This window comes from Sprattus sprattus (genome assembly GCF_963457725.1).
Source record: "Sprattus sprattus genome assembly, chromosome: 14".
NCBI classification, from domain to species: Eukaryota; Metazoa; Chordata; class Actinopteri; order Clupeiformes; family Clupeidae; genus Sprattus; species Sprattus sprattus.
In genome coordinates this window covers 32,061,448-32,133,536 of record NC_137912.1, presented here as the reverse complement: position 1 = coordinate 32,133,536, position 72,089 = coordinate 32,061,448, and the positions used below count along the sequence as shown (strand labels likewise).

Below are 72,089 nucleotides of genomic sequence, written 5' to 3'. Positions count from 1 at the left end.
AAATCTTTCACATGCTCCTGAAGGATGGTCCAACGCTGAACAGAGCCACTAAACAAATTGTATAGCCTCTGTAGGGTGCCAAAGTATCCCAGAGAAATCGTTGAGGACTTTGCAGCATCCCCCACCACCAGGTTTAAGGTGTGGCTGCCACATGGCACACACAGTGCTTTGGGGTTGAGTTCCAGCATCCTCGCCTGGACACCCTGTGTTTTGCCTTGCATATTACTGCCATTATCATAAGACTGGCCTCTGCAGTTGGAGAGGTCCAATCCCAATCTTTCCAGGTGTCCTAGAAATAGCTGCAGAAGACCTTGGCCAGTGGTGTCTTCTGCCACAAGAAATCCCATGAAGTGCTCATGGATAGAAACACCCGTTGTGAGCTCACAATTAACAATTTGGAGCAGCACTGACAGCTGCTCATTGTGGCTCACATCTGGAGTGCAGTCCGTGATTACAGCATAATATTTTGCCCTCTTCACACGCTCCACTATGGCAGCAGTAGTGCACTGGGCAACAAGGCATATTCATTAGTGTGCTTGCCCGAAGGGAAGCACAGTATTGTTATCGTCAAGTTTTCTTTATTTATTAGTGTGCTTGCCCGAAGGGAAGCACAGTATTGTTATCGTCAAGTTTTCTTTATTTATTTATTTATTCTCCCCATTTTTCTTGCAGCTAACTCCTCCTCGCCCGTTTGAGCTAGAGACGCCATTCAAACACCAAAACGTCCGGCCCGATCCGGTGCAGGTTGCTATGACTTTTCGTGGCGATACTCTTTGCCACTCCTTTTTTATCCCTCTTTTTCATCCCCTTTTTCTCTCATTGACTAACATGGGGAAGGTTGAGCCATTGTGACGTCACGCACTCTAGCCAACTGACATTAGATCAGTTGACATAGGAGAAGCTCTCTTAAATGCCAGAAGTGGTTAGATAGAGAGTGCAAAATATTAAAACGAATGTAGTGGCAACAGTTTCAGGTACAGTTTATACACCCGCTCTAACAGTGTTAACCAGTATGTGAGTAACGTGGGTTTTATTAAGGCATAGCGTGTGTAATGTGTAGCTATTTCATTCCGTTTGTTAACCTTTCCGGCTGTCTGTATACCAGCAGCAGAGCGGAGCATTTCACTCCCCTGCAATCTCGGAATGAAATAGCTACACAATACACACGCTATGCTTTAATAAAATTCACGTTTTACGAGACACCAACAGAGGCACAACCGACAAGTCTTACCATTGAAGATCTTTGACGTTCGGTCTGAAACTTCATCCAGCCATCCAGGTTAATCCAAGTTGTTATGGAGAACGACAGTTGCATCAATCATATTTCATTAAAACTTCACACTTCTTACATTGGACATATCCACCAGCCTAATTAGAATCTGCATTGTCTACTGAGCAGAAAATTCTCCATACAGTAGATTTCCCTTCGTTTAGTATCATTTTAAACTTTCCAGATGACTGTATTGCCCTCGCTCGTCAAGTGATACGTGTCCAGAAACAAGGCTCCTTTGACTGGATAGCCAGAGCTAGCATAACTGCCATTGAAATCCAATGGTAATGCTACCTAGCTAGGTATGCTAATTGTCGGTATCCATCGTTAACTCGTTAATCGTTAACCATCATGTCACTGGCTTTAATTTAAGAATGGCATGTTAGTAGTACATTTAGTAGTACATTTAATATCAGTACACTTGATGCATTACTGCTGATGTGTTACTTATATATGTTACTTATTAGCAGCTAGCTACCTAGCTAGCCACTGTGTTCCGATGTGTTTTCAGTTAGCGTTAGCGGCAAGCTAGCTGCTGTAATAGTTGAGTTGAGCTTCAGTTAAGACGCTGCGTACCGTACTTCATCATCACATTCGATTATTTATTACAAACAAATTCGAATTCAGCTGTAGGCATGAGATCTGTATCTTGGAGACTAATTGCATCCACAATGTAAGTACTGCAAGCTAGACTACTATGCAGTTGACACAACACAGGAGGTCCCTGGGCCTGAGAAGGGAAGGGAATGAGTTTAATGTGGCTATAATATGGAATTTTAAATGTGCCTGAAACTAGACTAAATTGTAATGAGTTTTCGAAAACTAGACTGAAACTAAGAAGGATAACTATGACTAAATGTGACTAAAACTAATATGCATTTTTGTCTTAAGACTGAATCTAAAAATAGCTGCCAAAATGAACACTGAGATAGGGGACCCCTTAATCTGCAATTCATGGTTGCTAGCTCTAATCAGATGTACTACCTAGGCTTATAAGAGAAGACTAACTTTGTATGGCAACGAACACCAATAACTAGAACTAATTTGACAGACTATAAACCAATGTGATACACGTGCTCTCTATCTATACAGTAAAAGTGTTGCTTACGTTTGATACTACACCTACAGACTAACTCTAACTGCATTAAGTCTAACATATAGGCCTATCTTACAATAAACGTTAAGTAAAGCTGGCTATGTAACCGCATTCATTCTAATATTGTTGCAGAGATGTTTCCTTTTACCAAGATAGCAATTTCAACAATTCACTTAGCTCAGTAAGTAAGGGATAATGTATAGAACGCAGGTCCTTATCGGAAAATAAGTCCCGACAGGTTGAACCGGACACCGACGCGAAGCGGAGGTGTCTTGCTTCGCCCTGAAGGGACTTATTTTCCGATAAGGACCTGCGTTCTATACATTATCCCGCTTATTATACGGCAACTTACCAAAACAAAAAAATAACTTAACACAGTGTGTCTTTTTACAATGTATTTGTTACTATATGTAGTGTTAAAAAGCAGAGAAATAGTTCGCCAAAGACGTTGAACTTCAAAGACGTTGAACATTCTTTAGAACACAGCTGCTCAACCGTCCGCTGAAACTCCATTGATAAGTTACCGGACTCAATACTTTCGGAATGATACGAAAGACCTATATCAGAAGCACAAAACCCGTTGCCATTGACAGCACAGCGGTCATTATATGCAGGTCATTATATGAAAATAAGTACCTTCGAACGTTGGGGATGGCCCATTCAAATCAACGGGGCTTTTTGGAACGTTCTGAAGAGCTGAAGGCACTTGTTCTCTCTGTCACAGAGCAAGCACACTCTCGCAGTTCGTTCACGAAACGCATTCTAGTTAGTGTGCTTGCCCGAAGGGAAGCACAGTATTGTTATCGTCAAGTTTTCTTTATTTATTCTCCCCGTTTTTCTTGCAGCTAACTACTCCTCGCCCGATTGAGCTAGAGACGCCATTCAAACACCAAAACGTCCGGCCCGATCCGGTGCAGGTTGCTATGACTTTTCGTGGCGGTACTCCTTGTCACTCCTTTTTTATCCCTCTTTTTTCATCACCTTTTTCCCCCATAGACTTGCATGGCAGAGCGCTCTGCCATGATGACATCATAATAGGGTCATTAAACTGGCTTGCAGCTGTGCTTCACTGACACCTGCGCCAAATTCAAGGAACCTCGTCTCTCAGTCCCTCTCAATTCAACTTTGAAAAAGAATAAGAGTAACTACAGTTTCTAACCTAGCTACCGTATTTCCACTTCGTTAAGGTGAGTTGAATGGCAGCATTTTCAGTGTACTGACTGAAATTTTAATGGAAACTGATGGTGTTAGCCGTAGCAGCTAACGTCTCCCATCCATGGGAGTATCCACTGGCAGTTTCAGCTAGCCGTAACAGGGGATACTTTTCCTTAATTCAAGTTTTGAAGTAAACCTTTGAAGTAATTCATGAATTTAGTTGTGTGGATTGATATAGTGGGTTAAGGCTTGTATTCCTACAACGGTAACGTTAGCTATCCTAGCTGTGTTAAGCAGCTGTAATACCTATACGTTGTAGATATGCAAAAGTAGCTTATACTGAAAGAATGGTTACCTTGTTAGCTCACCAGTTTATTTTGTTGCTAATGTGGTTGGAGAGGACCGATAGCGTGAGTTAACATTAACCCGTGTCCTGGGAGTAATGATTCATGAGACACCTTGAACCATTAGGTTACCTGAAAAACGTTTGAGGATGTACCTGGACACAGCGTAGCTATTGTAGTGTGCTCAGTTTTCGAAAACTAGACTGAAACTAAGAAGGATAATTATGACTAAATGTGACTAAAACTAATATGCATTTTTATCTTAAGACTGAATCTAAAATAGCTGCCAAAATGAACACTGATAGGGGACTCCTTAATCTGCAATTCATGGTTGCTAGCTCTAATCAGATGTACTAACTAGGCTTATAAGAGAAGACTAACTTTTTATGCCAACGAACACACTAAACCCTTTCACAATAAACAAGCAAACATGAGAGAAAAACAGAGCAAGCACACTCTCGCAGTTCGTTCACGAAACGCATTCTAGTTAGTGTGCTTGCCCGAAGGGAAGCACAGTATTGTTATCGTCAAGTTTTCTTTATTTATTTATTCCGTACGTTTTTCTTGCAGCTAACTACTCCTCGCCCGATTGAGCTAGAGACGCCATTCAAACACCAAAACGTCCGGCCCGATCCGGTGCAAGCTGCTATGACTTTTCGTGGCGATACTCTTTGCCACTCCTTTTTTATTCCTTTTTTTCATCCCCTTTTTTCTCCATAGACTAACATGGGGAAGGTTGAGCCATTGTGACGTCACCCACTAAGGCGAAGCTCTGTATTCTCCTGTAACGGCAGTTGACGGCCAGCGACGACCAGCATACAATCATGGATATAAACACTAGAAATGCTGTTGCTGAACTTCATCTACACACCTGATGTAATTCTTTAAGCCTTATTGGACATATTTTTATCTTAAAAGCTATATATATTTGTATTTAACTATTTTGAGAAATGATAACGTTATTACGTGATGTGCCTTCGCTGCAGAACAGGATGGTATAAGAGAAAGAGAGCGGAGATTCTCCTAACTAGCTGGCTAATGTAGCCATCCCATTTAAGCTATTCATATTACCACTAAGCTATTTGTGACATTGGTAATTATACAGTATAATTTGTTACATTTCACTCTCAATTTTTCCCGCTACAAACTGCTTAGTATTCCACTTTGTAGCCTTCTCTAATCACTCGATTACCTCAGCCAGCCAGATTGGCAAAATGACAGCACCGAGAGGTCCACGTATGTTTACCCTGGAGAGAGCAGTAGTGCTTTGCCAAATTGAGCCAGAGATTTTCGAGTCGAATGACAACGAAACTAATGTAAGTTGTAAAATGAATGTTGATGGATAACAACCTAAATCTGAGCCATAGTTGCCAACTCTGGCATCTACAACATTTCTGATTAGCTAATAGCCTACACATAGCCTCTTACTCTATAAAACATTAAAGCAAATATGGCGATTATTATTTACCTTATCTGCTGGTAACCATAGAAGATCGTGAAGTAGGCCTACTAGTGATTTGAGTCCAAGCCCATATGTATTGTAGATGAGGTAATCCACTTGGTGCTAACAAGCACATCAAAACTCCAGTCAAAACGATGGTCTGTCGACAACGCAGATTTCGCTAATATGTTTATCCTACTTGTAACTTGTTGGTTGCTAGAAAGCTCTCTGAACATATGACCGGTCTTACTATACTGTTAGTACACAGAGTATTCCTATTTTATGGACTGCATGGCTTATGAACAAAGCTCATGTAAAGTGACATTTCTAGTAACGTAATCTTGGAATGTGGCCTGGCTCACGTCGCTGTCATTCTTCCACACTGTCAGTGGACGAGCGTTGGCTCACTGTAGATTCACTTTGTTTGCGTTATTTCAGTGTAGTATTTATTTATATATTTAATTTTGCAATTAGGCTATATAGGCTGTCAAAAAGGTGTTGTATCGCTATGGCAGGGTTACATGAAGTAAATATGAATGTAATAGACTACTTTGTGCTACTGAATAATGCAGCTGAGATAATAAAGTCTTTGGAAGATGTTTTGTGTCATGTCTATAGGTTTATGTCTGTAAATGTGAAATGGTTAGTGGTAGGCCTACATCTCATGGCATTTCAATATATTTCTAGTTTAGTGAGCTACACTTTAGATATTTTCTGAGAGTCTTCGAGTTTAGCTGCCCCCTCCTTATATGGATAAAACATATAACAAGCCAGACATCACTGTTGAGAGAGAACTGCATTAAGTCTAACATATAGGCCTATCTTACAATAAACTTTAAGTAAAGCTGGCTATGTAACCACATTCATTCCAATATTGTTGCAGAGATGTTTCCTTTTACCAAGATAACAATTTCAACAATTCACTTAGCTCAGTAAGTCAGTATAACGAAACTCTGGAACTATTAGGCTATGACCAAATGTAACACACTAGACCCTTTCACAATAAACAAGCAAACAAACAAACAAAAACAGAACAACAAAGATACCCTCATATGTCTAAACGTCAGTGGAGCCAAAATATAATGGTTGAGCTTGGTTGCTTGCTAAAATATATTGGAAGAAGGCCCCACTACACTGATTGAGTATATGTAAATACATGTTAATTCATAGGCACTTGTTCTCTCTGTCACAGAGCAAGCACACTCTCGCAGTTCGTTCACGAAACGCATTCTAGTTTATTTATTTATTTATTCCGTACGTTTTTCTTGCAGCTAACTACTCCTCGCCCGATTGAGCTAGAGACGCCATTCAAACACCAAAACGTCCGGCCCGATCCGGTGCAAGCTGCTATGACTTTTCGTGGCGGTACTCCTTGTCACTCCTTTTTTATTCCATTTTTTCATCCCCTTTTTCTCTCATTGACTAACATGGGGAAGGTTGAGCCATTGTGACGTCACCCGCTCTATCAGTCGTTCTCCATTCAACTGTAGGAATATTAAGAGACACCTTCCAGGGCGCTACAGTGCGAGTATTTCACTCGCATAAATAGGTACGTGCAAACTTGAAAAATAATTTACAAGCACAGTGTGCGAGTGACAGACAGTTGTCAATACGGCGCCAAAAAGTGAAGCATTCCATTGATTTCACATGGAAACAACTGACAGGGTCGCGACTCCAGGGTTTTCGACGGGACCTGCGACGGGACCAACAGCAGCAGCAGCATAATCATCATCTGGATTTACTGACATTTTCGGTATATATAAACACATAATATCAATTGGTAACTGGTGTGTTGTATCCTGTTTATGTCTGATACTTTATAAACATTTATGTTTTACGTTAACTTATTACACTAGGCAGCAGTATTGTGAAGTAGAGCTAGAAATGGCTTTGCTAGCTCCCATATTGTAGCTCACACCAGCAACTGCTCAATTTAGGACAGAAAGGAGTTTGGTAAATTAGCTTGTAACTGTCAATGATAACGTTGGCTAATATATTCTAATAACTAGTTAAGTTGACTTCAAAGGGGCAGTCGAGTGTTTAGGTTGTGTCAGCTAGCTTGGAAAGCTAGCTAATAATTTTTGATTGAAGCTTCACGTTAACCTCTGTAAACGTTTAGCTAGCTAACGTTAGCTAACTATGAGGTAGCATATCCCAAGTAACTCGTTGTGACCGATAGCCTGAGTTAACATTAACCCGTGTCCTGGGAGTAATGATTCATGAGAGACCTTGAATCATTAGGTTAACCTGTTACTGCAGTGGGATATTTCGCCTTAATTTGGAACGATTTGTACTTACACATAATAACACTCAATATCTGAAGTTGTACACAAGATACAAAGATCATTCATATCTTAAATTGAAGAAGACAAATGGGCCAAGACATGCATTCACCTCCTGACTTTTATTTTCATCATTAAGTATCAATTTCAAAGCATCATATACAGAACAAAATGTAAAAAATGTAAAAAACGCCTTTCATTTTTATGTTTGACAGTGTGTGGATGGTTTCAAGGAAAAAAAAAACTGTCATGTCCTATATTTCCTGATTCAACATGTTCCTGAGAAACAAAGTACAAAGTTTGGAGCAGATATCTAAAAATGTCCAGGTGTTGCACAGCAATATCTAAATGGTGCATTCAGGCGTCTCCAAGTGTCCAAAACCTCTCCAAGCTCTCCAAATGCATAAAAAATGTTCTCATTGTATATCATTGTTTTTTTTCGTTGTACAGACATATATAACTCCATTTTAGACTAATATTATAATTTCTTTTGAGATTGGATTGTGTCACTGTTGGAGACTGTGCAGCTGGTAGTAGTGGTGGCGACAGGGGTGGTGGTGGTGGTGGCGACAGGGGTGGTGGTGGTGGTGGCGACAGGGGTGGTGGTGGGGGTGAGGGTGATACTGAAGCTGGAGCTGGGTCACTGCAAGATAAAAACGTTGGACAATATCAATATTTTGACTGGGTCATGCCTTACAATTGAATGTTGCTTCATGTTATTTACTAAGCTAATGCACAAATATGTAAAATGTAAACATATGTAAAAAACACCATAGTCAAGTTGAAGTGTGATAATAACATAGGCATTATGCATTCAGCATGCATTTAGCAGATGTAAATAAAACATTTCTATGCGATTTGAGGCAAGAAGCAGGTTGTGCTATGTTAGTATGTTGTAACCTACATTGCAGCTACGTGAATACAGCAGCAGCATGCTAACCAATATCCATTACTAACAAACTACATCCCACAATGATAAAAAAAAAAAAAAAGCACTAAAGAGAATAAGGCATATGCATAGCTTACTGGTATGCACTAAAAAGTAGTTGATTTAAATTACTTACGCATCGAGGATGGCATCGATTCCATTCACTCTTCCGAGTCCATGCTAGTCCATGCTGAGTCCATGCTGAGTCCATGCTAGCATGCTAGTCCATGCTGAGTCCACTGGCTTCCGTCGACGTCTTCATCAAAAATCATCCCATATATTTCACTCATCTGCAATCCTCGTCTTGCCATGATGGATGAGTACAAGGGAGACAAATTGCAGCCAAAAATATGCACAAACAAGCCCTCAGGATCGTGTGGACCAAACCACTTGCTGTGCGCATTTGAAGGTAAACAAAATGGCCCATTTACGCACCGGGAGCGCAGCTGAGACTCTTGAGTTGCGCTTTCAAAAATCTAAACTCCAGGACTGAGCAATCAGGGCAAATGACCTACCTACTTTTTTGTTAGAATCTCTATTATTCGGTAAAACAGGTGTCAATCACTACTGAGAAGTCTTACAAGAAGTGTAAAGTGATATGATAGGACATGCCTGAGCAGCTGCATGATTGAGAGCTGATGCCATTGGTGGTAATGCCTGTCACTCATGACAAACATGTGTTTAACAGCCAATAAAATCCAAAGATTCTGAAAGAGGGGGTCTTAAGCTTTGCAACTATATATAACATCACGTGATAACTTCGTGTAGTGTTGTCAGGAAGAGAGCGAGGAGATCGCCATCAGAAACATACAAGAAAGTGAACGTTTTTTCTCAATGTCGTGAGCAAGTGAATAAACAACTTTATGGACATAACCATGCAGTTCAAGTCTGTTTTTTTAGATGTTTTGAAGGTAAATGAATGTTCTATAACGTTATTTAAGGTACGGATAATGCAGAAACACATTTAAATGGCTTAGTTATGGGAGGAGGCTGCTCCATATGTAAAAAATGAGGATGTGTCATGGTGTGTTTAAAATTGTATTTATTTGTAACGGATGCATGTAGACAACTGAAATTCGGTTTACATATAGTTGGATTACCACAAAAAAATATTAAATGGGAGTTTGAATCATATTTTCAGAAATAGAATTTTCAGGATTTGTTTTGGCGATTTATCCAGTACGGGCCCGCCCGCGGGTCCATTAGGGGGCGTTAAAGCAGTAACAAGTTAACTGAAAAACGTTTGAGGATGTACACACAGCGTAGCTGTTGTAGTGTGCTCAGTTTTCGAAAACTAGACTGAAACTAAGAAGGATAACTATGACTAAATGTGACTAAAACTAATATGCACTGAATCTAAAATAGCTGCCAAAATGAACACTGAGATGTATTAATTTTGGCAGCTATTTTAGATTCAGTCTTAAGACAAAAATGCATATTAGTTTTAGTCACATTTAGTCATAGTTATCCTTCTTAGTTTCAGAAGAGGTTTTTCATGGTTGCTAGCTCTAATCAGATGTACTATAGGCTTATAAGAGAAGACTAACTTTTTATGCCAACGAACACCAATAACTAGAACTAATTTGACAGACTATAAACCAATGTGATACACGTGTTCTCTAGCTATACAGTAAAAGTGTTGCTTACGTTTGATACTAGACCTACAGTCTAACTCTAACTGCATTAAGTCTAACATATAGGCCTATCTTACAATAAACTTTAAGTAAAGCTGGCTATGTAACCGCATTCATTCCAATATTGTTGCAGAGATGTTTCCTTTTACCAAGATAACAATTTCAACAATTCACTTAGCTCAGTAAGTCAGTATAACGAGACTCTGGAACTATTAGGCTATGACCAAATGTAACACACTAGACCCTTTCACAATAAACAAGCAAACAAACAAACAAAAACAGAACAACAAAGATACCCTCATATGTCGAAACGTCAGTGGAGCCAAAATATAATGGTTGAGCTTGGTTGCTTGCTAAAATATATTGGAAGAAGGCCCCACTACACTGATTGAGTAGATGTAAATACATGTTAATTCATTGGCACTTGTTCTCTCTGTCACAGAGCAAGCACACTCTCGCAGTTCGTTCACGAAACGCATTCTAGTTAGTGTGCTTGCCCGAAGGGAAGCACAGTATTGTTATCGTCAAGTTTTCTTTATTAGTGTGCTTGCCCGAAGGGAAGCACAGTATTGTTATCGTCAAGTTTTCTTTATTAGTGTGCTTGCCCGAAGGGAAGCACAGTATTGTTATCGTCAAGTTTTCTTTATTTATTTATTCCGTACGTTTTTCTTGCAGCTAACTACTCCTCGCCCGATTGAGCTAGAGACGCCATTCAAACACCAAAACGTCCGGCCCGATCCGGTGCAAGCTGCTATGACTTTTCGTGGCGGTACAACTTGCCAGTCCTTTTTTATTCCTCTTTTTCATCCCCTTTTCCTCTCATTGACTAACATGGTGGAAGGTTGAGCCATTGTGACGTCACACACTCTGAGATAGGAGAAGCTCTCTTAAATGCCATAACAATCATGCTAATCGAAAACCACCATCAAGGTTTATACCTCTTAAATGCCATAAAAATCATGTAAATCGAAAACCACCATTAAGCTTTATATCATGATACAGTAGTAGGTATAACTAGCGAGTTGTTTACGTTCACAACCCTCAGACAGTTAAAAAGGCCCGACAACAGTCACCAAAGAAAACCTAGATATACTATTGATACTATCGTGAATAGAGTGATGATAGCTAGCGAGCTATTTAGCCTTCACCCAGGCGCAGGTTTATTTTGCTAGGTATCTCCGATATCGACGCAGAGACACAGTGTGAAAAAGGATGGAAAACTTAACGAGGAAAAGTGGTTCGGGAACTACGTATGCAGTAGTTGGCTGTACCAACTCAAGAAAACACCTGAACGAGTGGTTAGATAGAGAGTGCAAAATATTAAAACGAATGTAGTGGCAACAGTTTCAGGTACAGTTTATACACCCGCTCTAACAGTGTTAACCAGTATGTGAGTAGCGTGGGTTTTATTAAGGCATAGCGTGTGTAATGTGTAGCTATTTCATTCCGTTTGTTAACCTTTCCGGCTGTCTGTATACCAGCAGCAGAGCGGAGCATTTCACTCCCCTGCCATCTCGGAATGAAATAGCTACACAATACACACGCTATGCTTTAATAAAACTCACGTTTTACGAGACACCAACAGAGGCACAATCGACAAGTCTTACCATTGAAGATCTTTGACGTTCGGTCTGAAACTACAACCAGCCATCCAGGTTAATCCAAGTTATTGTGGAGAACGACAGTTGCATCAATCATTTCATTAAAACTTCACACTTATTACATTGGACATATCCACCAGCCTAATTAGAATCTGCATTGTCTACTGAGCAGAAATATCTCCATACAGTAGATTTCCCTTCGTTTAGTATCATTTTAAGCTTTCCAGATGACTGTATTGCTCGTCAAGTGATACGTGTCCAGAAACAAGGCCCTTTGTCTGGATAGCCATAGCTAGCATAACTGCCATTGAAATCCAATGGTAATGCTACCTAGCTAGGTATGCTAATTGTCGGTATCCATCGTTAACTCGTTAATCGTTAACCATCATGTCACTGGCTTTAATTTAAGAATGGCATGTTAGTAGTACATATAATATCAGTACACTTGATTCATTACTGCTGATGTGTTACTTATATATGTTACTTATTAGCAGCTAGCTACCTAGCTAGCCACTATGAGTTCCAATGTGTTTTCAGTTAGTGTTAGCGGCAAGCTAAGCTAGTTGCTGTAATAGTTGAGTTGAGCTTCAGCTAAGACGCTGCGTACCGTACTTCATCATCACATTCGATTATTTATTACAAACAAATTCGAATTCAGCTGTAGGCATGAGATCTGTATCTTGGAGACTAATTGCATCCACAATTTAAGTACTGCAAGCTAGACTACTACAGTTGACACAACACAGGAGGTCCCTGGGCCTGAGAAGGGAAGGTAAGGTAAGGAGTTTAATGTGGCTATAATATGGCATTTTAAATGTGCCTGAAACTAGACTAAATTGTAATGAGTTTTCGAAAACTAGACTGAAACTAAGAAGGATAACTATGACTAAATGTGACTAAAACTTATATGCATTTTTGTCTTTAGACTGAATCTAAAAATAGCTGCCAAAATGAACACTGAGATAGGGGACCCCTTAATCTGCAATTCATGGTTGCTAGCTCTAATCAGATGTACTACCTAGGCTTATAAGAGAAGACTAACTTTTTATGCCAACGAACACCAATAACTAGAACTAATTTGACAGACTATAAACCAATGTGATACACGTGCTCTCTATCTATACAGTAAAAGTGTTGCTTACGTTTGATACTAGACCTACAGTCTAACTCTAACTGCATTAAGTCTAACATAGGCCTATCTTACAATAAACTTTAAGTAAAGCTGGCTATGTAACCGCATTCATTCCAATATTGTTGCACAGATGTTTCCTTTTACCAAGATAACAATTTCAACAATTCACTTAGCTCAGTAAGTCAGTATAACGAAACTCTGGAACTATTAGGCTATGACCAAATGTAACACCCTTTCACAATAAACAAGCAAACAAACAAACAAAAACAGAACAACAAAGATACCCTCATATGTCTAAACGTCAGTGGAGCCAAAATATAATGGTTGAGCTTGGTTGCTTGCTAAAATATATTGGAAGAAGGCCCCACTATACTGACTGAGTAGATGTAAATACATGTTAATTCATAGGCACTTGTTCTCTCTGTCACAGAGCAAGCACACTCTCGCAGTTCGTTCACGAAACGCATTCTAGTTTATTTATTTATTTATTCCGTACGTTTTTCTTGCAGCTAACTACTCCTCGCCCGATTGAGCTAGAGACGCCATTCAAACACCAAAACGTCCGGCCCGATCTGGTGCAAGCTGCTATGACTTTTCGTGGCGGTACCCCATGCCACTCCTTTTTTATCCCTCTTTTTCATCCCCTTTTTTCTCCATAGACTTGCATGGCAGAGGTCTCTGCCATTATGACGTCATAATAGGGTCATTAAACTGGCTTGCAGCTGTGCCTCTCACTGACACCTCCGCTCGCCAAATCCAAGGAACCGCATTTTCTCTGTCCCTCTCAATTCAACTTTGAAAAAGAATAAGAGGAACCGTATTTCTCTGTCCCTCTCAATTCAACTTTGAGAAAGAATAAGAGTAACTACAGTTTCTAACCTAGCTACCGTATTTCCACTTCGTTAAGGTGAGTTGAATGGCAGCATTTTGTACTGTCAGTGTACTGACTGAAATTTTAATGGTAGCAGCTAACATATAAATTAACGTTACGTTAACGTTGGAGACGCCATTTTCCTTAATTCAAGTTGTGAAGTAAACCTTTGAAGTAATTCATGAATTTAGTTGTGTGGATATAGTGAGCTAAAGCTTGTATTCCCACTACGGTAACGTTAGCTATCCTAGTTGTGTTAAGCAGCTGTAACATCTGAGTACGGGGCTAAAGGCTAACTAACACTACGTAACGGGAGTATCCACTGGCAGTTTCAGCTAGCCGTAACGGGGGATCATTTTCCTTAATTCAAGTTGTTAAGTAAACCTGTGAAGTAATTCATGAATTTAGTTGTGTGGATATAGTGAGCTAAGACTTGTATTCCTACTACGGTAACGTGAGCTATCCTAGCTGTGCGGGGCTATGCAAAAGTTGCTTATACTGAAAGAATGGTTAACTTGTTGTGGCCGATAGCGTGAGTTAACATTAACCCGTGTCCTGGGAGTAATGATTCATGAGAGACCTTGAATCATTAGGTTAACTGAAAAACGTTTGAGGATGTAGCTGTTGTAGTGTGCTCAGTTTTCGAAAACTAGACTGAAACTAAGAAGGATAACTATGACTAAATGTGACTAAAACTAATATGCACTGAATCTAAAATAGCTGCTGAATCTAAAATAGCTGCCAAAATGAACACTGAGATGTATTAATTTTGGCAGCTATTTTAGATTCAGTCTTAAGACAAAAATGCATATTAGTTTTAGTCACATTTAGTCATAGTTATCCTTCTTAGTTTCAGAAGAGGTTTTTCATGGTTGCTAGCTCTAATCAGATGTACTATAGGCTTATAAGAGAAGACTAACTTTTTATGCCAACGAACACCAATAACTAGAACTAATTTGACAGACTATAAACCAATGTGATACACGTGCTCTCTAGCTATACAGTAAAAGTGTTGCTTACGTTTGATACTAGACCTACAGTCTAACTCTAACTGCATTAAGTCTAACATATAGGCCTATCTTACAATAAACTTTAAGTAAAGCTGGCTATGTAACCGCATTCATTCCAATATTGTTGCAGAGATGTTTCCTTTTACCAAGATAGCAATTTCAACAATTCACTTAGCTCAGTAAGTCAGTATAACGAAACTCTGAGATACCCTCATATGTCTAAACGTCAGTGGAGCCAAAATATAATGGTTGAGCTTGGTTGCTTGCTAAAATATATTGGAAGAAGGCCCCACTACACTGATTGAGTAGATGTAAATACATGTTAATTCATAGGCACTTGTTCTCTCTGTCACAGAGCAAGCACACTCTCGCAGTTCGTTCACGAAACGCATTCTAGTTTATTAGTGTGCTTGCCCGAAGGGAAGCACAGTATTGTTATCGTCAAGTTTTCTTTCTTTATTTATTTATTTATTCCGTACGTTTTTCTTGCAGCTAACTACTCCTCGCCCGATTGAGCTAGAGACGCCATTCAAACACCAAAACGTCCGGCCCGATCCGGTGCAAGCTGCTATGACTTTTCGTGGCGGTACCCCATGCCACTCCTTTTTTATCCCTCTTTTTCATCCCCTTTTTTCTCCATAGACTTGCATGGCAGAGGTCTCTGCCATTATGACGTCATAATAGGGTCATTAAACTGGCTTGCAGCTGTGCTTCTCACTGACACCTCCGCTCGCCAAATCCAAGGAACCGCATTTTCTCTGTCCCTCTCAATTCAACTTTGAAAAAGAATAAGAGGAACCGTATTTCTCTGTCCCTCTCAATTCAACTTTGAGAAAGAATAAGAGTAACTACAGTTTCTAACCTAGCTACCGTATTTCCACTTCGTTAAGGTGAGTTGAATGCATGGCAGCATTTTCAGTGTACTGACTGAAATTTTAATGGAAACTGATAGTTAGCCGTAGCAGCTAACATATAAATTAACGTTACGTTAACGTTGGAGACGACATTTTCCGTAATTCAAGTTGTGAAGTAAACCTTTGAAGTAATTCATGAATTTAGTTGTGTGGATATAGTGACCTAAGGCTTGTATTCCCACTACGGTAACGTTAGCTGTGTTAAGCAGAGCTATCCTAGCTGTGTTAAGCAGCTGTAACATCTGAGTACGGGGCTAAAGGCTAACTAACACTACGTAACGGGAGTATCCACTGGCAGTTTCAGCTAGCCGTAACGGGGGATCATTTTCCTTAATTCAAGTTGTTAAGTAAACCTCTGAAGTAATTCATGAATTTAGTTGTGTGGTCAAGTGAGCTAAGGCTTGTATTCCTACTACGGTAACGTGAGATATCCTAGCTGTGCGGGGCTATGCAAAGGTTGCTTATACTGAAAGAATGGTTAACTTGTTGTGGCCGATAGCGTGAGTTAACATTAAGTTGACTTCAAAGGGGCAGTCGAGTGTTTAGGTTGTGTCAGCTAGCTTGGAAAGCTAGCTAATAATTTTTGATTGAAGCTTCACGTTAGCCTCTGTAAACGTTTAGCTAGCTAACGTTAGCTAACTATGAGGTAGCATATCCCAAGTAACTTGTTGTGACCGATAGCGTGAGTTAACATTAACCCGTGTCCTGGGAGTTATGATTCATGAGAGACCTTGAATCATTAGGTTAACTGAAAAACGTTTGAGGATGTAGCTGTTGTAGTGTGCTCAGTTTTCGAAAACTAGACTGAAACTAAGAAGGATAACTATGACTAAATGTGACTAAAACTAATATGCACTGAATCTAAAATAGCTGCTGAATCTAAAATAGCTGCCAAAATGAACACTGAGATGTATTAATTTTGGCAGCTATTTTAGATTCAGTCTTAAGACAAAAATGCATATTAGTTTTAGTCACATTTAGTCATAGTTATCCTTCTTAGTTTCAGAAGAGGTTTTTCATGGTTGCTAGCTCTAATCAGATGTACTATAGGCTTATAAGAGAAGACTAACTTTTTATGCCAACGAACACCAATAACTACAACTAATTTGACAGACTATAAACCAATGTGATACACGTGCTCTCTATCTATACAGTAAAAGTGTTGCTTACGTTAGATACTAGACCTACAGTCTAACTCTTAGTGCATTAAGTCTAACAAGCTATATCTTACAATACACTTTAAGTAAAGCTGACTATGTAACCGCATTCATTCCAATATTGTTGCAGAGATGTTTCCTTTTACCAAGATAACAATTTCAATAATTCACTTAGCTCAGTAAGTCAGTATAACGAAACTCTGGAACTATTATGACTATGACCACAGAAAACAAAGTACTATACAGATTTTGTTCTCAGATATCAGTCTGTGAGGCCCCTCAACAACATATGCGCACTCGGCCACTGCACTGCAGAGCAAGCACACTCTCGCAGTTCGTTCACGAAACGCATTCTAGTTTATTTATTTATTTATTTATTCCGTACGTTTTTCTTGCAGCTAACTACTCCTCGCCCGATTGAGCTAGAGACGCCATTCAAACACCAAAACGTCCGGCCCGATCCGGTGCAAGCTGCTATGACTTTTCGTGGCGGTACTCCTTGTCACTCCTTTTTTATTCCATTTTTTCATCCCCTTTTTCTCTCATTGACTAACATGGGGAAGGTTGAGCCATTGTGACGTCACCCGCTCTATCAGTCGTTCTCCATTCAACTGTAGGAATATTAAGAGACACCTTCCAGGGCTCTACAGTGCGAGTATTTCACTCGCATAAATAGGTACGTGCAAACTTGAAAAATAATTTACAAGCACAGTGTGCGAGTGACAGACAGTTGTCAATACGGCGCCAAAAAGTGAAGCATTCCATTGATTTCACATGGAAACAACTGACAGGGTCGCGACTCCAGGGTTTTTGACGGGACCTGCGACGGGACCAACAGCAGCAGCAGCATAATCATCATCTGGATTTACTGACATTTTCGGTATATATAAACACATAATATCAATTGGTAACTGGTGTGTTGTATCCTGTTTATGTCTGATACTTTATAAACATTTATGTTTTACGTTAACTTATTACACTAGGCAGCAGTATTGTGAAGTAGAGCTAGAAATGGCTTTGCTAGCTCCCATATTGTAGCTCACACCAGCAACTGCTCAATTTAGGACAGAAAGGAGTTTGGTAAATTAGCTTGTAACTGTCAATGATAACTAGTTATTAGAATATATTAGCCAACGTTAAGTTGACTTCAAAGGGGCAGTCGAGTGTTTAGGTTGTGTCAGCTAGCTTGGAAAGCTAGCTAATAATTTTTGATTGAAGCTTCACGTTAGCCTCTGTAAACGTTTAGCTAGCTAACGTTAGCTAACTATGAGGTAGCATATCCCAAGTAACTTGTTGTGACCGATAGCGTGAGTTAACATTAACCCGTGTCCTGGGAGTAATGATTCATGAGAGACCTTGAATCATTAGGTTAACTGAAAAACGTTTGAGGATGTACACACAGCGTAGCTGTTGTAGTGTGCTCAGTTTTCGAAAACTAGACTGAAACTAAGAAGGATAACTATGACTAAATGTGACTAAAACTAATATGCACTGAATCTAAAATAGCTGCTGAATCTAAAATAGCTGCCAAAATGAACACTGAGATGTATTAATTTTGGCAGCTATTTTAGATTCAGTCTTAAGACAAAAATGCATATTAGTTTTAGTCACATTTAGTCATAGTTATCCTTCTTAGTTTCAGAAGAGGTTTTTCATGGTTGCTAGCTCTAATCAGATGTACTATAGGCTTATAAGAGAAGACTAACTTTTTATGCCAACGAACACCAATAACTAGAACTAATTTGACAGACTATAAACCAATGTGATACACGTGCTCTCTAGCTATACAGTAAAAGTGTTGCTTACGTTTGATACTAGACCTACAGTCTAACTCTAACTGCATTAAGTCTAACATATAGGCCTATCTTACAATAAACTTTAAGTAAAGCTGGCTATGTAACCGCATTCATTCCAATATTGTTGCAGAGATGTTTCCTTTTACCAAGATAACAATTTCAACAATTCACTTAGCTCAGTAAGTCAGTATAACGAGACTCTGGAACTATTAGGCTATGACCAAATGTAACACACTAGACCCTTTCACAATAAACAAGCAAACAAACAAACAAAAACAGAACAACAAAGATACCCTCATATGTCTAAACGTCAGTGGAGCCAAAATATAATGGTTGAGCTTGGTTGCTTGCTAAAATATATTGGAAGAAGGCCCCACTACACTGATTGAGTAGATGTAAATACATGTTAATTCATTGGCACTTGTTCTCTCTGTCACAGAGCAAGCACACTCTCGCAGTTCGTTCACGAAACGCATTCTAGTTAGTGTGCTTGCCCGAAGGGAAGCACAGTATTGTTATCGTCAAGTTTTCTTTATTTATTTATTTATTCTCCCCGTTTTTCTTGCAGCTAACTCCTCCTCGCCCGTTTGAGCTAGAGACGCCATTCAAACACCAAAACGTCCGGCCCGATCCGGTGCAGGTTGCTATGACTTTTCGTGGCGATACTCTTTGCCACTCCTTTTTTATCCCTCTTTTTCATCCCCTTTTTCTCTCATTGACTAACATGGGGAAGGTTGAGCCATTGTGACGTCACGCACTCTAGCCAACTGACATTAGATCAGTTGACATAGGAGAAGCTCTCTTAAATGCCAGAAGTGGTTAGATAGAGAGTGCAAAATATCAAAACGAATGTAGTGGCAACAGTTTCAGGTACAGTTTATACACCCGCTCTAACAGTGTTAACCAGTATGTGAGTAACGTGGGTTTTATTAAGGCATAGCGTGTGTAATGTGTAGCTATTTCATTCCGTTTGTTAACCTTTCCGGCTGTCTGTATACCAGCAGCAGAGCGGAGCATTTCACTCCCCTGCAATCTCGGAATGAAATAGCTACACAATACACACGCTATGCTTTAATAAAATTCACGTTTTACGAGACACCAACAGAGGCACAACCGACAAGTCTTACCATTGAAGATCTTTGACGTTCGGTCTGAAACTTCATCCAGCCATCCAGGTTAATCCAAGTTGTTATGGAGAACGACAGTTGCATCAATCATATTTCATTAAAACTTCACACTTCTTACATTGGACATATCCACCAGCCTAATTAGAATCTGCATTGTCTACTGAGCAGAAAATTCTCCATACAGTAGATTTCCCTTCGTTTAGTATCATTTTAAACTTTCCAGATGACTGTATTGCCCTCGCTCGTCAAGTGATACGTGTCCAGAAACAAGGCTCCTTTGACTGGATAGCCAGAGCTAGCATAACTGCCATTGAAATCCAATGGTAATGCTACCTAGCTAGGTATGCTAATTGTCGGTATCCATCGTTAACTCGTTAATCGTTAACCATCATGTCACTGGCTTTAATTTAAGAATGGCATGTTAGTAGTACATTTAGTAGTACATTTAATATCAGTACACTTGATTCATTACTGCTGATGTGTTACTTATATATGTTACTTATTAGCAGCTAGCTACCTAGCTAGCCACTGTGTTCCGATGTGTTTTCAGTTAGCGTTAGCGGCAAGCTAATAGTTGAGTTGAGCTTCAGTTAAGACGCTGCGTACCGTACTTCATCATCACATTCGATTATTTATTACAAACAAATTCGAATTCAGCTGTAGGCATGAGATCTGTGTCTTGGAGACTAATTGCATCCACAATGTAAGTACTGCAAGCTAGACTACTATGCAGTTGACACAACACAGGAGGTCCCTGGGCCTGAGAAGGGAAGGGAATGAGTTTAATGTGGCTATAATATGGAATTTTAAATGTGCCTAAAACTAGACTAAATTGTAATGAGTTTTCGAAAACTAGACTGAAACTAAGAAGGATAACTATGACTAAATGTGACTAAAACTAATATGCATTTTTGTCTTAAGACTGAATCTAAAAATAGCTGCCAAAATGAACACTGAGATAGGGGACCCCTTAATCTGCAATTCATGGTTGCTAGCTCTAATCAGATGTACTACCTAGGCGGCTTATAAGAGAAGACTAACTTTGTATGGCAACGAACACCAATAACTAGAACTAATTTGACAGACTATAAACCAATGTGATACACGTGCTCTCTATCTATACAGTAAAAGTGTTGCTTACGTTTGATACTACACCTACAGACTAACTCTAACTGCATTAAGTCTAACATATAGGCCTATCTTACAATAAACTTTAAGTAAAGCTGGCTATGTAACCGCATTCATTCTAATATTGTTGCAGAGATGTTTCCTTTTACCAAGATAGCAATTTCAACAATTCACTTAGCTCAGTAAGTCAGTATAACGAAACTCTGAGATACCCTCATATGTCTAAACGTCAGTGGAGCCAAAATATAATGGTTGAGCTTGGTTGCTTGCTAAAATATATTGGAAGAAGGCCCCACTACACTGATTGAGTAGATGTAAATACATGTTAATTCATAGGCACTTGTTCTCTCTGTCACAGAGCAAGCACACTCTCGCAGTTCGTTCACGAAACGCATTCTAGTTTATTTATTTATTTATTCCGTACGTTTTTCTTGCAGCTAACTACTCCTCGCCCGATTGAGCTAGAGACGCCATTCAAACACCAAAACGTCCGGCCCGATCCGGTGCAAGCTGCTATGACTTTTCGTGGCGGTACTCCTTGTCACTCCTTTTTTATTCCATTTTTTCATCCCCCTTTTCTCTCATTGACTAACATGGGGAAGGTTGAGCCATTGTGACGTCACCCGCTCTATCAGTCGTTCTCCATTCAACTGTAGGAATATTAAGAGACACCTTCCAGGGCTCTACAGTGCGAGTATTTCACTCGCATAAATAGGTACGTGCAAACTTGAAAAATAATTTACAAGCACAGTGTGCGAGTGACAGACAGTTGTCAATACGGCGCCAAAAAGTGAAGCATTCCATTGATTTCACATGGAAACAACTGACAGGGTCGCGACTCCAGGGTTTTCGACGGGACCTGCGACGGGACCAACAGCAGCAGCAGCATAATCATCATCTGGATTTACTGACATTTTCGGTATATATAAACACATAATATCAATTGGTAACTGGTGTGTTGTATCCTGTTTATGTCTGATACTTTATAAACATTTATGTTTTACGTTAACTTATTACACTAGGCAGCAGTATTGTGAAGTAGAGCTAGAAATGGCTTTGCTAGCTCCCATATTGTAGCTCACACCAGCAACTGCTCAATTTAGGACAGAAAGGAGTTTGGTAAATTAGCTTGTAACTGTCAATGATAACTAGTTATTAGAATATATTAGCCAACGTTAAGTTGACTTCAAAGGGGCAGTCGAGTGTTTAGGTTGTGTCAGCTAGCTTGGAAAGCTAGCTAATAATTTTTGATTGAAGCTTCACGTTAGCCTCTGTAAACGTTTAGCTAGCTAACGTTAGCTAACTATGAGGTAGCATATCCCAAGTAACTTGTTGTGACCGATAGCGTGAGTTAACATTAACCCGTGTCCTGGGAGTAATGATTCATGAGAGACCTTGAATCATTAGGTTAACTGAAAAACGTTTGAGGATGTACACACAGCGTAGCTGTTGTAGTGTGCTCAGTTTTCGAAAACTAGACTGAAACTAAGAAGGATAACTATGACTAAATGTGACTAAAACTAATATGCACTGAATCTAAAATAGCTGCCAAAATGAACACTGAGATGTATTAATTTTGGCAGCTATTTTAGATTCAGTCTTAAGACAAAAATGCATATTAGTTTTAGTCACATTTAGTCATAGTTATCCTTCTTAGTTTCAGAAGAGGTTTTTCATGGTTGCTAGCTCTAATCAGATGTACTATAGGCTTATAAGAGAAGACTAACTTTTTATGCCAACGAACACCAATAACTAGAACTTATTTGACAGACTATAAACCAATGTGATACACGTGCTCTCTAGCTATACAGTAAAAGTGTTGCTTACGTTTGATACTAGACCTACAGTCTAACTCTAACTGCATTAAGTCTAACATATAGGCCTATCTTACAATAAACTTTAAGTAAAGCTGGCTATGTAACCGCATTCATTCCAATATTGTTGCAGAGATGTTTCCTTTTACCAAGATAACAATTTCAACAATTCACTTAGCTCAGTAAGTCAGTATAACGAGACTCTGGAACTATTAGGCTATGACCAAATGTAACACACTAGACCCTTTCACAATAAACAAGCAAACAAACAAAAACAGAACAACAAAGATACCCTCATATGTCTAAACGTCAGTGGAGCCAAAATATAATGGTTGAGCTTGGTTGCTTGCTAAAATATATTGGAAGAAGGCCCCACTACACTGATTGAGTAGATGTAAATACATGTTAATTCATTGGCACTTGTTCTCTCTGTCACAGAGCAAGCACACTCTCGCAGTTCGTTCACGAAACGCATTCTAGTTTATTTATTTATTCCGTACGTTTTTCTTGCAGCTAACTACTCCTCGCCCGATTGAGCTAGAGACGCCATTCAAACACCAAAACGTCCGGCCCGATCCGGTGCAAGCTGCTATGACTTTTCGTGGCGGTACCCCTTGCCACTCCTTTTTTATCCCTCTTTTTCATCCCCTTTTTCTCTCATTGACTAACATGGTGGAAGGTTGAGCCATTGTGACGTCACACGCTCTAGCCAACTGAAATTAGATCAGTTGAGATAGAAGAAGGCGAAGCTCTCTTAAATGCCATAAGTGGTTAGATAGAGTGCAAAATATTAAAACGAATGTAGTGGCAAGTGGCAACAGTTTCAGGTACAGTTTATACACCCGCTCTAACAGTGTTAACCAGTATGTGAGTAACGTGGGTTTTATTAAGGCATAGCGTGTGTAATGTGTAGCTATTTCATTCCGTTTGTTAACCTTTCCGGCTGTCTGTATACCAGCAGCAGAGCGGAGTATTTTACTCCCATGCCATCTCGGAATGAAATAGCTACACAATACACACGCTATGCTTTAATAAAACTCACCTTTTACGAGACACCAACAGAGGCACAACCGACAAGTCTTACCATTGACGTTCGTTCTGAAACTACAGCCATCCAGGTTAATCCAAGTTGTTGTGGAGAACGACAGTTGCATCAATCATATTTCATTAAAACTTCACACTTCTTACATTGGACATATCCACCAGCCTAATTAGAATCTGCATTGTCTACTGAGCAGAAATATCTCCATACAGTAGATTTCCCTTCGTTTAGTATCATTTTAAACTTTCCAGATGACTGTATTGTCCCCGCTCGTCAAGTGATACGTGTCCAGAAACAAGGCTCCTTTGACTGGATAGCCAGAGCTAGCATAACTGCCATTGAAATCCAATGGTAATGCTACCTAGCTAGGTATGCTAATTGTCGGTATCCATCGTTAACTCGTTAATCGTTAACCATCATGTCACTGGCTTTAATTTAAGAATGGCATGTTAGTAGTACATTTAATATCAGTACACTTGATTCATTACTTCTGATGTGTTACTTATATATGTTACTTATTAGCAGCTAGCTACCTAGCTAGCCACTATGTGTTCCGATGTGTTTTCAGTTAGCGTTAGCGGCAAGCTAGCTGCTGTAATAGTTGAGTTGAGCTTCAGTTAAGACGCTGCGTACCGTACTTCATCATCACATTCGATTATTTATTACAAACAAATTCGAATTCAGCTGTAGGCATGAGATCTGTATCTTGGAGACTAATTGCATCCACAATTTAAGTACTGCAAGCTAGACTACTATGCAGTTGACACAACACAGGAGGTCCCTGGGCCTGAGAAGGGAAGGGAAGGAGTTTAATGTAGCTATAATATGGAATTTTAAATGTGCCTAAAACTAGACTAAATTGTAATGAGTTTTCGAAAACTAGACTGAAACTAAGAAGGATAACTATGACTAAATGTGACTAAAACTGTTGTAATGTTTAAGATAGTAGTTCTCTGTTGTACCACCAGGCGGGGCTCTACTATAAAGTGACACTGGCATTATGCATTTCCTTTGTTCTGTGAATGCACGAGTAAAAAGACCTGTGGCTACTCTGTATGGCGACACTTCTAAGATTCTACATAAAGCTACATGTTGATACATCGTTCTCCGTTGTCCGTGTCTTTGGTCAGGTTACTACATAATATGGAATTTTAAATGTGCCTAAAACTAGACTAAATTGTAATGAGTTTTCGAAAACTAGACTGAAACTAAGAAGGATAACTATGACTAAATGTGACTAAAACTAATATGCATTTTTGTCTTAAGACTGAATCTAAAAATAGCTGCCAAAATGAACACTGAGATAGGGGACCCCTTAATCTGCAATTCATGGTTGCTAGCTCTAATCAGATGTACTACCTAGGCTTATAAGAGAAGACTAACTTGTTATGCCAACGAACACCAATAACTAGAACTAATTTGACAGACTATAAACCAATGTGATACACGTGCTCTCTATCTATACAGTAAAAGTGTTGCTTACGTTTGATACTAGACCTACAGTCTAACTCTAACTGCATTAAGTCTAACATAAAGGCCTATCTTACAATAAACTTTAAGTAAAGCTGGCTATGTAACCGCATTCTTTCCAATATTGTTGCAGAGATGTTTCCTTTTACCAAGATAGCAATTTCAACAATTAACTTAGCTCAGTAAGTCAGTATAACGAAACTCTGAGATGCCCTCATATGTCTAAACGTCAGTGGAGCCAAAAAATAATGGTTGAGCTTGGTTTCTTTCTAAAATATATTGGAAGAAGGCCCCAATACACTGATTGAGTAGATGTAAATACATGTTAATTCATAGGCACTTGTTCTCTCTGTCACAGAGCAAGCACACTCTCGCAGTTCGTTCACGAAACGCATTCTAGTTCATTTTGAATTCCTTTGCTCAGGTAGGTATCTGCAATTTTTTTCTCCTTGATCTTCCACAGGTGCTCTTTCATCACTGGGTCAAATTTGGCCATTAGCTCTACTTGTCCCAGGAAATTTCCATTTCCGTGCTCGAATAGCTTCTCCCTGTGCCCTCTAAAGGCCAGATTGCGCTGAGAAAGATGGTAAACAATAGCCAGCAATCTTTTCATCACCTCTCTGCACCTAATGACTTCAGCATGTATTAGATGTTGTGCCCCCTGATCTATTGCTGAGCCACTTTGAAGTAGTGCATTTAGTGTGTGCCAGGCACCCATATTCTTCACATGCTCAGCAGGCCTCTCATGGTACTTCAGGTGAGCCTGGAGATGTTTCCAGTGGCTAAAGCCTTTGGTGGAGCTCAGCTGAGTATCTCCCTTTCCAAACAGGCGGCAACAAAAACACATGGCTGCGTCCTTAGCCTTACTGTACACAAGCCACGTTCGACTTATCCTCTCTCCATTCTTCATTTGCATGCAGTAGTTAGCGGTTGTGAAGCGCCGACCCTCTGCATTTTTGGGGAACTCTGACTGTTGCTGCACGGGCTCTTTTCTAACCAGTTGGCACCGTTCCCTGTCATTGACTAAAGTGGGCCACAACCCCGGGTCATCACTAAGAAGTTGAACATCTGCTTCTGGGTGGTCAGAATTATAAACAGCAGCAGAGCCAGAGGGCCTACTCACCTCATCCTCCACGGCATTTGCATCATCTTGCGTGTTGTCATAAGTGTACGAGCATGATGCGCTAGGCTCCTCTCCTTCTCCTCCTGTTGAATCAACAGCCGGATCCAGCGGCACCTCCTCCTCCTCCACCAAAACATTCGGGTCCGGTGGTGTGGTGACCGGTGTTTTCACACTAAAAAAGGTGGTCAATTTCGGAAGGGCGTCTGTTTTTCGATGGGCCTCTTCCTTCTTTTTTGTTTTTGCAGCGCCACTTCATGTTTCGAAACATTTCGAAAAGTTCACACGGCTTTGCTCACGAGTTACAACCACTTCACTTCACTTCAATTTCACCTCGCTTCCGTCTTTCACAAGGAGCGCGTTCGCGGAGGCACCCACTGCGCATATTATGTGCACATTATGTGCGTGGCACTGCTCAATCACAATGCGTTCTGAGTGCGCCGTAGCGAATGTAGCGAATGTTTTGGAACTCGTCTAGCGCACATGGCATGCATGGATGGAATATTCCATTTTAACGCGAAAGAGAGGGTGTGCATGGAATCTGTATTTCTTTGTAATGTATTGTGTTGTTCTTGTTTCCAATTTAAACATACAAAATTCACTATTTATGAAAATTCAGCGGGGGCTCTACAGTTGGATGGGGCCTAAGGCGGTTGCCTAGCAATGCCTCTATGCAAAAACCGCGCCTGCGCATAACTATGTTTCTTGATAACAGCTGTTGCCATTTCCACGAGAGGAACATTTGAATGATGTCAAAGTAAAAGTCCAATACTAAACGGTGTTTGTTTCCATAACAATAATACAAGTAATATACATTTAACAGCCTTTTTTGCTACATCTTTTATTTGGCATGTTGGTGAGGTTATTATTTTAGAGGACCATTTCTCAATGGTTTTGTTATTTAATGAATGTTTGTTTATTAATAACTTATTTTTAACAAATAACTCAATTATAATTACAAAGAGGGAAATTCGCAACTCTATCACAACTTCCACTTGCTCCCGCAATTTAATTGCAACAAACACCTCAAAAACACAGCAACTTTTATGGAAAAGCTCCCGCTATAATAAGTTGCCTGAACTCATCATACTGGATGAACAGATTGCTGCCAAAAGCGCAGAGCTCCAAAGGCTGTAGGATCTGTTGTATTACAACCGCACACAGGTTCACCCACAGACGTATCCAGACACGCATGCACACACACACACACATGTACACAAACACACACTCACACGTCCACCCCTCACAGTTATTGTTTTAAATGGTTCTGTCTTATGATTACATTTTTTTATTTTATTCATATGCATATCTTAAATTTCATCTAAAGTGGTCTTGAAAAGGTCTTAAAAAGTCTTAAATTTTAGATGAAAAATCCTGTGGGTACCCTGTTATAACTTATGCATATATTGTCGAAAGTGCACGAAATTGAAAGTGGTGGATCATTATGAGACCCTCTGAATGCATGCCAAGTTTCGTGCAATTTTGTCCATGGGGGGCCATACAAATTTTTTTTTTTTTATGTGACTACACCAACTGGCCTGACACAGTTTTCTACGAATATCCCGAGAACTGTAGGGCTTAGGAGGGCCACATGTTTTTTGTATGTTTGTCTAAAGGGGCCATGTCAACCCATCCCCTAACCACTCGTTTTATGTATAGCGCCACCTACTTAAAAATGAAAAAGCAAACATGAGGTGATGTAATTGCAGGTATCTCTGGCTGACATGGTCAAAACTGCACCATAATGCATGGTCAAAACTGCAACAGATACACACACATACACAGTAGACATTCATATGCACACATACACACACAGTAGACATATGTACGCATGCACAAATAATTCCTTTAATACATAAAAATGAAACACAAACCAATTTACACACACAAAACACATAAAAACACACAAACACACTGACAACCATAACTCATTCTGTGCCAAAACCTACTGAACAGTTCGGCGGTCATATTTTGTAACGCTTTGCGTTTTTTTTCATTTTTTTTCAAATCCGGACCCCCTGCAATACCGCCGCGGACCCCCGGTTGAAAACCCCTGCCATAGATCATGATATTTTTGAAACTTGAGTATCACGTTGCTATGTTGGTTTGCATGGTTTGTATGGGTCTTATTTTTCTAACTGTCTTCAGTTTGTTCAGGTCCACAATGAGCAATCCAATCACACCACAGAAAGTTATGGGGTTCCCCTAGGCTCTGTGCTTGGAACCTTGCTCTACCCTTAGTTCAAGTTCAAGTATTTATTTGTCATATACACAGAAAAACAGTCAGACTGGGCATTGAAATTCTTAGGACAAGACACCGCACAACAACCTACCATAGCATAACATAAATAACATAACATAACATATAAGTACTCTGAACATTAATTCCACATATAATAAACATATAATAAATCTACAAAATAAATATACAATACCATCTGCTTAACATATATTACACATATAGTAACCTAAACTAACCTAACACCTATATTAACCTAAAGACAAATCAAATGTGCCTGGTATCAGGTAGTGCAATATTACTGTAGTGCAACGATGGAAAACTGTAACATGTACAAGTGAAAGGTGCAAGACTGTATCACTGTCCATTTAAAAGCTTGATGGCCCTTGGAAAGAAACTGCTCTCCAATCTACAGGTGCGAGATTGAATACTTCGGTAACGCCTACCAGATGGCAAAGGGGAAAAAAGTTTATAGGATGGATGGTAGCAGTCTTTAAGGATCCTGCCAGCTTTCCTGATGCATCGTGTATGGAAGATGTCCTGCAGGGCTGGGAGCTCCCTGCCTATGATAAACTCTGCAGACCTGACCACACTGTGTAGGGCCTTATGGCCCTTGGCTGTGCAGCTCCCGTACCACACTGTGATGCAACCAGTCAGGATTCTCTCTATAGTACACCTGTAAAAGTTAGTGAGGATGACTGATTCCATACCAAACTTCTTCAGTCTCCTGAGAAAGAAAAGGCGTTTCCGGGCCGCTTTCACTATTATTCGCGTGAACAGACCAGGTGAGATCACTGCTGATGTTCACCCCAAGGAACCTGAAGCAACTGACCTTTTCGACTACAGATCTATTGATGTATAGGGGCGCATGCTCTTCCTCCTGCCGTCTCCTATAATCCACAATCATCTCTTTAGTTTTACTGATGTTAAGAGAGAGGTTATTAACCTGACACCATGTTGTCCAGGGTATCAACCTCCTCTCTGTAGGCTGACTTGTCACTGTCAGTGATGAGGCCCACAATGGTTGTGTCGTCAGCAAACTTCACGATGAGATTTGAACTGTGCGTAGCTGCACAGTCATGCGTGAACAAGGAGAACAGGAGGGGGGCTGAGCACACAGTCCTGGGGGTGCCTGTGTTGGTGATTTACTGTGGATGAGGTGCGGTCACCGATTCTCACCACCTGTGGCCTCCCCGTCAGAAAGTCAAAGATCCACCTGCATAGGGAGGCGCTTAGTCCCAGGTCTATGAGCTTGGAGACGAGTCTGGAGGGGATGATGGTGTTAAATGTGGAACTATAGTCAATGAAAAGCATTCTTACGTATGTATTCCCTTTGTCCAGGTGGGATACTAATACTTAGGTGCTGTAATAAGGAAGCAGAGCATTAACTTCCATCGCTTGTTACTCCAGACAGCTATATCAATCCATGAAACCTGACAAAATTGTACAACTACCTAAGATGGAAGCTTGCCTAAAATACAGTACTGTGCAAAAGTTTTAGGCAGGTGTGAAAAAATGCTATGAACTAAGAATGCTTTGAAAAATGTAAACAATAAATGTTTATTTTTGTATCCATTTACATGGTAAGACTGAGCACAGCAACAAGACACAACATAGTTATACTGCATCAGCAGGGTCTCTCCCAGACAAAGATTTCAAAGCAGACAGGGGTTTCAAAATGTGCAGTTCAAGCTCTTTTGAAGAAGACGTTGAGGATCGTAGACGCAGTGGTCAGCCAAGGAAACTTAATGCAGCTGATGAAAAACCCATCAAGCTTATTTACCTTCGAAATCGGAAGATTTCAAGCAGTGGCATCAGCTCAGAACTGGCAGAAACCAGTGGTACCCAGGTACAGACATTTACTGTCCGGGGAAGTCTGGCCAGAAGTGGTCTTCATGGAAGAGTTGCAGCCAAAAAGCTCTACCCCGACAAGGAAACAAGGCCAAGTGACTGAACTAAGCACGAAAACATAGAAACTGGGGTGCAGAAACATGGCAGAAGGTGCTCTGGACTGATGAGTCAAAATTAGAAATATTTGGCTGTAGAAGAAGACAGTTTGTTCGCCGAAGGGCTGGAGAGAGGTACAATAATGAGTGTCTGCAGGCAACAGTGAAGCATGGTAGAGGTTCCTTTCCAGTTTGGGGCTGCATTTCTGCAAGTGGAGTTGGAAATTTGGTCAGGATGAATGGAGTCTTCAATGCTGAGATACAGGCAGATACTAATCCATCATGCAATACCATCAGGGAGGCGTATGATTGGCACCAAATGTATTCTGCAGCAGGAACATAACCCCAAACATACAGCCAATGTCATTAACAACTATCTTCAGCTTAAAGAAGAACAGAAAGTCCTGCAAGTGATGGTATGAGAGCCCTGATCTCTACATCATCGAGTCTGTCTGGGTTTACATGAAGAGACAGAAGAATTTTAGGAAGCCTACATCCACAGAAGATCTGTGGTTAGTTCTCCAAGATGTTTGGAACAATTAACCAGCCGAGTTCCTTCAAAAACTGTGCGCAAGTGTATCTGGAAAATTGATGCTATTTTGAAGGCAAAGGGTGGTCACACCAAATTTTGATTTAATTTAGAATTTTCTTCTGTTCCATCACTGCATTTTGTTAATTTATGAAGAATTGATGAAAATAAACTGTTAACACTTCCATTTTTGAAAGCATTCTTAGTTTACAGCATTTTTTCACACCTGCCTAAAACTTTTGCACAGTACTGTATGTAAAAGCACGGATGACTAGCAACTTCCAGCTCCTTAATTCAGATGAAACAGGTAATGCTCGTAGGCCCTAAACAATTAAGAAGACATTATCCAGCCCACACTCCATCTCATTAACATCCAGCACTAGCACCAAAAATCCACTGTTCTGTTTGGATGTGGCAACAACTCAATAAAGAGCCTCTAACTAATACCGAAAGTCTGCCGCTTGAACTACTAAGAAATGTGAACATATCTCACCTTTACCTGCCTCTCTATCGTCAATTGTCTTGAAATTTGCCGAGAGCATTACAGTTATGCCCTTGAAAATAACAGGATCAAGTTTGGATGGCTTGGCTCAAACATCTCTTGCAGCTGTATTAGATTCTGTTTCTATTCTTCAACAGAAGACATAGGATCTGGGGCATGTGATTTGAGGTGGTGATGATGACTAAATGTTATTCAATACCTCTGTGAATGTTATACACTTAAAACGGACAAAATATGGGCGCACAAACAAAACACTGTAAGTACAACAGACACCAGCCTCACAAGGGCACCAGAATAATGTAGGTACCTTACCTTGTGAGTGGGTGCAGAATACATGTGGATGGAATTGTGTATAAATAGTTATACTCTCCTCACAAGGGCCACCACGATAATGTTGGTACTTTCCTGACAATAGCACCAATAACATGTGGGGGATATCACCCGATTGGATGGGCATCAACAATTCAACACAATTGTTGAGATCAATTAAGTTGAACACATGGGGGTGTCACAAACCACAGTGGTCAAAATACAGATCAGTCACAAATCAGTCTCATGAATCAATCTCATATATCAGTTATAACAAAATATATTGAACTATCACTTTGAAACTGATTAATAATTACATTATTAACCTAAAAGTGAGTAAAGGTTGAAGGTCTTAGGAGTTCTGAATAAAGAGGTTGGCAGCATTCACTCTTGTGCAACAGTAAACAGACTTGTGTACAATCAAAGCATTTATTTTCAGAATTATCAGAAATAAAACCCACAGTTTGTAATCTAACTAATTATATCTAACTAATGGACTAAAGGGGAGTGTATGTGAAAAAGAGGGAGAGTGTGTGTGAGTGCGTGCGCCTGTGTGCTCTGTTGTGCTGTTGGTGGCAGAAAGAATGTATGTGTATGCTTGTTCGGTCACCATAGTTCCGTGTGCATGTGTGTGAACAATGGAATGAACAATGTAACAAGCCTATGTGAAGTGCTACGCTTGAGTGTTCTCGTGTGGCAGAAGGGGAGTGGAGACAATCAGAAACATGCCAGATTTATTCATGCACGTATCAGGATGAGCATGCTAGCATACATGTGGTAAATGTACACAATACATACAAAGATAACATGGTATGATGCATACAAAATTGATAGTGGATAAGGTAAGGGATAACAGCTTATTGGGTATACAGTGTGCTCGTAGGTTACTAGTGCAAGGGTAAGGAGAGTAATGGAACAAAAACACTATGTTGATGGTGGAAATGATTCCCATTGCAGGTAAAGCTAGCATAGAGTATGGGGTGGAATAAGTGCATGTCAGTGTGGTGTAGGTGGGCAGGTGGAGGCAGAGGCTTTCTGCTAGGAGATCAGGTGCAGATACAGCAGCAGCTCACAGTGCAGTGGCGTAACTATAGGGAGTGCAGGGAGTGCATCTGCACTAGGGCCCGTGGCGTAAGGGGGCCCGTCCTCAATCTCAACGCCGAAGCGAGTCATTGAAGAATGTACCGGGCCCCCCGCCATGCTCGACGCATCGGATTTCGTGTATGATCCAGTCCCTTCAATTCGCAAACATTTCTCAATTACGGTGACAATTATTCATAAATATGAGCTATCACTTGCCCAATAACCATTTTAACAATAGTCAGTCTTGACAACAGCAAATCATTAATTTAGCCTCATTTGCCTTTTGCTGAATGAAACGAGTCTCGTTTTTATTAAGTAATATTGCCATCAAAAAATAGCAAGGGTGTTTGGGTAATTTTGTTGTCAAAGCTTCTATAGCCCACCCAAACATGCTGCGATTGTTTCCCATCCTGTGTTGTGCTGCATTGCATGGTGAGTAAGCCATAAGTAGGCTACCCCATGCCCTTTAAACACAAAGGTGGCTGAGGAAGCGGCATGAACGCAACAAGCAGGATGAAAGGGTGGTAGAATTGCCAAAATTATCTTCATTTGGATTTGTGGCGAAGAGTGTTCAGGAGAACGCTACGTCTCTGACCCCCAGCCCAACGGCAATGAGGCCCACCAGGGTAGGCTAATCACATAGCGTTTACTGCCTGGTATACTGTCTGATATACTGTTAACTCCCATAGTTCACGTCCTGCTTTTCCAGCAGCGATCTCTCAGCAGTCATGAGTGCAACAGATAGCAATAGCTCAGATTGTGGATAACCACTAGGTTACATCAGCATTTGGTGAGGTGTGCATGGCTCTGCTATTGTTTCTAACCGTAGAATGCCATTCTAAACGTCATGCATGTTTTTTTATGATACGCCTAATGCTACTTGAAATGTATTTTTTCGCGTCAATGTCGTTAAAAGAATAAGTTAATTTGCGCATAGGTCTACGTGATATTGTTGGAGGAAGTTTGTTTTGCAATTGGTTGCAGCAGACGAGGCTGTCGAGCGGCTGTTCCCATAAATCCATCAAATGTTCGTAATTCACAATAATGTTTGATAACCCCCTGAAGAAGTTGTATTAATGTTTTAATGTGTTGTCTATCTGCTCATTATGCACTGTTTCTCCAAAATCAGTTTGATCGATGAAATACTGAGTTCATTGGTGTTTTCATGACAACATATTGTAGCAACCCTTAATGTGTATTGTACATGCGTCTCACTAGACTGCAATATCATTGTTTTCACCTGACGTTACGACGGTGGGCCCATTGGCATGGTTTGCATTCGGGCCCGTCAAGACATTGTTACGCCGCTGTCACAGTGACAATAGTCTAGACAAGGAGAGGAGGAAAGAGACAACTAGTAGATGTACTTAATGGCTTTACTGATGAGGAACAATGTTTTCACAGCCATCTGCATTTTGAGTAAAGCTCACACAATGAGAAAGAGAAAAATTAACCTACAAATATAGCTGCAAGCAGCGATGTGGTGGCCAAGCTGGTCAGATGACCCAAAAGAAGCCTTTAATACACTTTGAAGAGGCTTTTGATATACTCAGCAGAGGTTGGATTCCAACCAATGAGGCTGCCAACTACAGGACACCAATCATCAACTCACTTACCTAGTGAGCTATTGTCGGTGATGGAAATCACAGAGTTCAGTTACTGTGTCAAAATAGAAGCGTTTTTTTGCTGTGGCAATGGTTGTCAAATTTGGACCAAGTTTTAACAGTTTAAACAGCTGTAATTCAGTCCTATTTTGACAAGTCGAGGTGATTGTGGTCTGAAGATAATCTGTGCCAAATTTGGGGAATATTTCATATTCACCAAAAACTTTATCCATTCATTCAAAATGGCGGCCGCATCAATTCGGCCACATCAATTTGATTAACTGTAACTATCGAACGGTTGCGTAAATCAAAACGCCAGGGGATAACTTTTGTTAGGCTTGGTCTGATTAGCATGTGTGGCAATTTTGAGTAGCGAGAAAAAAAAAACGCTTTTCCTTAACATTCAAACTAGCCGAAAATCTATATAACTGGGTATTAAGTCATAGAGTGCGTTAAATTCGTCTCTATCCAGGGAATCCAACAATACCTCATTTTGGAAAATGGGGCATATGGTTCAAAAGTAACGTGTGTAAACACATCTTAAACCTTGACCCATTGGTGGCGCTAGAGGGTTTGAATGGAAGACATGAAACTTGGTGGAAATGATGAGGGGACTGGTACCAAAGAGTGTGCCAAATTTCACAACTTTTGACCATCCGCTTCAAAAGTAACGTGTGTAAACACATCTTCAACTTTGACCCATTGGTGGCGCTAGAGGGTTCAAAAGGGAGACATGAAACTTGGTGAAATTGATAAGAGGACTGGTCCCACAGAGTGTGCCAAATTTGGTGACTATTTGATATTCACCAAAAACGTAATATTCTTTCATTCAAAATGGCAGCCAAATCAATTCAGCCACATCAATTTGATTGACTGTAACTAACAAACGGTTGCGAAAATCAAAATGCCAGGGTATAACCTTTGTGAGGCTTAGTCTGAAGATCATGTGTGGGAAATTTGAAAAAGATTCGACAATTGAAGGAGGAGTAGCGAAAAAACGTTTATGATGTCATAGAGGGAGTTGAACTCGTCTTGATCCAGGGAATCCAACAATACCTCATTTTGGAAAATGCGGCATATGGTTCAAAAGTAACATGTGTAAACACATCTTCAACTTTTACCCATTGGTGGCGCTAGAGGGTTGGAGTGGGAGACATGAAACTTGGTGAAGTTGATGAGGGGAGTGGTCCCAATAAGTGTGCCAAATTTCACAACTTTCGACCATGAGGTTCTAGGGGCTGCCTTAAACTTCCATTGCAGAAGAAGATGTATAAAAATAAATAGAAAACCAATAGGTGGCTTCGCTGTTTGGCCACCAATTAACAGTAGGTAATTGTGGCCACTGTATCAGCATTAGCATAATATAAATCAGAGAGGAAGAGGGCAATGCCTGTATGGGGATATACAAGCATGGTAAGGGTGGTAGGATACAACAGCAGTGCACAACACCGGCAGCTTGCTATACCCGGGTTTCATAAAGGCCCACCCTTAAAGCATCGGCTGTCTGTAGCCCACTCCTGCTAGACACAACAACATGGCTAACAATTCAATTCAATTGTATTTATATAGCGCCATAACAATACAATTGCCTTTAGGTGCTTTACAGAGCCCAGAGCCTAACAAGAAGAAATGAAGACTTTTTGATGCATTATTCATGACTATGGGATACACAAAGTCTAGTCTTTAATCTAGATTTGAAGATGGAAAGGGTGTCTGATTCTTGGATGGAAGCAGGAAGATTATTCCACAGGAAGGGGGCTTGATAGCAGAAGGTCCTTTCTCCTATTGTGCTTTTTGATATTCATGGAATTACAAGGATACCTGCACTCTGGGAATTAAGTGATACTGGTGGTCAATAGGGGACATCTAATACCTTAAGATAATTTGAAGCTAAGCTGTTAAAGGCTTTGTATGTTAGAAGGAGTACTTTGCATTGGCTCCCTGTCTAAAATAGAATTGATTTCAGAGAGGCAAATACAGGTGAGATATGTTCATATGTCTTAGTTCTAGTGAGTGTGCGAGCAGCAGCGTTCTGTGTCAGCTGGAGGCTCTTTATTGAGTTGTTGCTACATCCAGACAGGAGAGCAGCGTAGTCGCAACATGATAAAAGCATGAATATGTTTTTCTGCATCTTGGAGGGATACGACATTTCTGATTTTGGTAATATTGCGTTGATGAAAAAATGATGTGTTTGAGATCTGATTCATGTGTGAGTCAAGCAGGAGGTGTTGGTTGATACGAGTGTTGGATGTTATTGAGTGTGGGTAGATGTCTATCTAATGTCATTCTCAATTGAATTGGGCCTAAAAGAGCAGGAAGTTGTTAGTCATCTATGCCTTTGCGTCTTGCAGACAAGGTTATTTCTCGGGTAGCTATATAATTTCATCAGGTTTCATGGATGGGTAAAGATGATTGTCACCATTATAGTAATGAAACAGTGTTAATTTTGTTAATGTTTGGAGAAATATATGCGTTAACAACCTTTTTCCCATGACTAAGACGTGACGTTGACGTGACTAAATCTATTTTTACTTTCGTTGACAAGGCGGGACGAGACGAACATTTTAATGGTGGGACAATTCAAAATTGAATGAATTATTTTTTCGAAACTTGCCTGCACCCAGTGCAGTATCCTAAATATCATTGGTTAAATGTTTCCCGGTCCTGTATCCATCCTCCACTCCCTGAGATGCCAAGACATGCAAGTGATGCCCAAACAAACGTTATATGATGGCTCGAGTTCAAGCACTTGGTACTGAAAGAAAAAGAAAAATATTTATCTGGACTCTCTTTAATTATAACTTAAACAGAAAATAAAACACAATGACGGGAGAGAAACCATGTGGCTTTAAAATAGGTGGGGAAAACACATCAAACCTCAAGTGGCACCTGAAAGCCCACAACCTTGCAATTTATGCCCACAACCTTGCAATTTATGCAATTTATGCAATTTATGCCATTTATTAGAACTTTGTATTCGCGCGCAAATTTTACCACTCTCAGAATTGCATATTGTGCGCATGCCCCGCTTATTTGCATATTATACAAATTAGTTGATTACGTCATCTAGCGACTTTTGGGAGAGCTAACATCTACTTTTCTTACAGAGAAGTTGGCAACACTTTTAGACACCTTTTAGACACTATTAGAACCCTTTAAGGCTAGGTTTGTCTGGTTTTAGCCAGGTTTCAGTCAAAAAAAAGTATCTCGATACAGTTATCTGTTATTAACTCATTTACAAATGAAGCCCTGGGATAACCTGAGGTTATTGTAGTGCTTTAATATTAATGAGGTTATACCTAGAGTACAGATGCTTATTAAATAGCTTCTGAAAAAGTAATAGGATATGGTTTGGCAATAATATGTTTTCAAAATTTCTGTAATAAGTTAAAATAGTGAAATAGTGTAGTCAATCTAACATGTAAATTAGGTCAAATGGTCAGTACTTGGAGATTATGTCCATCACTCATGAATAGTGACTCCCTATTAATTGAAAGGCGGGATCTAAAGAAAGAGACGGGAGAGAGCACTCGAAACAGGTGGAGAGATATAGATAAGAAGATACCGACCGCGTTTGTGTTAACAGTTAAGTCACGATAAAGAGTGAAATTAAGACTACTACAGTAGTAGTTAAAAGGTTAAGACACTTTTAGTTATAGTGTACCTAAGGCTTTATTCAGCCAACGAAAGGGCACAGTTTTTTAGGTTCTATTTGTAATGCTAGCTAGCTTGCGTTGCATTGTAAACTATAGCTAGTGCTAGCTAATACAGTAGAGGAGTACTGTTGATAATACGGTGTACCGCCGTCCGCCGCCATTTGATAAGAGAGCGTGCTGCTCAAATAGCACCCGAGTAACCAGGACACTCGTGGTTCCTTTGAGGCAGCCTACGTGGGAGCCACGCCAATGAATAGCGCTGCTAGCTACCAGGAATGTTAGCAGTTTGCCATAAACGATTGCCGCCTAACGACGTGTTATTGAATCTTTTTTATTTCAAATACATGACTATTTTGGTTAAATAAATTCTTTGTAAATAATAAGTAAATGTGTTGTGGATTCCACTCACTACAATAAGTAGACATTACTCAGGTGGCTAAAAGGAAGTCAGGTAACAGCCAGGTCTAGGTCAACAGGGAATTGACTAAAGGGCTACACAAACAAAGATACTTATGTTAAGGACCGTATGTTAACAAGACCCAACGTTAGGTTTGTACTGGTAGCATTTTGTACAGATATAGTTTTTTTGTTTTTTTTTCATCAGATTTTCCTTTCTAATACCTCTATCAGTGTGGTTTACAGTGTGCTTAGATGTTCTGGGTAAAGATACCTTTTGTATGTATTGGCAATGATTCTATTGGGGCAGCAGAGGTTAATATAGGGTAGTACTTCTCCCTCCTATTGTTCATTATCAGCCTGGGCTAGGTAATGGGTTAGAAGGAAAAGAGCACCATCCCGGAAGGGGTCAGACATGCGCAGATCACTGTAATACAAAGAGAAGTACAGACAATAAGAGAGTATGAATCAAACTTAGTGCCCACCTAGCAGTGGTGGTCCGTCAGGGCCAGCAAGGCCTTCTCTGCTGGCCTAAACATCATCAGAAAATAAATGTATTAAAATACATTTACTTTTAATATTTTCTTTTCATAAATATGTATTAAATTATTCCCCATAGTCCATTCTCTTGATTTCATAGCTTCCAGCGTTGTTTATTTCTGTTAGAGCTTTCATCCAATCATATTTCAGCTATCATGTGTTGCCAGGCTCCGAGAAATCTTCCCCGAGAACAGAAATCTTCCCTGAGGCCTTCAGAATTCACATTGAAGGCCCGTGTACATCTGATTGGTTATCACAACTGGCTGTTTCAGTTCATTTTAGTTGAATGAACTGAAACAGCCAGTTGTGATAACTAATCAGATTTCGAGTTGGCGACTTTGGGCCAGCTAGAAGGCCCCGGAAGATTTCTTTCCTCGCGTTGAACGTGACACGTAAACGTCCTTTGATTGGATACTGAGGCAGACCGGTGCAGTGCTTCAGTGCTCAGTTTAGTTTGCTAATGCGAAAACGACGTACATCGGTTTCAATGCTTATTATGCTAGTTGTTTCAATTGGTAAGACTAAATATAATTACATTAACCAACTCAAATAAACTAGTTTACACCAACTTGATAATTCCAGTTTTTGATACAATTACAACGCCATTTTCAAGATGGAACTTTCAAGAAAAACTGGATATCTTGAGGATCGGAAGTTTAATGAAACTGCTTTGCAGGTGGGACAATGCGATGTTTAGTGGAAAAACTTGTTAAAGCTCACATAGGCTACTTCCGGTGGACTAGCTAAAACTAATCCCTGAAAATCGCCTTTTATTTTTAAGTTGTTACAGTAATATCCAAGCGATCATATAACTGAGAGTTTACTACTCTTAATGTATTGTTAATACGGGTGTATTGATTTTAATTGCTCCGGAAATATTAATAAAGTCTGTTGTACTCGACTATGTTAAGGTGATGCAATGCTCTGCCTTTCTGTATAAATATATGGTATTAAGAGGTGGATTCACTCAGTTTAACATCGTGTAGGACATCGCTGAAGGCCTAGTCTAAAATGGGCACTCTGCACCCTATTGCAATAAAGACAAGAGAAATACAGTTTCTTGTAAAAATGTTTTCAAATTGCCACATTATGTACTTCATTCACTCTCACCTGTTCCATCAGTAACCCTATATAAAACTACCACCATACACTGCAAAAATGCTTTTCTAACCTAGTGTTATTACTCTTATATTGAGATGAAAAATCTAGTTGGTCTTGTTTCTAGCTAAATTGAACTTACCTAGTGCTCTTTGGTAAGGTTATTTTTGCCTATTTCAAGCAAATATTACTTATTTTAAGAAACCTTAACAAGCCAAATTTGCTTAACGCACTGGCAGCCAAATTTGCTTGTTTTAAGCAAAATCTGCTGATGATGATTAAAACAAGCAAATTTGGCTGCCAGTGCGTTAAGCAAATTTGGCTTGTTAAGGTTTCTTAAAATAAGTAATATTTGCTTGAAATAGGCAAAAATAACCTTACCAAAGAGCACTAGGTAAGTTCAATTTAGCTAGAAACAAGACCAACTAGATTTTTTCATCTCAATATAAGAGTAATAACACTAGGTTAGAAAAGCATTTTTGCAGTGTATACACTGCAAAAAATGCTTTTCTAACCTAGTGTTATTACTCTTATATTGAGATGAAAAATCTAGTTGGTCTTGTTTCTAGCTAAATTGTACTTACCTAGTGCTTATTTCAAGCAAATATTACTTATTTTAAGAAATCTTAACAAGCCAAATTTGCTTAACACACTGGCAGCCAAATTTGCTTGTTTTAAGCTAAATCCTGCTTAAATATGTAATTATACGTCTTAAATCTAGAGGGGCATTTTTTGCAGTGTATATGAAGCGTTTGTAGGTGTCTGAGCCCTCCAGACCATCTACATGAGTTTGTTTCCTTCTACCTGACTTAGGGTTAGTCCACAGTGACAGATGTATGTGGTCATCAGCATTAGGGCAGCGCCTTTATCCCATAATCCTTTTCAGTGGATTCCTCTGGGCGTTGTGCCCCCACAGAGCAGTTCTTTGCAGTCTGAGCAGATGAAGGCGGATTACGCAAGACATCGAAGTACCCCCTCACCAAACTACACTCCCCCCAGAATACTGAACTGAAAGGTGTCAAATGGGTGTTCCTGGGGACCTATGGAGAGTACTAGTGCTTTGGGGAATACTGGAACACTGGCCTTTATGTTTATCTCAGGGTCGACACATACTGCCAGTCTTGTGGATTATGCCCTTCACAGATGATTCTGGGTGTGGCAATATCACGGAGGCAACACTGCCAGCTGTCCACTTGGCCCAGCAGCACTTGAGGAAGCAACCCGCTCCGCTATGCAACTATGAGCTTGAGTTTCACCTCGTAAACTCACAGGTCATTTTGAATTGTATCTCTAGTGCCTTTGCTTTGTCTATTGTTGTCAATTCTAATCTCTATGTACAAAACAAATGATGTGTTATTGTAGACTAGAGCCTACTATTTTCTTTACTGCACCTTGAGATGAATTCAAAAAAGTAGATGCCATTGCCCACAGATGCATGTCAATGTATCTTCAATCTAATCCTTTACATTTTCAGTGGAAACTTTTGGTCTTTTATTAGTGTAGCATGTGCTATACCACATTCATCATTCAATAACTTGGATGTAAAGACTCCTAAGGTTATCAGTTCCTGGTGGATTCATTGGTGGTTAAAAGGAGCGTGAATCATGAAACCTCAGCTATTGCTACTACAATCAGGTGTTAACCCTCTTAAACAGATTAGCCCCCTCAGTCAATCAGTTATCATGTCTGATTTTGAGACATGAAGTCAAAAGTCCTTTTCTGTACATAGTGCACTGCAAAAATGCTTTTCTAACCTAGTGTTATTACTCTTATATTGAGATGAAAAAATCTAGTTGGTCTTGTTTCTAGCTAAATTGTACTTACCTAGTGCTTTCTTGGTAAGGTTATTTTTGCCTATTTCAAGCAAATATTACTTATTTTAAGAAATCTTAACAAGCCAAATTTGCTTAACTCACTGGCAGCCAAATTTGCTTGTTTTAAGCTAAATCAGCTTAAAACAAGCAAATTTGGCTGCCAGTGCGTTAAGCAAAAGAGCACTAGGTAAGTTCAATTTAGCTAGAAACAAGACCAACTAGATTTTTTCATCTCAATATAAGAGTAATAACACTAGGTTAGAAAAGCATTTTTGCAGTGTAGGTGTAAATTGAACAATAACGTCATGAAGGCTGTATAAAATTATTTTGCAATACAGGACAGTTTCATGGACAGTTGGGAAGTGATTAAATAGTAAATACAAGGCTAGTTTGATGTTTCCTTGATTCATGACATCCAGTTGCCAACCTGTATGTCTATTTGCTCTCTCCTTCTCTGTTTGTCTATCTTTGTTAAGTGTGACAATGCTAAAGACTTCTCTGTTTGTCTATCTCTCTTTAGTGTGACAATGCTAAAGGGTTGAAAGCTTTCTTTGATGCCATATGCCATGGTCCAAAATACTTCATAATCTTTGGAGGCGTTTGTCCATCTGTGACATCCATCATTGCTGAATCTCTTCAGAGCTGGAATCTTGTGCAGGTGGATGAAGGAATAGCTTGCCTTTGAACACTATCATGACAGGGCACAAAGCACAGAGTGTCATTCCACTGTACTTGTATCAGTCATTTGTTAAGTAGTAATAGGATTAGCCATATTTTTACCGATGGTTGATTTGCATCAGTCAAACCACTTTTATAGGAACTTTGTAGGAGGACAAAAAGAATACTCTTGATTTTGGAGTTGCTTTAACATGGCTTAACATGCTTTTTAACTTAGTTTTGAACTGGACAATTGCAATTGTTCTTGTGTTCTGACCTTCTACTTTGCATTCTTCTGCTCACTAAGTCATTATTCATTTGTTTTAGCTGTCCTTTGCTGTGACAGCAGCTGCATTTCAGGAAAAGGGAAAGTACCCTCATTTCTTCCGAATGGTCCCATCAGATAATGCAGTTCATCCAGCTGTGATTACATTTGTCAGACACTATAACTGGAATCGTGTAGGTATACTGACTCAGGATGGCCAGGGATTTACTGAGGTAAGTTTCAGCTTTTTTATCAAATGTAATTATAATTCCCAGTATCAGAACTCAGAATATCCTCAAGTACTGAAGAATGTTCCTTCAAGGAGCTATATGTGTGTGATGAACACATGCCAATCTTTCCCCCTTACTTCTGTAGTCCCAGACGAGGACTTCTATTCCTGCTAGCCTTCTCTGTTTGCAATTTATTTTAAGGCTTCTCATTTTTTAAGGCAATATCACACCGTTGTTTTAAGATGATGAGTTGTTAAAGTGTTGTTGCAAAAGTTTATGTTGGAGAAAATAATTACCTTCCTATTAAAGAATTTTCACCTTACTGGTTTTATGGACTATTAAGTGCAAGTTATTTAAGTGTATATATATACAGTGCCACTTGAAAGTATGTGAACCCCTTGAGCACTTAAGCGTTTTCTGTTGTTTTACCATGATTTTTCATTTTTTTATCACCAATTTTCCATAGATGAAATGTCAGGTTTATGTTTATAATTTGCATGTACTTGTTTAGAGGAAATTGTTTGAGTAGCCAAAAAACTACATGAAACATGGAATTAGTCCATTTCAAAAGTAAGTGAACCCCCAGCTGAATTGATAAAGTCTAGCAGGTAACAGATTCAGTGCAACTTATTTGGGTGATTAATTAGTCAATTGAGCAAACCGATCATCTGAGACATCCTTAGGGAAAGGTTTGGGCAACACAGATCAAAAGAGAGAGGGAACCAACCAAACTACTGTAGTGCCAAGGTGTACCCACACAGATCAACAATGCCGAGAGGAAACGAGATATCCGAGAACATCAGGAAGAAGGTACTGACAGCCCATCAGTCTTGGGAAAGCTATAAGACCATCTCCAAAAGATTCCAGCTCCATCCATCCATCCAAGACAAATAATTTTGAAATGGTCTACAATCAGACGAAAATTGTTGGTTTTGATCTTGACAAAATAATTCTATCTCGGACTCATCTGTCCAAAGAAGGGACTTCCAGAAGGCCTTTGGTTTATCCAAGTGCTCTCGGGCAAAGTTGAAACGGGCAGTTTTGTTCTTTCTTGAGTGCAGAGGCTTCCTTCTAGCAACCCGATCATGAATGTCATGTCTATTCAATTTTCGTCTGATTGTAGACCCATGTACATTTACCCCAGATGCTGCCAGAGAGGTCTGAAACTCTTTAGAGGTGATGTGTGGGTTGACTTTTACCTGATTTATTCTTCTTCTGGTGCTTCTTGGTGATGGTCTTGATGGGCGTCCACTTCTAGGCAGAGATGCGGTCATGTTGAATGCCCTCCATTTCTAAATTATTTGTCTTGGATGGATGGATGGAGCTGGAATCTTTTGGAGATGGTCTTATAGCTTTCCCAAGACTGATGGGCTGTCAGAACCTTCTTCCTGATGTTCTCGGATTTCTCGTTTCCTTTCGGCATTGTTGATCTGTGTGGGTACACCTTGGCACTACAGTAGTTTGGTTGGTTTCCTCTCTCTTTTAATCTGTGTTGCGCAAACCTTTCCCTAAGGATGTCTCAGATGATCGGTTTGCTTAATTGACTAATTAAGCACCCAAATAAGTTTCACTGAATCTGTTACCTGCTGACTTTACCAATTCAGCTGGGGGTTCACTTACTTTTGAAATGGACTAATTCCGTGTTTCATGTAGTCTTTTGGCTACTCAAACAATTCCCTCTAAAAGAAGTACATGCAAATTATAAACATAAACCTGACATTCCTTCTATGGAAAATTGGTGATGAAAAAAATTAAAAATCATGGTAAAACAACAGAAAACTCTCAAGTGGTCAAGGGGTTCACATACTTTAAAGTGGCACTGTATACTGTATATATATAAACTCACACACACACACATGTACATACATATTTTAATGTACATGTCCTTTCATCATCTCCAAACTCTAAACAGACACTTTTGAACCAGTTCAGACGTGTCTGGGTCCATGTAGACTACATTTGGTTATTCATTTTTCATTTTCAAAACAAATTCAGGAAATTAAAAACGGCTGCACAAAATCTCATAGAATCTGCTTTGGGCAGAAAACTCTCTCTAGCCATTCATCTCTGAACTAATACTCTCAGGGATATCAACTGCTGACCTACCCTCGTGAGTGAGTGCACACATACTGATGACCTACCCTCTTGAGTCAGTGCACACATACTGATGACATACCCTCTTGAGCACACATACTGATGACATACCCTCGTGAGTGAGTGCACACATACTGATGACTTACCCTCTTGAGTCAGTGCACACATACTGATGACATACCCTCTTGAGTCAGTGCACACATACTGATGACATACCCTCTTGAGTCAGTGCACACATACTGATGACATACCCTCTTGAGCACACATACTGATGACATACCCTCTTGAGTCAGTGCACACATACTGATGACCTACCCTCTTGAGCACACATACTGATGACATACCCTCTTGAGTGAGTGCACACATACTGATGACATACCCTCTTGAGTCAGTGCACACATACTGATGACATACCCTCTTGAGCACACATACTGATGACATACCCTCTTGAGTCAGTGCACACATACTGATGACATACCCTCTTGAGCACACATACTGATGACATACCCTCTTGAGTGAGTGCACACATACTGATGACCTACCCTCTTGAGTCAGTGCACACATACTGATGACATACCCTCTTGAGTCAGTGCACACATACTGATGACATACCCTCTTGAGTCAGTGCACACATACTGATGACTTACCCTCTTGAGTCAGTGCACACATACTGATGACATACCCTCTTGAGTGAGTGCACATATACTGATGACATACCCTCTTGAGTCAGTGCACACATACTGATGACATACCCTCTTGAGTGAGTGCACACATACTGATGACATACCCTCTTGAGCACACATACTGATGACATACCCTCTTGAGTGAGTGCACACATACTGATGACATACCCTCTTGAGTCAGTGCACATATACTGATGACCTACCCTCTTGAGCACATATACTGATGACATACCCTCTTGAGTCAGTGCACACATACTGATGACATACCCTCTTGAGCACACATACTGATGACATACCCTCTTGAGTGAGTGCACACATACTGATGACATACCCTCTTGAGTCAGTGCACATATACTGATGACCTACCCTCTTGAGCACACATACTGATGACCTACCCTCTTGAGCACACATACTGATGACATACCCTCTTGAGTCAGTGCACACATAATGCTGACAGGCAGAGCCGGCATGCATGATGCCTGGGCCAAAATTATTTAAATAGGCCCCTGCCCCATATTAAAGTAAAAATACACTTTACAGCTGGCTTTAGATATTCAACACCATGCTTTATTGTTATGTCAACTTGACTTGATAAAAGAAAATGTATCACATCAGTAGTGTTCTTCCAAACTTTTAGTCTAACCCATTATTTCATTATTTTATGGTAGGTGCAATTCACAATATGTATTTAATTTTTTTAATGTCCGCAGTCACACTCACAATTACAAACAAAACAACAGATCATTGTATTTGTCTTGAAAATTAAATCAAAATGGCATCAGTAATAACCAAATGTACATGGACCATACAGGTTTTTCTTTCGAATAACAATTGCCATTGACTCAAGGTGCTTTACCGAGCCCAAGGCCCAAGCCACCCAGAGCAAGCACTAAGGAGACATACATTTGTACATCATACATTTGTACATCATACATTTATATACATCGTACATTTGTACATCAGACATTTGGACATTGGACATTTGTACATTGTACATTTGTACATTGTACATTTGGACATCAGACATTTGTAGCTACCTGAAGAAGTTCTGAGATGGCCAACCAAAGGCTCTAGATAAAACATCTTGGAAGGAATGACCAATATTCATTCATATCCATATTCAACATAACCCAACAGGTGCAGAGAGATCTAATGAAGGGACTGTTGTGGGCTCAGATTCAGATTGCAGCCACACAAAGCTTCATCTATGACCCCTCTGCCAGCTTGAGAATGCTGAAGGTGATTTATTTATTTTTTTTGTTAGAAATTTGCTAAAATATGGAAGTCTTGTGTTCACCATCTTCTGACCCTCTGTGGCATTATACATATTATCACAGATGTCACTGTCACAGTCACTGGCCCGAGCTGATGTATTTCCAACAAAGACGTGACAGGATCGTATGTCATAAAACTAGTTTATTAGCGCAGTATGCATAGACTAAACACATAAAAGGATGTGTAGTATTAAAATATTTTATACATAAATAAATAACTAATGTTTTGTTTTTTCAGGAAAAAGATGTGAGGATCATTATTGGGCTATTTAAAGAAAGCACAGCAGCTAGAATCTTCTGTTGTGTGAGTATCTGACTACTGTGATCATTCAACATTAAGCATCTTACGGAGACAAGCAAATTGCAATAGACAGTCTACTTTCATCCAATATAGTGTCACTTATCACATACTCAAAGAGGGCCTTTGGAAGCTTTTAAAGTTTGTTTTTTAAATAAATAGAAAGAGTTAAGGTAGGTTTATGCCAAAATGTAATATAATCCCTTATGAGTTAAAAATGGGCTTTCAGGAATGCAGTCAGTCACCTCAGGTCAATTAAGACACGGACAGTAAATTCCAAAAGACATTGCTTCTGTGCTTGTATGGATCAGTGATACAGTATATTCAGGGGATGATTGTCCCCTCCACAATTACTAATTATATTATATTTAGGGCTGGACAATGATTAAACATTTTAATTGCGATTAATCGCATAATTTCCCTGATTAATCACGATTAATCGCATTTGTATACGCAAAATCCGCAAATGAATTCAAAAGTAGTGTACAACGCACTTTTATTCTAAATGTTCAGCCATATGAACGAAAGTGCCATAACATTTGTTGTGCAAACACTTTTAACATCGGTAGGTAAATCAAATATTCAGTGTATATCTCAATTTAAACAATGTTATCAAAGCAAATACAAAATGAAAGCTCATTGCCACTGCCAGGACATTAATGTTATCCTGTTCGTTATGAAAAAGAAAAAAAACTGGCCACAAAATCCTGAGCCACAAACTTTCATCAGGGAGCAGCATAACCTGTCTATATTCAGTACCAAATGTCCCTGTTAGAGTGAGAAACCAGAAAACACTTTCAGTGCAGTTTTTCAATTCCTAGAACTTGACACTTATTTTAAATGTACTGCCATATGAACTAAAGTGCCATTGCATTTGTTGTGCAAACACTTAACATCAGCGTTTTTATCTAGTAGCAGTTACTATTACAGAATTATTACTTGTTTAAACTAACCATGTAATAATTCAAATTATAAAACAATTGGGTTCTAGCGCGTAATTTAGCTGTTTCTGATTGGACGAGAGACGTTCCATGCTATAGGTTATTCTTCAACATACCTACAGTTACGGGACTTTTCACAGCTAAAAATAAATCACTCCGCGATGAAACATTCGCATTGATGATAACCGTTAATTCAAAGTTTTTAAAATTCCAAACCAAGACGTTGACAATGGAACTTTTTTTTGTTGCGGAGAAACAATGGCGAAATAAACCATTTTTAATCAATAACTTCGTGTTGAAATGTTAATTTGTTGACTGTAGAATTGTTTTATAAAAGCAATATAGCACTCGTGGGACTGGGGTAGGTAAGGCATAATCCCACGGGTGTTGTTGCCTACGCCACTCGGCCTGGCGGCCTCGGTGGCTACGGCCGAACACCACCCGTGGGATTATCCCTTACCTACCCCACTCCCACTCGTCCTATATTGCTTAATTATTTTATTATATTAGTAATATTAGTATTTTAAAAGTATTCATATATCTCATGTTACCATGCTGTATGCTGAGTATATTGATTTAACATAAATTACATAAATACCTTGTGCATGTGTGTATTCATTGCACCTATCTTTTCTGTCTAACGTTATTTTCATATGAAAACCCATGGTTATAATTAGAATTGTTCATAAGTAAGCAGTGTCATAACTACATCTCTGACGTTTATAACAAACCAAACCATTTAAAAATCGGTTGAAAATTTAGCAAGTTATCGTTATTTAAAAAGTACAGGTACCACTACCTGTCAGGATTCAAACGAGGACCCAAACAGAGATCGATTAAAGCAGGATTTATTCCACAAAAACACATAGGATCAAAAAGGTAAACACAAAAACAGGGCACACGACCACTGTCAGCTTCCAAGCCAAAAAACACAAAAGCTTCTGTAAGCTAACAGTTCAAAAAGTATTCCTTCAAGGAGACTTATGCAGGCAGGCAGTCTCCACGCTAAAAAACACAAAAAGCTTCTGTAAGCTAACAGTTCAAAAAGTTTTCCTTCAAGGAGACTTAAGCAGGCAGGCAGTCTCCACGCCAAAAAACACAAAAAGCTTCTGTAAGCTAACAGTTCAAAAAGTATTCCTTCAAAGAGACTTAAGCAGGCAGGCAAAGTTACTTTCCAAAAAACACGATAACTCAGGGTGGCACAACAGAAGCGACAATCCGACAGGGAACATGAGGCAAGACAGGTTTAAAAAGGCAGGGTAATCATTGGGCACATGTGAGTAGCAGCACAGGTGTAACAGATCAAGGACAGACAAGGGGCAGAGCACATGGTAGCACATGGCTACCACATGGTAGCACATGGCTACCACAACACAGGCACATGGCTAACAAAACAAAAACACATGGCATGTCAAAACAGAACAGAGTCCAAAAAACTGACAGTACCCCCCCTCAATGTGCGCCTCTTGGCGCCAGAGCGGGATGGTTGTGGTGCTGACGTCGGAAATCCTGGATGAGTTTATTGTCCAGGAGCAGGCGAGGAGGTACCCAGGATTCTGTGAGGTCAGACACCTCAGGCCACGCTCCAAGTCTTGGTTAGCCCGCTCTGTCTGGCCATTGGTTTGTGGATGGAAACCAGATGAAAGGCTAGTGGTGGCTCCAAGGCATCTGCAAAACTCTCTCCAGAAGACTGAGACAAACTGAGGGCCCTGATCTGACACAACATCACATGGCAGGCCATGAATCTTATAAACCAGGGTGTCCGCGGGGTCTTAAAAAGTCTAAAATTACACATTTTCCATTTTAGGCCTAAAAAAGTCTAAAATATAGCGATTTTTTGCACTGTATGTCTAAAATTGAGTTTTGAGTAATTTAAGACCTACGTTTCAATGCAAAAATATATTTTTTTACGTCCTTTTCCACGCCGTTCTGTTTTTTCTTTTCCTGTAATGGGCGCAGTTATGGTCCGTGTAGTTCTACATGACATGTTGCTGTTAGTGGAACGTAATAAGAAAACTACGGATGTGAAACGGAAATGTACTCTCGTCACTTGCAGTAGCAAGTATTTTGATTCCCTGTGTGCGAGCAAGGCGGGAAGTTATGAAGTAAAAGACGACTAAATGGCAGAAGAAGATGGGGAAATGCAAACTCAATGATAACTGGCTCTCGCGACCGGAATTTTCGGACTGGTTGAAACGCGTTCCCGTCGACAGTGAGGCTTACTGCATTCTCTGCAAAATAACTCTAAAACTCGGGACCCTGGGCATTAAGGCACTGGAATCGCACACAAAGTCAAGTAAGCACCAGGACTCGGCAAATGCGGCGCGAAATTCGCATGGTATAGCCCAGTTTTGTTCTGCAGCTAGCAGAAATAATACCTCTACCGGTAGTACTAGTTCTAGTGCTGCGTCCAGCATTTGCGATCAATTTACCCTTCCGCAAACTCCGCCGCCCTTAGCAACGTTTGGTATATCAGTCAAGCATTCACGTTTCCCAGGTTCTCAGCATTGGTATGAATGGGGTGGCAACATGTTTTCAACCGTGTCAATTTCAGCTCTACCCAAAGAAGTCATAAGCATTTTTTGGAAAAACAGCAAGATCTCAGATCGAAGCAGGCAAAAGGGTCTGCAATATGCTTATATAGGCTACAACCACGACATTACATGCCGTGTTTGTAGACAGACAAATGCTAAGGCTAACAGGTTCATTCCAGCTATGTTTATTTGTTCTATTATCTACACAGTCGCCGCTACGCAAACATGTAAGGTGGTAAAACTGAATCGTATTTTAAGCAAGGGTTTTCTCACGTTTTCGATGCAGTGGGCAGATTTTAGCGACATAGCTTCTTGGAACAAAGTAGGTGCTTCTGTTTACGTTGCTGTCATTCAGCTGATGGGGGGGGTCGTCTACATTGTTTGATCCACAGCAGGCATTTCTCTCTCTGGGTCTTGGGTTTCGGGAAGGGATAAAATGTTACCCCTCCCTCCAGCCTTTTTGGATATCGACTGTCAGAATTACACACTCCATAAGCACAACGTTTCATTTTCTCTTCTCAAGCAGACGTCTCTCTCATTGACATCCATTCATCAAAATGGCTCGCTTGACTGGGGTCCCGAGCTTTGTCACCGTTGCTATGCTATGATTGATCAGTTACCGTTTTGGGGAGTGGTCGCGGAAGGGTCAATTGGGCTCAGTTGGCAGAGCAAGCAGAGGGCAAGGCTGGCAGCAAAATGGCAGAGCTCCTCTCAAAATCCAATGCTCTGAGGAGGGCTGCTAAAGACAAACTCTCCCAGCTTAAGGTTCTGGAGGATGAAATTGCCACCAAAAGTGCACAGCTTAGAAGCATGTAAAATAATGGATGTATATATGTTTGTTTCATTGACAATAAATGTCAATTGACCGCAGTCTGGCTTTGATATTTCTTTTTTTGATACTCCGTGACGGTCTTAAATTGAACCCATGATGGTCTAAAAAAGGTCTAAAAAAGTCTAAAATTGCACTTGTTAAAACCTGCAGACACCCTGATAAACGTGATTCATTGCCAGAATAGCTGTCTCTTTGGCAGAGGGACAAAGTGCACCGACTTGGAGAACCTGTCAACTATGGTAAGTACAGTTGTGTTACCATCAGACGGGGGAAGTCCACTCACAAAGTCCAGGGCGATGTGGTCGTTTGGGAACAGGAAGAGGTTGAAGGAGACCCACAGGTGGTTGGTTGGAGGTCTTATTACATGCGAAGGTTGAGCATGCCGCAATGAAGGAGCGGACATCATCCACCATCTTGGGCCACCAGAAGCGTTGGCGGAGGCACGCCATCGTCCTCCTGATCCCAGCATGACACGCCAAGCTGGAAGAGTGACCCCACTGCAGGACTTCAGAGCGAACAGACCTCGGAACAAACAAACAGTTAGCAGGACAGTTCTCCGGACTGGACTCATTCAGGAGCACAGAACTGGCGGGAGAGAGCATCTGGCTTTCCGTTTTTGGAACCTGGGCGAAAAGACAGAGTGAAGTTAAAACGGTTAAAAAACAAGGACCACCTGGCCTGACGGGCATTTAGCCGTTTTGCAGACTTCATGTATTCCAAGTTCCTATGGTCTGTTCAGATGAGGAATGGGAGTTCTGCACCCTCCAGCCAGTGACGCCACTCCTGTAGAGCCATCTTCACAGCAAGGAGTTCTCTGTCTCCGACATCATTATTTCGTTCAGACGGAGACAGTCTATAGGAGTAGAAGGCACAGGGGTGTACTTTACCATCCTTAGCTGACCTTTGAGAAAGGACCGCTCCAATTCCATTATCTGAGGCATCCACCTCAACAATGAATTGGCGGGATGGGTCAGGCGTGGTCAGAATAGGAGCAGAGGTAAAACGTGACTTCAGCTCCTGAAAGGCCTTCTCCGCTGACTCACCCCAGAGGAACCTTACCAATGAAGAGGTCAGAGAGGTCAGAGGAACTGCTACTACATTGTAGTTGCGAATGAACCTCCTATACAAATTGGCAAACCCCAAAAACCTCTGCAGCTCCTTTCGTGATTGTGGGGTGGCCATTCCACTACAGCCTTAACCTTTTCTGGATCCATGTCCAATCCACCCTCGTTGATGACGAACCCCAGGAAGGTTGTAGAGTGTTGGTGGAAGGCACACTTCTCAGCCTTAACAAATAGCTGATTCTCATGCAGTCTTTAAAGAACTGAGCGGTCATGTTGGATGTGTTCCGGGAGTGATCTGGAAAAAAATCTAAATATCATCCAGATAAACAAACACGAACCTGTTCACCATATCACGCAACACATCATTGACAAGACCCTGGAACACAGCTGGGGCTGTTGTCAAGCCAAAAGGAAGGACTAAATATTCATAGTGGCCCGTGGGTGTGTTGAATGCCATTTTCCACTCATCCCCCTCTTTGATGCGCACCAAGTGATAGGCATTACGCAGGTCCAGCTTGGTGAAGACGATGGCTCCCTGTAGCAACTCAAATGCCTCATTCATAAGAGGAAGTGGGTACCTGTTCTTGACTGTGATGTCATTTAACCCACGATAGTCAATGTATGGCCTATGGGAGCCATCCTTCTTACTGACAAAAAAGAAGCCAGCCCCTGCCAGGGAAGAGGAGGGACGGATGATACCTGCAGCCAGGGAATCCCCAATGTACTTCTCCATAGCCAGCCGTTCAGGTGGAGATAAGGATTACAGCCGACCTCAAGGTGGGCATGTTCCAGGGAGTAGGTTGATGGAGCAGTCGTAGGGTCGGTGAGGTGGCAGAGAGTTGGCTCTGGATTTGCTGAACACCGGTCTCAGATCAAGATACTCCTCTGGAACCGTGGTCAGATCTGGAAAATCCTCAAGAGCCTCAGAAACATCAGACAGGGAAAAGCAGACTTCAGGCAGTGAGACAGGCAGAATGGGCTCCAGCCCAAAATTGTGTTCTTGGCCCAATTGATGTGGGGGTTATGCTTCGTCAGCCACCTATGGCCAAGAACTAAGGGGTTCAAGGGAGAGTCAATGATATAGAAAAACGACTTCTTCAAAGTGATTTCCAGACAACATTAGGCTCACCGATTCGGTGCGGTGTGTGACCTTGGCAAAGCAGCTTCCATTGAGGGCAGAGACTGCGAGGGGGCGTGGAAGCTTGGTGACAGGAACTCTCCACCCGGTTGCCAAGGCTGTGTTGATGAAACTCTCCTCAGCACCGGAGACGATGAGTGCTGAAGAGGCTTGCCGAAGACCACTCCAAAAAACGGTTGCGGGTAAGGTGGTCTGAAGTGGTGGGGAGGTCTTTGCAGGAACCGCGCTCGCCAGGGCTCCCCTCATTTCTGACGAGCGTTCTCTTTTACTGGACAGGCCTCAGCAAAATGTCCCATCTGGCCACAGTAAAGGCATGCCTTGACCTGCACTCGTCGTCTCCTCTCCGCTGGGGTAAGGTGAGTACGATCTACCTGCATTGGCTCGGATGTGTATTGCAGGGTTGGAGTATCACTTGGGAGTGAAAAAGAAGCCCGGGATTCCTGCCGAGGATAATGGGGAGACGCCCTCATCCTACGCCTTTGGCTCAGCCTGGTGCCGACACGAATTGCCATGTCCACCAGTCCATCAAACTCGGTAGGTAAGTCATGGGGAAGGAGCTCATCCTGGATCTCCTCAGACAGGCCATTGAAAAATACATCATAAAAAGCATCCTTGTTCCAGCCAGACTCGGATGCCAGAGTTCGGAACTGAATGGCGTAGTCAGAAACAGATATGCATCCCTGACGAAGCTGCAGAACCTCCCGTGCTGCCTCCCGGCCTTGTTTCGAACGGTCGAAAACCTTCCTCATTTCAGAAGAGAACAGGGCAAAATCCTCTCGAACGCCCTCATGGTTGGTCCAAGTGGCTGTTCCCCAGTCACGGGCCATATCAGTGAGCAGGGTGATGACATGGGCCACCTTGGCGTCGTCTGTTGGCAACGTTGCAGGCTGGAGGGCGAAGACGAGACGACATTGTGTCAGGAAGGACTGACATGATCCCGGGTCCCCAGCGTAGGTCTGTGGAGGTGGCAGAAGAGGCTCCTTGGTGGGCTGGCCGGGTGGCGAAGTAGGATGGCTTGGAGTTGGATCTGTTGGATCTGAGCTGCTAACCCATTAACAGCATCTGCCACAGAGTCCATCTTGCTGGAGATGGCCTAAAGCTGAGCCTGATGTCTCCCCAGCATTGTGCCATGGATGTCCAGGATAGTTCTGATCGGTTCGGGAACTGCTGGGTCCATTGTGGTTGGATTGTTCTGTCAGGATTCAAACGAGGACCCGAACGCAGATCGATTAAAGCAGGATTTATTCCACAAAAAACACAGGATCAAAAAGGCAAACACAAAAACAGGGCACACGACCGCTGTAAGCTTCCACGCCAAAAAACACAAAAAGCTTCTGTAAGCTAACAGTTCAAAAAGTATTCCTTCAAGGAGACTTATGCAGGCAGGCAGTCTCCACGCCAAAAAACAAGTCAAGTCAAGTCTTTTATTGTCAGATACACAGAACAACAGAGTTGGACTGGGCACTGAAATGCTTAGGACAGGACACCATACTACACTACCATAACCTAACAAGACATAACATAACATAGAAACATAGAAACATATAAGTACTCCAACATGATATAACATAACATAACTTAACAATAAGTACTGAACATAAGATAAACATATGAAGGGACAGGGTAGTAGACCTAGTAGATAAACAATAAATATACAATATAGATACTAGACATAAATACACATACTAAACAGATACTAAACAGATAAACATACCTACATGAGCTAAACTGAACATGAGCTGAACTGAAAATGTAGTGCAAACAGCAGTAAAAGTAAAAGTGAGCCTGTGAAGAGTAAAGTGGCGAGTGTAAAGTGAGGAGTGCATTATTGTTCATTTAGGTGTCTGATGGCCTTAGGGTAGAAACTGTTCTCCAGTCTGCGGGTGCGAGACCGGATACTTCGGAACCGCCTACCAGAAGGCAGCGGGGTGAAAAGTCTGAAGGATGGGTGATGACAGTCTTTTAGGATCCTGCCAGCTCTTCGGAGGCATCTTGTGAGGTAGATGCCCTGAAGGGATGGGAGTTTCCTGCCGATGATGAACTCAGCGGATCTGACCACACTGCGTAGGGCCTTACGGTCCATGGCTGTGCAGCTTCCAAACCACACTGAGATGCTACCAGTCAAGATGCTTTCTATAGTGCATCTATAGAAGTTGGTGAGGATGTCTGGGTTCATGCCAAACTTCCTGAGTCTCCTCAGGAGGAAGAGGCGTTTCCGGGCAGCTTTGACCACCTTATCAGTGTGGGCAGACCAGGTGAGATAATTGCTGATGTTGACCCAGAGGAACTTGAAGCAGCTGACCTTTTCCACTTCAGATCCGTTGATGTGTAGGGGTGTATGCTCCACCCCCTGCCATCTCCTAAAGTCCACAATCATCTCCTTAGTTTTACTGATGTTGAGAGAGAGGTTATTTTCCTGACACCAAGTTGTTAGGTGTCAACCTCCTCTCTGTAGGCTGACTCATCATTGTTAGTGATGAGGCCTACGATGGTTGTGTCATCAGCAAACTTCACGATGAGGTTGGAGCTGTGCATTGCTGCACAGTCGTGAGTGAACAAGGAGAACAGGAGAGGGCTAAGCACACAGCCCTGGGGGGCGCCAGTGTTTGTGATCATTGTGGCTGACGTGCGGTCACCGAGTCTCACCACCTGTGGCCTCCCCGTCAGGAAGGTGTAGATCCATTTGCAGAGGGAGGTGTTTAGTCCCAGGTCCACAAGCTTAGAGACGAGTCTGGAGGGGATGATGGTGTTGAATGCCGAACTGTAGTCAATGAACAGCATCCTCACATACGAGTTCCCCTTTTCCAGGTGGGAGAGGGCGGTGTGCACTGTCAGGGCGATGGCGTCGTCTGTAGACCTGTTGGATCGATATGCGAATTGCATAGGGTCCAGGGTGGGTGGCAGTGAGGAGCAGATGAATGATTTGACCAGCCGCTCGAAGCACTTCATGATGACAGAGGTCAGTGCTATCGGGCGGTAGTCATTCATGCTGGTGGCCTTGATGTTCTTAGGCACAGGGACGATGGTGGTCCTCCTGAAGCAGGTGGGGAGTACAGACAGGCTGAGGGAGAGGTTGAAGATGTCACTAAAGACCCCTGCTAGCTGGTCAGCACAGCCCCTGAGGGCCCTACCTAATATGCCATCGGGGCCCGGGGCCTTGCGAGGGTTGACCTTTTTGAGGCACTGCCTCACCTCCGCTACAGACAGAACACAAAAAGCTTCTGTAAGCTAACAGTTCAAAAAGTATTCCTTCAAGGAGACTTAAGCAGGCAGGCAAAGTAACTTTCCAAAAAACACGATAACTCACGCAACAGAAGCGGCAATACAACAGGGAACATGAGGCAAGACAGGTTTAAATAGGCAGGGTAATCATTGGGCACAGGTGAGGAGCAGCACAGATGGAACAGATCAAGGACAGACAAGGGGCAGAGCACATGGTAGCACATGGCTACCACAACACAGGCACATGGCTAACAAAAAAAAACACATGGCATGTCAAAACCGAACAAAGTCCAAAATACTGACACTACCAACACAATGTAACGTCACCGAGCTGACTGTGGCGAGATGGCCGCCAAGTGCGGACGTTCAACTCCGTTGGCCGGCAACGTGACGAGACATCTGTATATATATATATCTATGGTTTATATTAGGGATGCACCGATGCATCGGCCGTACATCGGTATCGGCCGATGTTTGCCTCTTTTAATGTTATCGGCCTATCGGTAATAAACTTGACTTTCACCGATGGTACTGGCCGATGTTTATGGCAGGCAGTTTTTAAAGAAAAATATTGTATTATATTCGTTTTAATCTTGAATTTATATGGCATTCCCTAAGGGTTTATGCTTGTGTTTTGTAAGGCTGCATTGCAAGCATCTGTTTACAGTTGAAATGATGTCTTGATGCCTGGTGATATTATATTAAATAAAGTTTAGTTAAACTAAAGATTGTTTCATAAATCTGATTGAATTTGTGCTCATTCAAAGTTAAGACTGATAAAGGGCTGACATAATTTAACACATTGCTTTTTAGATAATGATTTCATTATTTTCCTGGCACAAAAGGGTGAATGAATAACAACAAAAACAAAATAAATAAATATCGGTATCGGTATCGGCATCGGCTAGATTGTTGTTTTGTACATCGGTATCGGTATCGGCCAAGAAGTTCCATATCGGTGCATCCCTAGTTTATATATTTATATTTATGGTTTACGGTTTTGCGGCAGACTTTTACAAAATAAAAGCCTTTGAGCAAAATAATAAAACCTGTGTTAAAGCGCTATAAAATAATTGTCGGCGTTAAATAATTGATGAATTAACGCGAGATTAACGCGTTAACTTGCCCAGCCCTAATTATATTATTAACACCCCTGGTCAAAGATCCCTGTTCATGCTCCTCTTTCACTCACCCCATGGGTTTTCTATAGGGTTTAGGTCAGGGAACTGAGATGGCTGTGGCAGAAGCTTGATTTTGTGTTCAGCAAACCGTTTTTGTGTTTTGGTTGTTTGACATATGTAATGGACCTTTGTCCTGCTGAAAGATCCAAAAACAACCTAGTTTCTTTACAGAGGCAGACAGATTTGAGTTAAACATGTCCTTGAATGTGTTTAGTGTCCTTAGCCCACAGTTCTCTCCATCTGATCTTCCTCGTCTCAACACCATGTCAGTTCATCCATTGCTCTCTCTCACTTGAGAAGTTGCTGTTGCTGCTCGTCTAGTTTCCTCTTTTTGCTTGTGAAAAAAGTTAGTTACCATCTGCCTCCTCTCCAGCAATGTAGCCTTACCCCATGTTTTCCAACGTTCACGAGCCCAAACCCTGCTGTTCCACTCTGTGGTGGGTGAACCCAATACTGAATCATGTAAACCAATAATAGAATTGAGTTTTCTTTAGTTTTCTTTTGATGGGCCCCACTTCTTTCTCTTCAATTTGCCCCACTCCCAAATCCAAAGAAAGGACACACATACTCGAGAATGTCACATGCTTTTAGAATCTATATATATATCGACTGATTTTATCTGTAGTGATCTAGAAGGTTTATACTGCTGAAACATATCTGAGAGGTAATTTGGTCCAGTCCCATTAAGTGATTTATAAACAATTAGCAGTGCTTTAAAATCAATTCTGTGACTTAGTGTAATCCATTGTAAGGACTTAAGTATTGGAGTGATGTGGTGAGTTCTTTTCAGTATGAGCCGTATCCCGCATTTAAAAGAAACTGTCAACGTTAAAAAGAGTACAATTCTGTTTACAAATACAACAGAGGTTACTTATTCTGAAGAATAATAATTTCCTTAAGATCCTTTTGCCTACACCTGATTGGACCGGCAAAATGCGTTGCTTGCCAGAACTACTAAAGTAGTTTGTGGGTCTTGTTACCATGGTCCAATTTTGATGGCCTTGATGTTTTTCTTGGAAATCTGCGGAGAATCTGTTTTTAAAGTGTTTAGTGTCTGTGTTTAAAGTTGCTATTAAACAATAGTATTACTACTATTACTTATAAATATACTTGCTTTAAGTTGCTTCTACATTAATTATGTGATTTTACACTTAAATATCCATTATTACAAGCTTCAGTTTTAAGAAGAAAAATAGCTAGTAACTGCAATTTATAACATCACATTGTGTGATTGATTAGTGTTTTTTTTATCAATTGACAGTAATAATTATTATCTTGTCTGTATTGTGGCCACCACCACCCTTTACTGATTTCAAAACTAAGAAATTAACACTTTGGCTTGTACCAGTAGCCAGCCTGGGAGAGGCTAGTGCGAGGTACATTAGGAAGCTTTGTAATTGGTAACTTTAATAAAGGCAAAATACTTGACCAAATCACTAAACAAGTAATATTTATAATCTACAACAAGCAAATAAGGTTGTTGTCAAATCTGCTGAATTGATTTCCCTCTTCTAATGTCATCCTTTCCCAGGCTTACCATCTGGGCATGTTTAGCAGCAGGTATCAGTGGATAATCCCTGGATGGAAGCAGAGGGACTGGTGGGTTCAAAGAGGCAAAGTGAACTGCTCTTCGTTGAGTCTCCTTAAAGCCATGGAGGGATCCATCAGTGTGGACTTTGAGCCTCTTAGTTCCAAGCAGACCAGGGGCATTTCTGGAATGGTGAATGTGCTTCACATTTTCTGTCCCAAATGTATTCAAACTAATACTGTTAATACAATACTTATTTGACAAGAAACCTATCCACTAAACCATGTTGCACTCAACTCAAGTGATATGATTACAGACAAAAATAAATCCCTGAAACATGCAAAGACACAGTTTGAAAATATATAGCCTACAGCCATATAGCTTATAGCCAAAACAGTCCAACTGTCCACCGACAAAATGCAATTTTGACTGTTTTTCCATTCATATAGACGATTAAATTGCCATCTTAAGACACTTTTACATATGAAATCCATAACAATGGCAGATAAAAACAAGAGTAGATAACGAATTACCATCCTGCTTAGCTGTCAATTACAGCTAAGTTCCATGTGTCTTGTATTCCTAATTCTAACTGTATATTATCTAAAATAGATTTCATTCAAGACACACTCAAAGTTAAGGTCTCATGCAGTTAGCCTAGCTATGTTAGTTGTCCAACTGTAGCTGAGGAAGCTATTTTAATCGTTGGCAGTTGCTATGGTGTGATGATATGAACTTATTAACTGCTAAGTCAGATGCTAGGGTGTGTTAACATGAACTAAATGCTGATTCTAATTCTAAATTGCTGCTAAATCAAACATAGAGTATGTATTGGGGGGCCTAGCAATGATACTAACATGTTTCTAGATTTTGCTTTGTGTGAAGTGAAAAGAAAACTTATTAGAATAAAGGGTAACTACCTATTACATATTAAGTGCCCACCAGAATTATTGCCATCCTTATTCAATAAGCCTCCCAGTGCTAAGTTGTTTATATCAACTTTATTTTTTCAGACGCCACAGGAGTATCAGAGAGAATATGATATGCTTTGTGTTGGAAAAGGAGTAAACGCCAGCAGGTTTCATGGTTTTGCCTATGATGGCATCTGGGTAATCACGAAGGCACTAGTGCGAGTTCTAGAGGCTGTGACTCACAATGACAAGTACAGTAAGCACCGCAACTATACAGTCAGTGATGAAGAGCTGTCTCAGATGCTCATTGAGGCCATGAGTGAAACCACATTTTTGGGCGTCACTGTGAGTATTACATTTGTTTTCAAATGTCGTTCTAGAACTCATTCATTACACCACACAATGGAGCACCTTCACTAAATTAAATTTCCATAGAGTTAAGTCTAATGTATCATAATGTTTAATGTTAAATTACAGAGTTTGAAGTACTCTTGCTTCTTCATCTTTACGATATAATGTACATAGGCCTCGTAACAAGGAGAAATTGATTAAACAGTGTTAGATATCTATCACTATCCTACAGTATAGTTGTGCTTTAGAAAGAAGCACATGTACAGACTAAAATACTTACTTCCATGTTTCAAAGAATGGGCATGTTCCATGTCATGAAGATAGTTTCTCTGTTTAGGGCCATGTGATGTTTAGAAATGGAGAGAGAATGGGGATCATCAGATTTACCCAGCTTCAAGGTAAATTACCAGAGGCTCCCTCTGAGTTTTCAAACTAGGTCAAAAGGATTTCCTTGATTCAAGTTTGTCAAACCTCCTAAAATAAGTATGGTATTAGAATGGTGTACTATACTGTCAACAAATAACCACTTTTTTTTACATTCTGATTTGCTTAATAATATGACATCAGTGTGCATGCTCCTTAAAACTCATGGAATGACTTTCTCTTTCTAGTCTTACTTGTGGAATAGGTTTGCTAAGGGGTGTTATCATGCCCAGGTTGTACACTTTTCTTCTGTTCTTTATCTTCAGATGGCAGGGAAATACAGGTTGGTGAATACAACACAATTGAGGACCGGCTGGAGCTTAGCAAGAACCTGTGGTTCACAGGTTGGAGCTCAGGACCTTATTCAGCATATTTTTCCAAATAAGTTTTCCAACCAGTGGAAGTACAATTCTGAAGCCTTGGTGTAGTCTCTGATATTCTTCCCTTTTTGATTCTGTAGCAACAGGCCCCCCAAGGGATAGGACTTTGGTGCTTCGTCAGAGAAGACAGATACACATTGTGCCCTATAGCATACTGTCAGCTGTCACCATATTAGCCCTGCTTATGGCCAGTTCTTTCCTGATCTTTAACATGAAACACCGGCATCATCGGTAGGCATGAATTCTCGACACTCTCTACAGGATATTTACATTTTCAACCATTACATCTTATGGGTCACAATCTTTACATCTTATGGGTCACAATCTTTACATCTTATGGGTCACAATCTTTACATCTTATGGGTCACAATCTTTACATCTTATGAGTCACAAACTTTTCATCTTAAGGGTCACAATCTTTACATCTTATGAGTCATCTTAAGGGTCACAATCTTTACACCTTATGGGTCACAATCTTTACATCTTATGGGTCACAATCTTTACATCTTATGAGTCACAAACTTTTCATCTTAAGGGTCACAATCTTTACATCTTATGAGTCATCTTAAGGGTCACAATCTTTACATCTTATGAGTCATCTTAAGGGTCACAATCTTTACATCTTATGAGTCATCTTAAGGGTCACAATCTTTGTATGATATGAAAATGAACCATGAATTTGCTGGTCATTCTCCATTCTGTTTTCCTTTAACAGAGTCATCAAAATGTCCAGTCCATTCATAAACAACCTAATAATCTTGGGTGGAATGCTCTCCTGCTCCTTCATCATCCTTTTGGGTCTAGATGGGTCATTCATCTCAGATGGATCATTTGAAACACTATGCACAGTAAGAGACTCAAACAAATCATACATTTTACTGTTCATGTCTGGAGTCGACCATTTATATTAATGCAAGTTAATGTACTTCCTTTGGACAGATTCGCCCATGGAGTCTTACCATTGGGTACACCATGGCATTTGGTGCCATGTTTGCCAAGACATGGAGAGTACATGCCATTTTCAAAAATGTGCAGCTGAAGAAAAAGGTATTTATGGAAATGAACTTGTGCATAATGTGGTGTTATGTTTAGGCTCACAACCCATGGTTCACTTTTGCTCCCAGAGTCAAGCTATACCTTTCATACATGACAAGGGTAGACTTAAAAAAATCTAATGTTACTTTTAATCTAATAGAGTTACAACTGTGCACACTTATGCCCTTGCAGGTCATAACATTTCACCAGGCAAACAGTACTCATCTGAATACAGATAGTGACATCAACCACAATAATATAACATAAAAGTCCCAACGTAAAAATAAAGGCATAACTGAAGTATAATATGCACACTAAAACACTTCTCCCTGCTTAAGCTATCAAACTCACCTTCACCTATACGTATACGGATTAAAATGCAATAACAACAGTAAGACCTCCTTTGTCAACCTTTTTCAACTGAGGTCAACGTTCCTTTAAACAAAGCCAATAGACTTATCTGGTTAAGTGGATGAAATGACCTGGCTAATAGGTCACCATTCTTAAATATAAGCAGAGCTCAGAAACATTTCACAGGTCAAGAGCATCCTATATGGTTCTGATTTGGTCTCCCAATGAGCACAGACCTCCTGCTCTACACTTGTGACCTACAGATAGTTTGTGAATCCTTTAGAATATTCTGTATATCTGCACACATTTGATCTAAAATGTGATCATATCTTTATCTAAGTCCCAAAACTTGATAAAGTGAGTGCAGTTCAACAAAAACATTCTTTTATAATTCCTTTATTGAGCAAAATTATCAAACAGTAAATGCCTTGTTGGAAAAAGTATGTGAATCTTTGCTTTCAGTACCTGGTGTGACACCCCTGAGCAGCAATAACCCTAACCAAATGTTTTCTGTAACTGTTACTGCTTCAACTCATGGATGTTGGTAGGCTTCCGTGCATGAACTCTTCAGGTTTTTCCACAACATATTTAAAGGATTAAGGTCTTGACTTTGACTCGGCCATTCTTAAACATAAAATGTCTTCTTCTTAAACACTTGTGTGTTAGATTCGTTGTCTCGCGGCATGACCCTTCTTCTGTTCAGCTTCAGTTCACTTCCTGTTGCAAACCATGCATGCAAACCATGCTTGTTCAGTGTGTGCCTGATGGTTGACTCATCAACACTGCCATTAGCCAACGCAAGAGGGGCCTGTAGATCCTTAGATGTTTCCCTGAGGTTCTTTGTGACCTTTTCCAGCATGAGCATGGACAACTTGTTTTTCTCCTGCCAGTTTCACTCCGATGGACATTTTTATTTAAAACTGAATGTCAAACAAATAAAAAAAAAACTTCAATTATATCACAGTGATGTGAAAGTGCATCAATTTGTGATGACTGACAGACTAGGAAATTAACAATAGGTAAAATCAAATAATCATAAAAAAGGGAGTGTAGTTTTACTTACTGTAGTCTGTTCTGAGAGGAGAAACGGCTCACACAAGGATAGGACCTGTGATTACAGCTGTAACTGTCCAAGCACAGTGATTTTACTCTTACAGCAATATTTTTTGGGGGGTGCTGAGATGTGTGTTTGGCACGGTGGCTCAGGTGCTTGCACTGCCGCCTCACAGCAAGAAGGTCATGGGTTTGATTCCTGCATGAGGCACTGTTGGCTCTGGGGATAGTCGCTGCGTGAAGTCGCTGTTATATGTCTCTTATTTGTGGTTGAAAAAGGTGTATTTTGTTCATTTGCTAATGGCTTTAATTGAGTGTACCTGTGCTGTGTTAGAAAATGTGCATGTGCGCCAGGAGGAACCCAGGACCTACTGCACCAGCGTAGGGTCTGACCATGGGTTCAAGGATTTCATCCCGATACCTAATGGCAGTAAGACTGCCGTTCTCTAGCCTGTAGAGGTCTGTGCATTCCTCCATGGATATGCTCCCCAGACCATCACTGACCCACGACCAAAACGCTCAAGCTGAACCTGTTCCTCCTTGCACAAAGCAGCAGATATCAGTCCTGCTGATGGGTTGAGGACCTTTTGCCTGTCCAGCTCTCCTAGAGTAACTGCCTGAAATCTCCTCCATGTTCTGGAGATTATGCTGGGAGACACATCAAATCTCCTTGCAACGGCACACGTGGTTGTGCCATCCTCGAGGAGTTGGACAATCTGTGCAACTAATGTAGGGTTAAAAAATCACCTCATGCTCTCAGTAATGATAATGACTCTAGCTAAAGCCAACACTAATGGAAAACCAGTCAAAGAGATCAAGAGGGAGAAACTTGAAATGGCCTTCACATGCAAAACCAGTCCTGATTGAGGATTGTCTCATTGTTGCCCCTCTAGTGCACTTGTTGTTAATTCCATCAACACCAATGCAGTTGAAACTGATAAACAACCCCCTCTGCTACTTAACTGTCCAGACTATTATCAAAAAAGTGTAATTGAATTCATGCCATACCCTGATAAAAAAAGTGTAACTTTATTTTTTTTGAGCAGTGTATATATCTTTAAGTATTAAAAAATGAGCTTCTTACGATTTGTCCCTTTGAAGTAATTACCCGTTCAATTGTCCCGAAGCATATGTTTTTTTTTTTTGGGTAACATTGAGAATATTTGTATTGAGGGCACAGGTAACCCTTTGCGGGTCGTCAATTTGCTGAAAGTGTGTATAACATTTTCAGGTCTCATAATTTTTGCAGACAAAACTGTGGAGAAATCATCTGTCTCCATTGCTCTTTCTTCCTCCTTATCCCTCTTTCTCAATCTTTCCATGTATCCTTTCATCCAACCACAAACCTCCTGTTCCCTGTCTAGGTCATAAAAGATCTACGCTTGCTTGTGGTGGTTGCTGGAATGCTTCTGATTGATGTGAGCATTTTAACCTGCTGGCATATCATGGATCCCCTGAGGAGGACAGTAGAAGAATACAAAACAGAGGTACTTTAACTAAGCTATTTGATATGTCATCAGAGATGTGAACAGTATTGGAACTGCTTGTGTGGAGTGTGTGGGTTGTGTGTGGCTTGAGAGTGCTGATTCCTGGATGGGGAAAACGGGTCCATAGGATGTATGTGCATAGCACTTTGCAGAGGATATACAGTATGTCTCTCTTGCTTTTAAAATGACATCCATAGCCATTTTAGTAGCTCAACATTGCTGCCAAGTATAAAGATTGAACTAGTCAATTCAATTATGAAGCTTCACTGGGCTCTAATTGAATAGATGGGCAACATGTTTTGCTGGTCCACAGAAATGTTCACAGAAATGTTCCACTATTCAAGCATCCTGTGAGTGCATGAATGTTATTAGCTAATCTGGTCAAGCCCACCCATTGCCATTACTCTGTAAGTGCACATGTATTATGTCAATGTGTGTGTATGCGTGTCGTTTGTCCTAATGGTCTTCAATGCACACTCTCCCCGCCCCTCTCTTGTGGCTGTGTTTGAGTTGCAGCTTGACTCCAATGGAAATGATGTTGCCCTTCAAACATTCGTGGAGCGCTGTGAGAGTGCACACATGACCACCTGGCTAGCCATTGTGTGTTTTTACAAGGGCGTTCTCATGGTAAGAATTCATTCTGGTATGATGTATAAGGAGTGGAAAACATATTGAAAACATCCCCCGGGTAATGGTCTAATTATGGCAATTTCAACAATTCAGAAAATGTATAACAATATTTCTAGAAGAATTTGAAATATTATAAGTTTGGTAGCTGTTCCTGATATTCCACACCCTGTGTGCTGGATGAATTTGGCAAATTTCTCATTTGTTGAGATCCCATCTTTCCATCTGGATGCTTCTGACCGGGAAAATCAAAGTTACAGTGTGTGTGCAAATAAATGTGCCAACATTTCTAACATCCTGTTTTCTCTTTGTCATTATTGGGGCTTGACTGTAGATTGTTGAGGAGAAAAATTCATTTAAAAGATTTGAAGTGGTATAAATAGAAGATTTTGGAGTGTTTCATTCATTCTGTAGAGCATTTATCCAACATCGGTGCCTGGCCTCGTGAAGGCTCTACACTACAGGATGGGCACCAATTCCCACAGAAACACTCCCAAATCTTGTGGAAAGCCTTTCAAGAAGAGTGGAAGCTGTTATAGATGCAGCAGGGGGACCAACTCCATATTAATTTCTATGTATTTGAATACAATGTCATTACAGTCCCTGTTGGTGTAATGGTCAGGTGTCCAAACACTTGTGTCCATATAGTGTATACCTACATAGAAACCATCTAATCTCTGTCATATACAGCTAAGAAAGAATAAGAATTGGGCCTAATTCCCTAACTGTAGCTTTGAATATTTTTGGGCAATATAGAATTCAAATACAGAGGATGGGTAACTTATGTCAAATGTATTCCTTCCCTTAGGTCTTCGGCTGTTTCCTGTCCTGGGAGAGCCAGCATGTCAGTATTCCGGTCCTGAATGACAGCCGATACATTAGGTGGAGTGTATACAATGTGGCCATAATGAGTGTGATTGGAGCAACTGCCTCCTTCCTGACAAGAGAGCTCCCGAATGTGCAGTTCTGTGTCATAGCCCTGGCCATCATCATTTCCACCACTGGGACACTATGTCTGGTTTTCATGCCAAAGGTAATTTTGACATGTGTCATTGTAAAATTTGACTGTTATATAACAATTTTTCCATCTAATTGATTGTTATGTATTTATATATGTGATATATAATAATAACTTGCCGTGCAAATCAAGCAAGTAATTTAAAGTAGTCTTTTTTAGATTTTTTTACCTGGGCCCTATTTCCTCATCATTTTAGGTCAAACCTTGCCATTGTAAGTCAAGTGACATTGTTAGTGTTAATATGCACACCTGTTATGACTGGTTAGACCCCAAAACAAACTATCTATCAGCAACCACCTCATTAGTTAAATTGTTGATGTCTATTTGCAAAGTGAGTGCAGTAAACAAAAAGAAGAATAGAATAGGTGACTGCACTGCTCAGAGTTGCTCACAGCTGGTTAGGAGAATCCAGCTGAATCCACGCTGTCAAAACGGTTTAACAAACTGTTTTTCTTTAGAATGAATACAGCCTACTGAATTTTCAACGACTAGCTAAAAGAACTGCCAATGCACCTGATGCATTCTGGATCATGTATAACAGTCCCTCCAGTCCAGAGAAGCTTTGCAATATTCTAGTTGAAAGATGGCCAGGGCCTGACCAAGGCTTTGGGGATCATTTGGTTATTAAAGAAAGTAAAGTGACAGAGAGACTGAGCTGGTCATTAATCATGACACCCAAGTTTCTTGCAGTTCTCCTCACTGTCAATGATGGAGAGGCAAGTCATATGCGAATATTATGTTGGATACATGGATTAGCTGGGAATACCAAGAGCTCAGGCAACAAAAAATTGATCTGAATTATTTAAACTGAGATATAGGTGCGTTTCCATTCATCTCGTTCGCATTAACGATTCGCATTCACGGACGATTCGCATAAAACAAATGCGCATCAGCGACCGTTTCCATTCACCCGAGTCTTTAGTCTAATTTGGAGGAAGAGTTTTGTGCATGCTTGAATGGACGCCCTCCTCTCTGCCGTCGGGACTTTTAATGCTGTAGCATTTGAGTTGTTTTGAATATAGTTGTTAGAAGGAGAAGTCGTAGACGGTTTTAACATGTTTTACAAACTCACATAGCAGCGAATTCCGTTCCCTGCAGACGTCCGTACATCTGGGAACGAGCACGGTCTAGTGATTCTTTTAATTTGGTGAAGGCCCACTTCACCGACCAGCTGTGGGTCGAAAACTTCAGGCTGACCAGGTCAGGATTTCAAGAACAGTGCAACGGATAGGCCCTGCTGTGTTGCCTGAAAGTATTTGCTGCCGAAAGCCTGTCCCCACCGACGAGCGCATTGCAATTGCACTTTACAAACTTGCAACATGCGCGGAATACCGTGTTGTGGGCGAAACGTACCACTGTACAAATATGTTTATACGCAGTATGCTTTGCCATCCGAGTGCAAAGAAATATATTAAGTTACCATACATGGTCGAGGTGCAAGAGATTGCGAACCGAAACAACCGCGCACACCAGGTCCGCAGGTGTTAGAATAAAATCAATGATCACAAAACAAAAAAACTATAATTAACAACAACAACAACAAAAGTACGTGTGGGGAGATAACATGTCCACGTAGTTTGCACGTAAATCAACTTAATCAGTTAGCCTACAATAAACTAGGTAATGATGATGATGTTCAAGGGAAACAACAAACAGCAACCATAAATATATTATAGTATATATAACAGCAAGTGCATATGCTGCATGAGGTGTGGTGTATTAGCTGGCAGTTTGAGAAGCAGCAGAGGAACATCACATTCGTGGCAGACAGCAGCACGGTTGTCTGTCACTGCAACAGGACGTAGTCTACAGTCCAACTCCGAACATAAACAAATTCACAAAATACGCGAATCGCTCGAATAAACTGTTTCCATCTACGTTAAGGGCATTAACTAAATTCGAATAACTAGTAAATCCACCTTCCTCTGGCGAATCGAATTTCTATGCGCATTGGGGAAGTTAATGCGATACGCACGCGTTTCCAACCAGGATTAAATATTCGCATAGAGATAATGCGCATTAAGACATGGGATGGAAACGCACCTATTGACTGAGATATCATTGAGGAACACAGAGATTTCAGATCAAGTCCTAGAGTAATCTTGGGGGAGGGATAGATAAGTGCCATGTCATCCGCATACAGTACATAAACAAGAATTGGGTCTTTAATATATGTTCCATACTGAAAGTGAGCTGTTAGTACACAAAAGTAAACTTTTTTTTAACAAGGTTAAAGAAAAAAAAAAAAACTTCTCCCTCTCTCTCAAAGCTCATCCTACTGAACGCTGAGTCAGGGACTCAGTTCCATGGGTTTCCATTCTGCCAGAGGATGATGGAGGAGGATCCGTGGAGATTGAGCTCCACCTCCAGTGCTGAACACACCAGCACCTCTGTCCTTGAGGAGATTCAGAACTACAACCAGCTTCTCAGGAAACGTCTTTTAGAGGTAAAGAAAACAAAGCCACAAGCTGCGTTCAAAGAAATTTAATGAATTCAAAGTTAAAGGTGAGCAGCCAAGATGAACTTGTGTCTTTCACCAAAAGTGAAGTAGAAATTGCTAGAAAATCTTATACAATTATATGTAATTCATCTAAATGTTATTTAAACATTATACTTACATTTAAAAGGTGACAAGCGTGGATGTCCTATTGTTCTATAGGTGGTATGCTGTACATGTAATACATAGATTGCATTATACTGATTCATTTTCTCAGCTTGACAGTGAGCTTGAGGAGATCAACATGCAACTTGATAACATACCAGTTCCTTGCAACCTGCTGGAATCCAGTGCCGAATATGTTGTCATCACCCATGCAGATGTATCAGGTGAATGTTGCAAGCTCTGTTGTGACATATAATAATGTTTCACAAAGAGTAGAGGTACATACAGTATTCTGCTGCCCAATCATGAATTGTCAATGGCACATGTACTACATGTTGTTATGGTGGTTTTTGTTTAATGAACCACACTGAATTTGCAAAAATAGGCAAATGCAGTACCCTTCCTGGAGCAACCAAGACAAATGAGGATCACCTGAGAGACATTAACTCACCAGAACGGTAATTGTTATATTGCTATCCTGAGCTGTTTTGCACATGTGCTATCTTATCCTTACACTAGATTCTTGGTAGTTTGATCCTGAGGTTTGATTAAGAGCATAATATGTTTCTTTCATCTATAAGATCGACTGATTTTCAAAATACTTTATCAAAGCAATTTAAAGATTTGTTCACCTTGGTTGTGTGATTGTGCCCAATAGCATCCAGCGCAGGCTATCTGTTCAGCTCCCCATCCTGCACCATGCTTACCTCCTGTCCATTGGAGGAGTGAATGCCAGCCTTACCAGCCCTAGTACGCCTCTGGGCAGTCCTGCTGCCAGCCCCTAACACAGATCACAAGTGTTTGGGCATTATTGCAACCTTGAGCCCTACCCTGTCCCATCCCACACAAACCTTAACCCAACATGCAAACAACTATGCAAGCTTGTTTCTTCTCTGTATAGCTTCTGTGACTTTACAATTGAGAGGTAAGTTGAGAGATCAACGGGGACCTTCTGCCTTAAGTGATGTCAGTATTACACAATGTACTTTTTGTATGTATTCCCAGTTTGTTTTTGTATGTATTCCCAGTTTGTTTTTGTATGTATGCCCAGTATGGTTTTGTATGTATCACCATTTAGTTTTTGTATGCCCAGTATGGTTTTGCATATGTCATTGTTTAGCACTAGTGACATGAAAGCTGCAGTCATATATTTTTGGAACATTAATTGTCTCCCACCATCCAATATCCTCATTATCTACCTCTGAACAAAGCAGCTTCTCTGTGGGTATATACTGTACAACACAACGCTGTCAATGCTATGTCCTGGGTCAGTTTCTCTGTGGATATATACTGTACAACACAACGCTGTCAATGCTATGTCCTGGGTCAGTTTCTCTGTGGATATATACTGTACAACACAACGCTGTCAATGCTATGTCCTGGGTCAGTTTCTCTGTGGGTATATACTGTACAACACAACGCTGTCAATGCTATGTCCTGGGTCAGTTTCTCTGTGGATATATACTGTACAACACAACGCTGTCAATGCTATGTCCTGGGTCAGTTTCTCTGTGGATATATACTGTACAACACAACGCTGTCAATGCTATGTCCTGGGTCAGTTTCTCTGTGGGTATATACTGTACAACACAACGCTGTCAATGCTATGTCCTGGGTCAGTTTCTCTGTGGATATATACTGTAAAACACAACACTGTCAATGCTATGTCCTGGGTCAGTTTCTCTGTGGGTATATACTGTACAACACAACGCTGTCAATGCTATGTCCTGGGTCATTCCTATTCAAAGAAAAGATACCCTTAAGGATTAATCCTCCAACCACATTGAAATCATGTCTCTGGTTCTTACTCCTCTGGTATCCTGCACACAAAACATCTAAAACTCTAAAAAACAACAAAATCC

The 72,089-nt window shown here is 40.6% G+C and overlaps 1 protein-coding gene across 1 annotated transcript; it reads left to right on the top strand.

Annotated features, from left to right (window-relative positions):
• Positions 1-41,256: 41,256 nt before the first annotated feature.
• On the top strand, positions 41,257-71,012 carry LOC308375031 (gamma-aminobutyric acid type B receptor subunit 2-like; the record flags this gene model as incomplete). The annotated part of the gene is made up of 19 exons (XM_080851055.1): positions 41,257-41,505; positions 42,569-42,706; positions 43,033-43,203; positions 47,115-47,216; positions 47,490-47,555; positions 59,993-60,181; positions 61,003-61,245; positions 61,589-61,649; positions 61,941-62,018; positions 62,135-62,285; positions 62,770-62,902; positions 62,994-63,101; positions 65,858-65,980; positions 66,497-66,607; positions 67,416-67,640; positions 69,895-70,071; positions 70,340-70,451; positions 70,613-70,685; positions 70,886-71,012. The coding sequence occupies 19 exons, from the start codon at positions 41,257-41,259 to the stop codon at positions 71,010-71,012; spliced, it is 2,637 nt and encodes an 878-aa protein (XP_080707181.1).
• Positions 71,013-72,089: the final 1,077 nt, after the last annotated feature.